The 70,316-nt window shown below is 42.1% G+C and overlaps 5 protein-coding genes and 1 long non-coding RNA gene across 12 annotated transcripts; 4 read left to right on the forward strand and 2 right to left on the reverse strand.

Annotated features, from left to right (window-relative positions):
- Positions 1-16,868: 16,868 nt before the first annotated feature.
- On the reverse strand, positions 16,869-17,570 carry LOC121625391. Its single transcript, XR_006007905.1, has 3 exons — positions 17,545-17,570; positions 16,998-17,158; positions 16,869-16,904 (listed from the first exon to the last, which is right to left on the reverse strand). It is a non-coding gene; the product is annotated as an uncharacterized LOC121625391 (long non-coding RNA).
- A 776-nt stretch (positions 17,571-18,346) lies between these two features.
- LOC121625231 (restin homolog) lies at positions 18,347-21,658 on the forward strand. Its single transcript, XM_041963313.1, has 2 exons — positions 18,347-19,752; positions 20,020-21,658. The coding sequence occupies exons 1-2, from the start codon at positions 18,347-18,349 to the stop codon at positions 21,656-21,658; spliced, it is 3,045 nt and encodes a 1,014-aa protein (XP_041819247.1).
- A 2,210-nt stretch (positions 21,659-23,868) lies between these two features.
- psme3 (proteasome activator subunit 3) lies at positions 23,869-30,282 on the reverse strand. Its single transcript, XM_041962637.1, has 10 exons — positions 30,146-30,282; positions 29,566-29,598; positions 29,389-29,451; positions 28,624-28,728; positions 28,478-28,526; positions 26,571-26,689; positions 25,964-26,100; positions 25,817-25,871; positions 24,662-24,748; positions 23,869-24,547 (listed from the first exon to the last, which is right to left on the reverse strand). The coding sequence occupies exons 1-10, from the start codon at positions 30,185-30,187 to the stop codon at positions 24,467-24,469; spliced, it is 771 nt and encodes a 256-aa protein (XP_041818571.1). The 5' UTR covers positions 30,188-30,282; the 3' UTR covers positions 23,869-24,466.
- An 85-nt stretch (positions 30,283-30,367) lies between these two features.
- On the forward strand, positions 30,368-42,937 carry nbr1a (NBR1 autophagy cargo receptor a). Its single transcript, XM_041962669.1, has 22 exons — positions 30,368-30,567; positions 30,923-30,985; positions 31,105-31,123; positions 31,250-31,272; positions 31,746-31,928; positions 32,316-32,393; positions 32,529-32,752; positions 32,937-33,056; positions 33,325-33,624; positions 33,973-34,132; positions 34,584-34,832; positions 35,883-36,008; positions 36,126-36,201; positions 36,444-36,554; positions 37,321-37,500; positions 37,624-37,791; positions 37,985-38,118; positions 38,240-38,670; positions 39,455-39,540; positions 39,992-40,079; positions 40,321-40,420; positions 41,353-42,937. The coding sequence occupies exons 1-22, from the start codon at positions 30,466-30,468 to the stop codon at positions 41,539-41,541; spliced, it is 3,210 nt and encodes a 1,069-aa protein (XP_041818603.1). The 5' UTR covers positions 30,368-30,465; the 3' UTR covers positions 41,542-42,937.
- Positions 42,938-43,490: 553 nt separating this feature from the next.
- Positions 43,491-49,406, forward strand: tmem106a (transmembrane protein 106A). Of its 4 annotated transcripts, none has more exons than XM_041962884.1 (8): positions 43,491-43,799; positions 45,527-45,725; positions 45,942-46,005; positions 46,225-46,378; positions 47,384-47,524; positions 47,617-47,660; positions 47,763-47,816; positions 48,809-49,406. In XM_041962884.1, exons 1-8 carry the CDS (start codon positions 43,680-43,682, stop codon positions 48,915-48,917), a joined length of 885 nt encoding a protein of 294 aa, XP_041818818.1. In that variant the 5' UTR covers positions 43,491-43,679; the 3' UTR covers positions 48,918-49,406. The 4 variants fall into 4 exon arrangements, with proteins under 4 accessions (XP_041818818.1, XP_041818819.1, XP_041818820.1 ...); XM_041962885.1 differs by having other exon boundaries at positions 45,556-45,725; XM_041962886.1 differs by having other exon boundaries at positions 43,671-43,799; positions 45,534-45,725.
- Positions 49,407-50,444: 1,038 nt separating this feature from the next.
- Positions 50,445-54,913, forward strand: arl4d (ADP-ribosylation factor-like 4D). Of its 4 annotated transcripts, none has more exons than XM_041962324.1 (4): positions 50,445-50,818; positions 51,046-51,112; positions 52,445-52,681; positions 53,594-54,913. In XM_041962324.1, exon 4 carries the CDS (start codon positions 53,711-53,713, stop codon positions 54,317-54,319), a length of 609 nt encoding a protein of 202 aa, XP_041818258.1. In that variant the 5' UTR covers positions 50,445-50,818; positions 51,046-51,112; positions 52,445-52,681; positions 53,594-53,710; the 3' UTR covers positions 54,320-54,913. The 4 variants fall into 4 exon arrangements, with proteins under 4 accessions (XP_041818258.1, XP_041818261.1, XP_041818259.1 ...); XM_041962327.1 differs by having other exon boundaries at positions 53,690-54,913; XM_041962325.1 differs by having other exon boundaries at positions 50,445-51,112.
- The last annotated feature ends 15,403 nt before the right edge of the window (positions 54,914-70,316 follow it).

Raw genomic sequence — 70,316 nt, forward strand, 5'->3', positions numbered from 1 at the left:
ATTGAACCTTAGAAAGAGAGAATTTTTTAGACAAAACAATGACAGTTTGTGGGGCAGACTGATGTCCTACAGTAACCCTCTCACAGACCGGACTTAGAGGGCTGTGGAGTTTAAAAAGGACATCCAATGGGTAAACATGTCCCTACCCGTCTCCTCCGTCCAATGAACGTCGTCCCCCTCCGTAGTGAACTGGTCCTCAGGCAGGGCTGGAATGTGGGAAACATTCCTGACGAGGTATTGGTTCAGGACCCTTAGGTTCTCCTGCTCCCCCTCCGGAAGGTTGGAGGAGAAGTTAACCAGTGGGACCCAGATGTCCGCGAAGGGAAACTTCTTCCTGGTGGACCTGATGGCTGCCTGCACCGTCTTGACCGTCGTCTCCTTGGACTTGTTGGACCTTGCATTTATGCCAAAGGCCAGAACCACCTTCTCCAAGGTGATGTCGTTTGGAGGCCATGTCTTCTCCATCAGCGCTTGAGCATGGCGGAAAAGGCTCCCGGGGTAACACTCTATTTGTAAGTTCTCATTAAAAAAGTCTGGTAACTTGCTGAGGTTAGAGTCCCCCATAATGAGCCATTTTTTGGAAACCACTAAGGACCAATCAGTCAATTTCCTCTGCGTGTTAATATGGCGCCTCACCTGAAAGCGCTGTGGTCCTGGGCTCGGAAAGTGGTCAGAGGAGTCCTCGAAGAGCTCGTCATTGTCCAGCTCCGTTCCGTCCTCTCTGTGGACCTGGACAACCGGAGAACCTGCTACACTACCTGGTGAAGCAGAAGAAGAGTCATATAAAATAGGTGACAACTGACCTACTGAGTCAGTGTCACGGCGGCCCAAGTTGTGCGTCGCATCTGCATAGGTGGAGTCTCTGACTGGAGTCTCCATGACGACCCTGTTGTCCATCTCCTCCTCTCTCTCCAGAAAAAGATCCTCCTCCCGTCGGAGCACCACACCCCGAGGTCTCCTACCCCCGCACTCTCTGGCCTCCAGGGGACTAACAGGACCGGGGGAGGGGCTCAACCAGTCACTGACAGGGGGATCAGTCATTGTGGCTACAGATACAGAAGGCTTAGACCGCCTTTTAACCTCACTGTTCATCTGTAACTGGGGGGATACCTGCACCGAGGTCGAGGTGGTGTGTTTCCTCGGGGCCCCTGGTTCTGAATCCGCTCCCCCAGCGACCACCCGTGCCGTGATGAGGGCCTCAGCATGGTCAATATTGTCCTGTGAGAGGCGTGGCAGGTTGCGCCTGGCCCACCGCACCGCCACCTGGAAAGCCCCCTTCCAGTCTGGAACCAGGCGGTCAGGTAGGTCTGCTAACAGATCATCTAACACAGTCTTATAATGGTCCATTAGAATAGTCAATGTATTATAGCCCCAATTATCAGCATTCCCCTTGATCATATCTAAAGTGTTCACAGAAGGGGCTGCCGGTCTGATCATATTAGTAAGAATGTGCACCATATTAGCAATCATTTTGGGCTCTGCTTTGTCTGGTCCTGGTGCAACATTCTGTAAGTGATGAACAACTTTAATAATCATATGCATCTTACGAATCAGGCCGCCAAGCTGAGGGTCCGCAGGTTGCCGCCTGACTTCATCCTCCTGGTTGGTGAACCTCCGAGGAAAGGTGCGTGTGGAGGTTGGTTCCCGGTAGGGTTGGCGGTTCCTTACCACCTCTGCGTAGGTGCGGGACTGGGGCCCAGAACCCCGGAAGGCCCGTGAGGGAGGCGCTGGCCGGTTAGGAGATGAAGAGGAAAACTGGGTTAGGGTTAGGGGTTAGGGTTAGGAGAGTTAAACAGAATCCGTCCCCTGGGGCGGATGATGCATGGTCCATCCCCCGGCCAGTCTCATGCCCCCGGTCCCATGTGGGTTGACGGAAGCGTTGGCCCTTCTTTCGGCCATACGTAACCTCCGTCCAACCCTCTCCAAAACACACCATGTCTTTGGTTTTTATGTGACTGATGAGGCCTTTGTTATGTATAAATAATGTAGTTGTTTGTTTTTAAATTGTATTTAATAAAGAGATATGAAATGAAACGTATTTGTTCTTATTACTATAAAATAAAATAGAATAAAAAAATCAAATAAAATAAAACTGCTGGACCTGTGTAAGGAAGAGGTGAGAAGTTAAGGACTGGAAAATAAATAGTGGCGTTAGGGAAGACAGACTGGGCCCTCCTGTAAACCATCCTCAGTTGTTTAATGGATGTTTTGTGTGGCTCTTGATCTTTATTGTTTAGGCCCACCGACAGAACCAACACCTTAATGTGAGGGTGGACCGGGGTCTTCTCGAGGAGACGCAAAAAGTGGTAGAGAGACGCTCCTGGATAACTGTCGATCTGGATGTTGGTGTTGTAGTGTGGTGGGATGCGACTCAGGTTCGAGTCCCCCAGAAACTTTGTGCAGTTTTGCCCGGTTTGGTCTTACGCCCAAGTTCACCAGCCAAGCCTGGTCCCGGTGTCCCCGCATGCCCTGTAGAAATAGGAATAGAGTCAGAGGGTAAAAACTCAATGTCCGATTCCATGTTTAGGACCGAGACATTGGACTGAATGGGTTTGTATGTGTGGAGGGTTGTGCTGGCTGTGTTTGAAACCTGTTTATTATAAATGTTGTTGATATGTCCTTCACTTCTATTTGTCCTGTGTTTCAGGGACTGTCTGTGCAGGCCCGGTCTGGCAAAGTCCTCACCCGATGAGGTGGATACGGGACTCTGTGCCCTGGTTCGGGTCTGCCGGTGCCCTTTCTGTGCAGTTGGAGGAGGAGAGGGGAAAAAATCAACAATAGATAAACAGAAACAAAATAAAATCAACTACAGAAGGCTATGCATTTTATATACAAAGAGTATACAAATAAAAATATTGGCAAAAAAATCCAGTTTATTTCCCCGTACTTATTTATTTGTGTATTTTGTTTTTCCATTTCTTATGCGTTTCTGCTGAATGATGGAAATGACGTAATGCCCCATAAAGTGTGTCATCTACGGTCTGATGGACATCAGAGTGTATAAGCCATCTAAGCCATAGATGTAAAACACTACATGTGATGTGTCACAGCGACTTGCCATTCGGAGATTGAAAATTACAAATCCCACTTTGGAGAAGGGCCCTGGTCTGCCTCTGATTGGCTATGTGCCACAATGCAATGTGGCATTCACAACAAGAATGATGGCTAGACGCTACAGCATGAAAAAAGATTGGAGTAATAGTTGCTTACCTTCCCACCACTACTCTCCTCTTCTTTAATACTCATCTCCTCTCCAATCCACTCCTCTCTTCTTCCCTCTTTACCACTCCTTTCCTTGAACATTCTCAAGTCTGCACTCCACTCCTCTCCTCTCTTTTATTTTTGTTTTCACTCCGCTTTGTCTGGTTTGGTGCCACATAGTTAAGAGAAGAGGAGAGGAAAGTCAAGGAGAGATGAAGAGAGGAGAGGAGTGATGAAGAGAGGAGAGGAGAGGAAAGGAAAGGAGAAGCCAAAAAATACTTGTTTCAAATTCTTCACACACTTCAAAAATGTGTTGTTTCAACAATTCAAATGAATTCAGTTGAAACAGTTCAAATAAATCCAATTCAAGTTAATTCAATTCATTCAAATACATTTAGTTGAAACAAATCACATAAATCCCAAAATTCAAATAAAATGCATTCAAAGAAATTCAAACAATTCAAAGAGTGCCTTTTTAATGCACTCTTACACTTTAAGGGATTCTCACCGGGTTCTCCGGCTTCCTCCCACAGTCCAAAAACATGCTTAGGTTAATTGATAACTCTAAATTGTCCATAGGTGTGAATGAGCTTGTGGTTGTTTGTCTGTATATGTAGCCCTGTGGTAGGCTGGCGACCTGCCCAGGGTGTCCCCTGCCTTCGCCCAAGAGACGGCTGGGATAGGCTCCAGCCCCCCCCCCGGTGTATAGATGATGGATGGACTTTAAGGGATTGCCCCTTTAGTCCCTGACTGGTAGGAATTCCTGAGCAGCCACTCTTCTATCCAGAAATAAACACCTCTCCATTTGAGCCATTTACCAATCACAATGGACTATTTACGACTGCCGTCTTCTTAATATGTGTAGTAACTATATATTAAAATGCGCCTTCTTCGTCTTGGGCTAAAACGGAGCGGGTTTGACTTGCTGCCCCCTACAGGCTGTATGACATAGATAAGCAAATAGTATTGGAAATTGGTCAAAATTGGTGCGTTTTTATACATTTGAATCAAATCCACATGATTCACTTGAATGTCTTCATGCATTTCTTAAAGAAACAACAACTTAGGAGTCATTCAGAGGAATCACCTCCGTTGACTTCTCTTTTTTTCACACCTCGGCCACAACCTCTGAACTCTATCGACTCACTCAGTAGAAGTCTGTAAACTGTATGTGTCATTAACACACAGTGCTGATAGTTTGTAAAACATCCTGATGTTCATGGCCTCTCAGCATCAGAACTTGTATTTCTTGATGTTATGCTGTACATCATTTTTTCTTGAAGTGTACTTGGCTGCACCAGTGCAGTGTTTTGGCTCAAGCTGTATGCAAAAAAAAACAAAAAACGAACAAACAAACAAACGGGGAGAAGACCAAGAAGCGGCAGCGCAAATATCTTCTACTGACATTTCACCATGCAAAATCATGGATGACGAGAGCCCTCTGGTGGAGTGCGCTCTGATGAGAACTTTCAGTGATTTGAAATAATAACTGTTAGAAATAAAAACTATATTTTATTCTTTTAATTTTCAGTGTTTTAAGAGTAATTTCAATAAATAGCTCAGTTCTGTGGGACTTCAAAGACAGATATTTAGTTGTAATGCTTTTGTTCATTTTCAGTTGAAATTAAAGCTCATGTTTTCTACATATTCCATGATATTGTATTTTCTCTTATGAGGTGGATTACCAAAACACTCCATCCATCTGCTCCTGGTCTGGCCCCCCTGTCAAAGTTTAGAACCCTTTGTGGCCCACAAGTCAAAAAATTTGCCCACCCCTGTTCCAAATAATTCTACATTTATATTAAAGTGCTTCAGTGGTTTCACTGACATTTATTTCTGACTGGCAAAGACCATTTTAGGCCTGCCTTAAAGGACAGAGGTTCAGTTTAAGAAGTCAGAGGTTCGACCTAAATAAAAGCACACAAGTATCATCAGAACAGTGTACTCAAAGTAGCAAAACTAAAGTACTCATGCTGCAGTCTGATATGTGATTCGATGGTACATTATTAGATTGTTGGAGCAGCATTTTACTTCTATTTGAACTCCTTTATATGCAGTTAGCAAGTTTAGTCCACTGGTGCCCAACCTAGGGGTCGGGCCCCTCCGAGGGGTCACCAGATAGATCTGAGGGGTCGCCAGATGCTTAATGGGAGAGGAAAGAAGAAGTTCTGATACACACAATATTGATTTGTTGGACATTCTGTGATCCAATTTGACCTCTTTGGGCCTTGAACACTTACTAAAATGAAACCATGTGAAATGTTTAGAGGAGAAAAGTTTCAGAAACATCTGAAACACCACATATTGATTTTATTCCTGATCTTTACAGTGAATTGTATTTTACAAACCTATCAGATGTTTTCAGTGTCGAATCTTCATTAGTAAAGTGCAGACCCTGATTCCAACAAAGTCTGGACTGTGTACTACTGTACTGTAGTGTAGAAGGTCAATGAAACCAGGATTCAGTCGTTTACGAGCTGCGTTCGCCAACAGCAGTTTGACAAAGTGTTCTTGAGTCCACGTGTTAATCTCCTTTACACAATCGTGTGTTCACAAAGTGGTGAACCTCACTTGTCAACGACTAAACCTTTGGAGATGCCCCTTTCATACCTAATTATGATTCTATCACTTGTTACCAATCAACCTGTTTACCTGTGGAATGATCCAAACAGGTGTTTTTTGAGAAAGGACTCAAGTAAAGTACAAGTACCTCAAACTTGTACTTAACTACAACACTTGAGTAAATGTACTTAGTAGCATTGCTCCAGCGACCGGCTCCTGTAATTGACCATTTGGAATGAGGCTTTTTACAAGATCAGACTGATCCTGTTCAAACAGGACTTCAGTGTTCTTTCAATCAACAATAGGTCATAAACAGTATTTGATAACAGATAGCAGTATTTCTACTTTATAGCCACCATCATGTCTTACCGTTGTTTTTTCTTTTTATATCTTTATCTATAAAGACAGATACATGCATTTATTTTAAGTGTTTGTTTATTTGTTTGTGTTTGTTTATTTGTTTATGACTTATTGTTTCAATCAACAATAGGTCATAAACAGTATTTGATAACAGATAGCAGCACTTATAGCAGCATAATGTCTTACAGTTGTTTTTTCTCTGTATATCGTTATTCATAGAGACAGATACGTGCATTTATTTTTAAGGGTTTGTAATTGTTTATTTATTATTTTGATTGAAATGATGATTTGTAGGTCTGTCTGTGTGCTGTCCTTAAAGGGAAATTGATTAGAGGGTGAGAAGGGGAAGGGAGGGAAGGCGGTGAGGGAGAGGGGTGAGGGGTTGAGGGTGGGTGGGGTTTTTTTTATTATTGCGGGAGGAAACCTGAGCACCAGGAGAAAACCCACACAGCACTGAAACAATTTGGAGATCTGTCTGTGTGCTGTCCTTAAAGGGAAATTGATTAGATTGTGGGAAGGGGAAGGGGGTGAGGGACCGGGCTTATGCTTTTTTTGATAACTTGTTTGTTTGAGAATAGGAGTTGGAAGGGAGGGAAAGGGGTGAGGGACCGGGGTTAGGTTTTCTTTGATAACCTCTTTGGGCGTAAGGGCTAGGAGGACGGGGCTGCTGTTGTCTGACCTGAGTCGAACAACCAAGAACCTCCTCCACCCTGCTCTCTGAGTCACGCCACGTCTTCCTCTGCCACCAGTTCATGGAAGCCTTCTTCTTCTCCTCCTTTTCCTTCTTCTTCTCCTGCTTCTTGTCTCCTTCACTTCCGGTGTTCTCCTCCCTATTCTGTCCAATTTTGAAGAAGTTCAGGAATCTGACGAAACCCTTCTTCTTCTTCTTCTTCTTCTTCTGCTTCCGGCAGAGGTCTTGCACAGCCTTCTTCTCATCCTCCATCTGATTTAATCTCATTTCCCAGCATTGTTGTTGTTCGGCCAGCTCCTCTCTGAACTCCTGCTGCAGATCGTTACATTTGGTCTGCCAAGCTTTGTCGCTCTGGAGAGCTTCATCCTGCCGCTCTGGAGAGCTTCATCCTGAAGATCTCAGTGCTTTGGTCTTTGGCGTTCTCTGCCTGCTCCATCTTTAATTAGAGGAAGGAGATCTGAGAGTAATGCTCTGTGATGGTCTCATTTGTCCTCAAGTGTTCAGCTTTGAACTCCCTCTCCCTGCCCCCTAGAGGCAGACTGCAGGAGAGTCTGCTCATTAGGGACACGGGGCAATGCACCGAGTCACTGGCTCCTGCAGCTATGCCACAGTGCAGGTGCTAACCACTGCACCACCATGCTGCCCTTATATTTATACAAATGAATTAGGAATGTATAGTGATCATGATTAAACATAGATTCATAATTCACATTTACAAATTATCATTTCTGATTTTTTTTAGGAAATTATCTGAGATTTATGATTTCAATTGGAGTTTAAATTTGTCTTGTTTACACCTTGTCCTGATTAGAAAGGTAGAGGTACTTCATGTTCAAAGTGACAGGAGGTCCAGAAGGCAGTGGGTGCAGTCCGACAGGCGTTTGAGCTGTGGCTTACAGTGGGGTGCCACGACAAAGATGGGAAGAAGTATTCCGGCAGCGATGATTCCAACCTTCACCGAACCTTTCAGACCTTTAGCACAGCGACGCCACCACCTTCTGGTCTGAACCTCTGCAGCAGGAGTCTCCAGGAGGCTCTCGTATGCCTGGTCGTCGGTCTCAAGGAGGCTCTCGTCTGCCTGGTCCTCGGTCTCCAGGAGGCTCTTGTATGCCTGGTCATTGGTCTCCAGGAGGCTCTCCTCTGCCTGCTCATTGGTCTCCAGGAGGCTCTCCTCTGCCTGCTCATTGGTCTGCAGGAGGCTCTGCTCTGCCTGCTCATTGGTCTGCAGGAGGCTCTCCTCTGCCTGCTCATTGGTCAGCAGGAGGCCCTCCTCTGTCTGCTCATTGGTCTGCAGGAGGCTCTCCTCTGCCTGCTCATTGGTCAGCAGGAGGCCCTCCTCTGTCTGCTCATTGGTCTGCAGGAGGCTCTCCTCTGCCTGCTCCTGAGGTAAGTCTGGCTGAGCTTTATTTTCAGGTAAAATCCCACATTCCTTTTGGAAAGTCATGACACCAGCAGATATCTCCTCCTGCATCATCTCTAGCTGGTGTTCAAGATCATAGACTGATTGTCTTATGTTGGTTTTGTGGGCGTAAAGTTTGTCTATCAGTCGCTGCTTGCAAGCAGTTTCACAGACTGACCACTTATTCTTCACCAGGTGGGACTCAAGTTCTTCCACAGCTCTCTTGAGGTTTTCATTCTCTTTGCTTTTTGCCACTATCTGAGACCCAAGATCAGCCAAGTCAGTGGCCATCCTCTCATTGTGCCTCGTCAGAAAGTCTTCCTTTTTCTGAAGGTCACACAGTTCTTGCTTCAGCTTTTCAACCAGGTCATCCTTCCTCAGAGATTCAACCTCTTCCCACAGATTATGAACATCTGCCTGTAGACATTCATTCAGTGCATGTTTTGAGTCTAATTTAGATTTGAGCGTGGCCACTTCAACTCTATGGGCTTGCTGGGTGTGCTCAAGTTGATCCTCAAGCTCACACACTGTTGCCCTCAGCAGTTCAATCTCTTTTTGTTTTCTCTTCAGATTTGATTGAAGTACCTCCATGTCAGCAGTGAGGTTCTTGTTTTTATTTTCCAGAATCTTCTCATTGTCCAGGAGGCTCTGTAGTGCTTCCTCCAGCTGTTCGACGTCCGTCTGTGTGTTTCCTCTGGGAGGTCTGCGTTTGGCCACTGCAACAGTGATATTTTCACTCCCATCACTGTGAAACAACTCTTCATCCTCCAGATATCTTATGAAAGTGTCCTGCATCCTGGTTTCCTCAGCCCCAATATTATTGAACTCAAACTGATGCACCCTCTGCTCTGATTGGTCAAGATGTAGAAGCTTATTAACCTCAGGTATTTGTTGCTTCTCTGTCATATGTAGTCTGTGCGATTCATCTTTTGCCTCTGAATCGCACAGAGGCGTGTTTACATTATGGTCAGACATTTTTAGTTCAGGAAAGAAGCTATTCGCAGCCAATGAAATAAAAGATTTATCAGCCATTATATCCAGTTCAGATAAAACAAATAATGAAAGTATTTATTCGCTCTGTGTCTCTTCCACGTTAACAAAGTCCTTCTAATAGCAGTTTGTAGTTTCTGAAATGAATCCGCCTGAAATCATATCTCAGAGTCAAACTGTTTCAAAGCTCCATGTGACGTCACCCGTGCCTTTGATGTCTCGCACCTATGATCAGTGATGACACTGGCGCATGCGCCGTAGAATGACATTCTAACTGCAAAATTCAAAAGAAAGCTTCTGATAAATATACAGCCGTAACAGTTTTGACCTCATAACACGTACTTCACTGTGTTTTATTCAACGTCTTATCAACGATTTGATTTCCTTCAAATTATTTTTTTTCTTCGTGTCCTGCAGGTCACATCTGTGGTTTGAGGCAAATGTGACTTGCGCATGCGCATTGAAACTGCACCGCTCGACCACATCGTGCCATTATACATTAATGACATCTTCTAAAAAGAAACGTAAGTAAAGCAGATGCTGATAATTAAAGATTTTGTGTTTTGTGTCGTTAAAATAGCAAAGAATAGCCCAATTCAAGCTGACTAGCAAGCTATCGTTGGCGGTGGCTAGCGAGCTTAAATAGGACGATAGCCGGCATGAATTCAGCTGGCAGTAGCTGATAGCTAGCTAACATTTACCGGTAACGTTATGCCAATGAATTAAGTTTATAGGGCGTTTTTACAAGTATCGGTAACGTAAGCTGGCCAAAAGCCGTCGCTAGCCCAGTTGGGCTACATACAGGGCTAAACAAATATTGCTTAAAGGCAGTCTGGAGTTTTGTTCGTGGCAGTTTGTAAAGCAAACATTCAAACCGGGCCCGTCCTCTCGGGCTCGGCTGCGTAGCCTCCTGCCCCTTACAGCAGCAGTTGGCACCGCAAAGGAAAGGAAATACAGCCCACATGAAGCGCTGAACCCGCGGGCCGATAACAGCGGGAGCCTCCAGTGCTTTGTGGTAATTTACCGAGCAGGAGAGCCGTTGTGAGCTGGGGAGCGGGTGTTAGCGGCGGATGCTAACCGCTAACGCTAGCCGCAGTTAGCATGGAGTTAGCTCTCCACCGCGGCTCTCAGACTTGTTGCCGCTCGAGGCTTCAGTTAGATACCGTCCGTCCGCGGCTCCAGCGCTTCACTCGGACTGTATTTGTTTTTCTCTGCGGCACTGTTGCTGAGAGAGAAAGACTTTAAAGTTATCCTGTCATCCAGCAGAAGGGGTTGTAGGTAGATTATTGGACATGTGGCTGTTTTATTACTGTATATTACCTTATTCTATGTACATATCAATTCTCATATTTAACTTGATATTTTACCCACATTTTGCAGTTACTGTATTATCTGCATTTCTGTGTGATGTGATCCTCAGAGAGTAGTAATCGTTTATTTTATTTTGTATTCTTTCAGAACCACAAGATCGCTCTCTGTAGCTTCATTCAACCTGAACAGGTAACATCGCCTTTTTAACTCTTCCTCAAATCACCCTGAATACTAGACCCTCACTCATCTCTACGTTTTCACAGCAGCAGATGGACGACTGGTTCTGTTGATTGAGCCAACACAGATCAGTGTATCGTCTGTAATAATTCACTATTATTTCCTTTGTTTTCACAGTTATCGGATGTGGAAATGCAAAGACTGCAGCCTGTCATTTGATGTTTTCTCATGCTGTTTGGTTCAGATGTTGCCAGATGTTAAATGTGTTGCATATGGCTCATGTGTTAAAGATTAATAAATACATTTAGAGTAATTTGTTGGCCAAGTGTCTTTTTGTATAGAGTTTATAAGATGGGCAATACAAATTATTATTTTTAAAGTCAAATAAAATCTGAGAAATATAGTTTGGTTATACATAAATTAATCAAGAATCCTTTATCATTGAGCATGTCAACGAAATTTGCTTTGCAACCCCTGTGTAGATAATGAAGTAAAGATAAGGGAATAAAAAAACTAAACATGCTGTAAAAATATGCGGAAATGCAAAAACAAAAGAATATATACCAGAAATGAATATACTAAGACAATAAAAATATACTAAAACAATAAAATATACCAACAACAGCTGAAAATATACTACAATATATATACTGAGATTCAGCTGACAGGTAAGTGTGTGTGCACTTAAATGTTAAGTTCACAGAAGGTGCAGGTGGAGGTTCCTGCACGTGGGGGGCCTCAGTCGGCCACTGAAAGTGCTGCTCAGCTCCTCTACAGTGCGGTGCAGTGGGTGAGAGCTGTTGTCCATGAAGGCTGTGAGCTTGGCCAGCAGCCTCCTCTCACCCACCTCCTCCACAGAGTCCAGTGGGCATCCCAGGACACAGCCGGCCCTCCTGACCAGCTTGTTCAGTCTCTTCCTGTCCCGCTCTGTCCTGCCCGGGGCCCCGCAGACGACGGCACAGAGGATAGCAGAGGCTGCCACAGAGTCAGGAAAAGTCCTGAGCAGGGGTCTGCACACACCGAAGGACCTCCATCTCCTCAGGAGGTGCAGGCTGCTGCTGCTGCTGCTGCTGCTGCTACTACTTCTACTACTACTTTCACTACTGCGTACGACTACTTCTACTACTGCTACTGCTCCTATTGTCAGTGATGGAAGAGGTAGTGAGACTATTTGATCAAGTAAAAGTACCAACAGTGTAGAAATGCTCTGTTAGAAGTAAAAGTCTTACATTCAAAATTTAACTTCAGTAAAAGTACAAAAGTATTAGCATCAAAATATACTCAAAGGAACAAAAGCAAAAGTGGACACACAAAATTGTACTTAAGTAGTTAAGTAAATGGAATTTCTTCCAACCACTTGCTACAACTACAAATTAAAATAATGATAATGCAATTAAGAGAACACATTTTATTGTTGTTCAACAACATTCAGCAACTGATCATTTCTTCTGTTCAGCTTCAGATGGCTCACAGATGTACTACTACTGCTTTTACTCTGCACCGGTGCAGTGTTTTAGCTCAAGCTGTATGCATGTTGTGTACTTTCAGGTATTGCAATGCATTCAGGTGCCACATGATTGGATTTGCTCTGTAGTATTACATCCAGTCTTTTTGAACACGTCAGTGGGGACTGGCCTTGTGAGTGCAAACAGATCTGGTGTATTATGATATGCATTATGGCAACCAGCTGCCATGCTAAGCTGACCCACAGGGAGTGTTATTTGTTGTCAAAGACAGCATCACAAGCTTTGAACAGCTTCGAGCTAAACTGCTCTCCAGCCACGTATGAAAAGTGACATCAGCTGAGTCCCCTTCGGCACGAGGACAAAATGTCCCCAGCGGAGCCGTGAGAAACACAGGACCTGGTTAACTAGTGTGTTGGATCAGAACCTGGGTTAGTGATGAACTGGAGCCCCACGTGAGCGTCTCAGTATGGACTAATACTGCCATCTTCTGGTTGAAGAGCAGATGTGAACAATGCTGGCAACAGACTGAAATTCAGGACATCAATCAGGACCATTTTTCACCCTAAATAAAATAATTAAAGTGTTTTTGTGTGTGTGTCCTCCTCATAGAGGAGATTCGTCAAGGGTGAGAAAATAACCCTAATGATGTCAAAGTGATGTCACCAGGGTTACATTGGACTTGGGCACTGATACAACAAAATCCTATATTACAAACTGGAGGCGAGGCGTTTGACAGACATTGGGAGGAAGGTATTAAGTAAAGATACCACTGTGTTGCATCATGGGAAAAGTAGGATGCTGTGTTTTTGGAGTTTGACTCATATTCAGGACTAAAAGTCAGGACATCTGGGGCCCTGCTGCTTTGACTCTCACTATTCCTTTACACTTTATGGAGGTAAAATACTATGTCGAGTGCCTTTTTAATGCACTCTTACACTTTAAGGGATTGCCCCTTTAGTCTCTGACTGGTACACAGAGTTAATAACTTGCTGTGAGATCTGACTTATCTGTATACGGCATTCAGTAATATTCAGTGTTGATTGGTTTGCATCCTGCATTAAGACCAAAAAGGATGCAGCAAAGTCACCGATAATCCATTCAGTGAACACACTCGATTTTTTTTCCTGTTGATTCAGTGAATAAACAGCGTAATGACTGTCTGAAATTCAGCTTGTAGCAGATTAACCAACCTGCATATCACCTTAACTCACTGCATATAGTGAGAAATCGGTTTGCCTCTCATTCCCACAATCATCTCCCACTAAATTAGCGCAGCTAACCAATGGAATTTGATACTGAGTTAAGGCAACTAAATCCAAACTCTTTAATGTTTGTATGTGTGGCAATGTGGTGGTGGTACTTTTATATTATAAAGGGGCGGTAACAGAATGATACAAATTGCAAGCCAGACAACGCCACCTAGGGACTTTCACCCAAGGAGTTTTACCCAGTTCTACACAGTAAGGCAAACACAGGTTTGAGCACTACAGACAGACGTGGTTCAAAAGCAAATCAGAAGTTATTTATTAATGATTATTTAAACAAAAAATAAAAAATGAAAAAATAAAAAAGTGACAGATTATTTTGTTACGAAATACACAAAAATACGAAATGGGAAAACGGGCCACAGGAATAAATTTGATTTTAATATTTAATTGGTTGGATGTACGTGACCCGGAAGTGTTGTAGTGAGCGTTAGCAAACATAGCTACGCTAGCTTGCTAGTCACAACAATCTATCGATCTGGGGTCCGTTTCACAAAGCAGGTTGACCAAACTCTGAGTGTAACCCTGAACTCTGAGTTGATCTACTCTGAGTTATCGATTCCACAACAGCAGATTTGAATTAGTGTGTTAACTCAGAGTAGGTTCACCTGGAGTTAAGCGCGTGCACCACAACTATCAAAAGACAGCATCAATGGAACCCCGATTTGAGGAGTCACCATGGCAACGGGGAAGCGGAAGGCTGCCTACTTCACGCCACTGGAAATTAGACATTTTAATGCGCTCATACAGCGAATATGAACACGTTTTTAGACGGAAGTCCAACACCGCTGCAGCTGCGAAGGAGAGGGAGACGGCGTGGGAGAACCTTGCTGCTCGGGTCAATGCGTGAGTATAAATGTAGTCCTTTGAAATCACAATAATATTACAGGGCAAAACTGCTTGAATGGTCGCCTATTAATTTATTTCATTTAGGTGCAATCGCGCGGGGGAGAAGCGCACTTGGCAGCAGCTTAAAATGAAATATAAAAACATGGTTCAAACAGGTAAGACCTCTGCATGATCTCATGGAGGTAGCTACCTCATTTTGATCATGTTTTACATTGTAAAGTAAATATTAAGTGGCTGTTTGTGCAGTTGTTTTATCCCCAACATAATGCTGTTTTCACACACATAAATGTTTTTTTCTTCTTTCTGCTCCCTTTCATTGTAAAATTGGTTATATTGTGTTCATATAATGTTTTGTATTTTGTTAACGAATGAAATAAAATTTAAAAATGAAAAAAAAGTGTTCTCATCTATATCATGTTATGTTAATTAATAAAGCCTATATTTAAACTAACACAGACTTTTACACGGCCAACAGAAAGAAGGCAGATGCATGTAGAACGGGTGGTGGCCCAACACCGCCACCTCCAACTGAGGCAGAGGAGCTGGCCCTAAGCCAGAAAGTAGGAAGGCCAGTGGCTGAGGGAATCCCTGGAGGGAGTTCATCCTCTGAGACCACCACCCAAGACACAAGTGCCTTCATAAAATGTAATATGCCTTGGCCTATATATATATATATTTTAAAGCCCATTCATAAAAATATTTATTTTCCTTTCATGTCTTTTTTTTCTCTGTTTGTCCCAACAGATTCTGATGGTACTGTCTGCCTGGTGGAGCCACCGCAAGCCACAACAGACCTTGTAACTGTAAGTAGGCAATACTCCAAAGACTTTGCAAAATGGTCCATTTAAGTATACTGAAACATATCACTCATCTAGGATGAAGACTACAACGAAACTCTGACTGCTGCCTTCACAGAGGAAGATCCAGAAAGGGCTATAGAGGTAACATCTTCATATGTTACTGATAGTTGCCTTCCCATTTACATTTATTAACATTCTGGTGGAATATAGAGTGTGACATTTAGCCTACACTGAAGTATGAACACATTCTCATCCTTTTTAACAGAGCATGGCTGGGCAGCAGCAGGAAGGTCCCTCAACTTCCACTGCACAGATTGACACAGTGAGATGAATATTCAGTAAACAGCAGAGGTTCAGTCTGTGGAATTTGTGTGCAACTGGATCATTTAATGTCCTCATGTTTTCCCAGTTACCTGCAAAAGAAATCTACACAATCTCCTGATAAAAATACAAAAAACTGAACATTAACTAAACAAGCTCTTGTGTTTGTAGGAAATCAAGAAGACCAAATGAAATGTGTATTATTGATTTATTTGACTGCTGTGGTGGTGGTGGTGGTGATGATGGTGACTTCATCTCTGAAATGATTTTGGCATATGGTGTCTCTGACTGCTCTGCCATCCTGCATAGCTGGCAGGTGGAAGGGGTCATCATCAGGGTTGTCCATATGTAGGGCAGGTTGTTGCTCTCCTCTAATAGTAGCAACATTATGAAGAACAACACAAGCCACAATAATATCACAGGCCCTCGCAGGGGTCACCCTCAGGTCCATGTATCCGGCATCACATATGATCTTGACAGTGCAGAGAATGACAGATGTTTAACTATGACGCAGTCTAACATTTTGAAACAGTCAGTCTACATGTACCTGCACATTTATGCTGTGAATGGACTTCCTATTCACACAGGAGCTGTGATGTGGATATGTGTGCCAGCTATGCAGCCAATCACACTGGGAAATCCTAAAAGAAATTAAAATTACTAATCCCAGTCTGAGGTTGCAGCACGTCATTAACCAAATATAATTTAAAATTCATTTAACTGATCTCTACATCATTCACCTGCAATCCTGTGGAACTCCCCTTGATGACTCTGACGGGTTTATGTCCAGGGAAAACGACAAAGATTGGTAAAAGCCGTTTCAGGGCGAGGCACACTTTTCTCACCGTCCTGCATACAGTCTGTGCTCTGCATCTCCGGCATTGTAAAGAAAACTCCCATTTGCAAAAAAAACGCAGCGCAACACACAATATCTGCTGAGATGTCGGCTGGTAAAGTTGCAAATGTAAGGACGGATTAGATTATGTATGTAGATGATGGACTCTGCCAGCGCTGCCATGTAGTCTTGCCTGCTGCACTACCTGAACTGCCGCGCACAGAGCCATTTCCGGGGTCAAATACACCCGATCAATTAAATATTAAAATCAAATTCATTCCTGTGGCCCGTTTTTCCATTTCGTACTTTTGAGCTGATCCTGAAATTGAAATATTAAAAACCAAGCATTTTTTCGTTTTTCGAGTTAGATTAAAAAAACGAAAAACAAAATAATCTGTCACTTTTATTTTTTCATTTTTGATTGCCAATTGAAAATAGAAAGAACGAATGATACACAGATTCAAAACAAAACAGCAGCTGATGGTGTCTGAGCAGGTGCTACAGTTACCCGGATGTCCTCAGTCTGGAACAAGTCACCACTACAAAAGAGGCAAACAGTGTTAACACATGTTGTGGGGTTTGTGGAAGTTAAACATTGTTGAAAAAGTTAACAAACCTCAAATACCTTTTAATGGAGACCACGGCGACCAGGCCATCAGTACACAACAGACAGCAAACTACCAAACACAAACAATATATGCTCACAATGCTTCTGTTAAAATAAAAGTCACAAGAAAAGTCTAAAATGACCTGCAGGCCACATCACCCACCTCAGAGACATGACCATGTGGCAGCCACCATGCACAGACAAAGAGAAAGGGCAGCCTTCATGCCACAGGTGTCTTACGTAGGCTGCCAATTTAGAGGGGTTGGGAAAGGGGAGGAGCTGACCTACTTTTTGGAGAGGCTGCAGTCTGCCTCTCTGCTACATCTGGAAATACAGTACAGTGATTGATTTTTATGGATACATATCGATGCCAAAGTGACAAGAAGACTGTTGACATATGACTATGTTGTATTTCTTTAATAGAGTTTAAGAAGGAGGAGTCCCTGGAGAGCGCAGGGAGCTTCTGTTTAATTAACATGTATACAGTATCTACATGTGTATACACACACATATATGTGTGTGTGTGTGTGTGTGTGTGTGTGCTAGAAACCTTGCAAAAAAATCAATTGGTGGGATTTATTCTTACAGATAAAAGTAAAAACCTATAGTATCAACAATTTATATTATTTGAACTGATCACTTGATCTGTGTTTTTACGGGATGAAAGCAGTGGATGGTGCCGTCATCATCGCAGCCGCTAACGCACTCACCTGCATTAGACGATAATGGTTTCTTTCTCATCTCAAAACGTGCCGAACCGCACCACAGGTGTGCCAAGGCAGGCCACAAAATGATCCAAAGTGAGTCTGGCACGCTCCCGACGCACTGGTCAGGGCACGCTTGTCTGGCCGCGCCGCGGGGTTCGCGAAAACCGAAGCCATCATCTCGTGTCATCTTGTGAACAGAGCAGCAGCCAACCCACGATCCACTCGCTGAGGAAATGACATAAACCCAAATGCTCTGCACAGAGAAAGATGGGTGCTGATTCTGGCGACAAACAGGACGGACGTGTACAGTATCTGAAACATGACCCATCGTTAATAAGACGTTGAATAAAACACAGCGAAGTACGTGTTATAAAGTCATAAATGTTACGCCTGTATTTTTATCACAAGTTTTCTTTTGCATTTTGCAGTTAGAATGTCATTCTACGGCGCATGCGCCAACGACACCGCTGATCAAAGGTGCGAGACATCAAAGGCACAGGTGACGTCACATGGAGCTTTGAAACAGTATGACTTTGAGATATGATTTCAGGTGGATTCATTTCAGAAACAACAAACTGTTATTACAAGGATTTTGTGTTATTACAAGGATTTTGTGGACGTGTAAAAGACAAAGAGTGAATAAGTACTGTAATAATTTTTTTTATCTGAACCGACTTTAATGGCTGATAAATCTTCTATTTCAATGGCTGCGAACAACTTCCTTCCAGTATTAAAAATGTCTGACCATAATGTAAACACGCTTCTGTGCGATTCCTCTTCTGTCTCTGAATCGCACAGACTACATATGACAGAGAAGCAACAAATACCTGAGGTCATGGAGCTTCTACAAAAAGGTCATGAGCTGGAAATGACAAACAGACGCTATCAGGAGCACAACTCTAACCTCCAGTCAGAGGTAAGTGCGCTTCACTCTGAGCTAAAAGATAAGAGAGGCAAGGAGACTGAGCTCACACAAAAAGTTCAGTCATTGCAGAGACTTCAGGACACGGAGAAGATTGTGAATGAAAATCCCACTGCTCAGGTGGACCACCTTGAATCTCTGACAAAGGAAAAACAAGGAGAGATTGCCAGTCTGATGGAAGAGGTGCGTGAGCTTCAGGAAGACAACAAATTCCTTAGAAATGAAATTGATCGTGTAGTGGATAAATTGTCTTCCCTTGAGTCTCTGAAACAGACACAAAACAAGGAGATTGAAGACAAAAGCAATCTGATTGAAAGTCTGACCAACGACATGTGTGATTTTCACCAAGACAACAAAGAACTTAGACAGGATAATGAATCCATGGCCGATGAGTTGTGTTGCCTTCAATCTCTGTTAGAGGAACAAAACAAAGAGATTAGACAGCTGAAGACCACAGTGCGTGACCTTAAGCATCATGCAGAGGTGGCTCAGCAAGACCACAGGGATAAAAATGAGCTGTTACAGAAGGTAGCCACGTTAGAGCACCTGAAAGAGACAATGGAGGTGGCAGCAGTCGAGGATCTGAGCAAGCAGGATAAGAAGATTTGTGCCAAGATGGCCCTGCTTGAATCTGAAATAGACCAAAAACAGACAGCGAATGAAAAACTGTGTGTCAAACTTCTTGAGCAGCAGGAAACTGAGAAAAGACTAACTGAAGAAAATCAGAGCCTGACTGCTCAGGTGAGCCACCTTGAATCTCTGACAAAGGAAAAACAAGGAGAGATTGCCAGTCTGATGGAAGAGGTGCGTGAGCTTCAGGAAGACAACAAATTCCTTAGAAATGAAAATGATCGTGTAGTCGATGAGTTGTCTTCCCTTGAGTCTCTGAAACAGACACAAAACAAGGAGATTGAAGACAAAAGCAATCTGATTGAAAGTCTGACCAACGACATGCGTGATTTTCACCAAGACAACAAAGAACTTAGACAGGATAATGAATCCATGGCCGATGAGTTGTGTTGCCTTCAATCTCTGTTAGAGGAACAAAACAAAGAGATTAGACAGCTGAAGACCACAGTGCGTGACCTTAAGCATCATGCAGAGGTGGCTCAGCAAGACCACAGGGATAAAAATGAGCTGTTACAGAAGGTAGCCACGTTAGAGCACCTGAAAGAGACAATGGAGGTGGCAGCAGTCGAGGATCTGAGCAAGCAGGATAAGAAGATTTGTGCCAAGATGGCCCTGCTTGAATCTGAAATAGACCAAAAACAGACAGCGAATGAAAAACTGTGTGTCAAACTTCTTGAGCTGCAAGAAACTGAGAAAAGACTAACTGAAGAAAATCAGAGCCTGACTGCTCAGGTGGGCCACCTTCGAGATGAGGTCGTCCTGGAGAATTCAATTATTCCAATTATTTTTTTATCTGAACCGACTTTAATGGCTGATAAATCTTCTATTTCAATGGCTGCGAACAACTTCCTTCCTGTATTAAAAATGTCTGACCATAATGTAAACACGCTTCTGTGCGATTCCTCTTCTGTCTCTGAATCGCACAGACTACATATGACAGAGAAGCAACAAATACCTGAGGTCATGGAGCTTCTACAAAAAGGTCATGAGCTGGAAATGACAAACAGACGCTATCAGGAGCACAACTCTAACCTCCAGTCAGAGGTAAGTGCGCTTCACTCTGAGCTAAAAGATAAGAGAGGCAAGGAGACTGAGCTCACACAAAAAGTTCAGTCATTGCAGAGACTTCAGGACACGGAGAAGATTGTGAATGAAAATCCCACTGCTCAGGTGGACCACCTTGAATCTCTGACAAAGGAAAAACAAGGAGAGATTGCCAGTCTGATGGAAGAGGTGCGTGAGCTTCAGGAAGACAACAAATTCCTTAGAAATGAAATTGATCGTGTAGTGGATAAATTGTCTTCCCTTGAGTCTCTGAAACAGACACAAAACAAGGAGATTGAAGACAAAAGCAATCTGATTGAAAGTCTGACCAACGACATGTGTGATTTTCACCAAGACAACAAAGAACTTAGACAGGATAATGAATCCATGGCCGATGAGTTGTGTTGCCTTCAATCCCTGTTAGAGGAACAAAACAAAGAGATTAGACAGCTGAAGACCACAGTGCGTGACCTTAAGCATCATGCAGAGGTGGCTCAGCAAGACCACAGGGATAAAAATGAGCTGTTACAGAAGGTAGCCATGTTAGAGCACCTGAAAGAGACAATGGAGGTGGCAGCAGTCGAGGATCTGAGCAAGCAGGATAAGAAGATTTGTGCCAAGATGGCCCTGCTTGAATCTGAAATAGACCAAAAACAGACAGCGAATGAAAAACTGTGTGTCAAACTTCTTGAGCAGCAGGAAACTGAGAAAAGACTAACTGAAGAAAATCAGAGCCTGACTGCTCAGGTGAGCCACCTTGAATCTCTGACAAAGGAAAAACAAGGAGAGATTGCCAGTCTGATGGAAGAGGTGCGTGAGCTTCAGGAAGACAACAAATTCCTTAGAAATGAAAATGATCGTGTAGTCGATGAGTTGTCTTCCCTTGAGTCTCTGAAACAGACACAAAACAAGGAGATTGAAGACAAAAGCAATCTGATTGAAAGTCTGACCAACGACATGTGTGATTTTCACCAAGACAACAAAGAACTTAGACAGGATAATGAATCCATGGCCGATGAGTTGTGTTGCCTTCAATCTCTGTTAGAGAAACAAAACAAAGAGATTAGACAGCTGAAGACCACAGTGCGTGACCTTAAGCATCATGCAGAGGTGGCTCAGCAAGACCACAGGGATAAAAATGAGCTGTTACAGAAGGTAGCCACGTTAGAGCACCTGAAAGAGACAATGGAGGTGGCAGCAGTCGAGGATCTGAGCAAGCAGGATAAGAAGATTTGTGCCAAGATGGCCCTGCTTGAATCTGAAATAGACCAAAAACAGACAGCGAATGAAAAACTGTGTGTCAAACTTCTTGAGCAGCAAGAAACTGAGAAAAGACCAGTTGAAACAAATCAGAAGCAGACTGCTCAGGTGGCTCACCTTCAAGATGAGGTCGTCCTGGAGAATCCAGCTGCTCGGGTTCAGACCAGAAGCCTGTGGCGTTGCTCTGCTAAATTTGCTTTTTGTGTTGGCATGGCTGTAACTACTGTTGTTGGCATGGGTGTCATGGCCAACATTCTGTGAGCCAAATGCAACCATCCATGTCTACAACCTGTTGGAGTGTGTCTCCAGCCTGCTGGAGCCCTCAAGCAACCTTGAATGGACAGTACCTCATTACTCCTAACCAGGACAGGATGTAAACAAGACAATTTTCAGCTCCAATTTAAACTATAAGAATGGATTGGACTGTCAAAGCTCAACTAAATATGTAATAATGTGTAAATATGAATTATGAATCCATGTATAATGATTACTATACATTCATAATTCATATTTATAAATGTAAGGGCAGCATGGTGGTGCAGTGGTTAGCACTGTCACCTCACAGGAGGTGGGCCCTCCTGCGTGGAGTCTGTATGTTCTCCCCATGTCTGTGTGGGTTTTCTCCAGGTGCTCTGGTTTCCTCCCACGCTTCAAAGAGAAGAGAAATCAAATCAATGAAAAAAAAAATCTATAAATGCAATGACAAAATAAAATAAAGCAAATAGAAAATAAGAATTTGGAGGTGGAATTGACTCTGTAAAATATATTTGAAGATGAATAAGAAAGAAGATGAAAACTTGAGTATCATAATAAAAATAATACAGATGAAAAGAACACTTTAGTTCCACAGGAAAATATCATACAGTCATGTATGCATGCGCGTGCGCACACACACACCCACACGTATGTTCATCAATCACTGAATATCAAAATGATCAATGAAAATCAGCTAAATGTAAACGTTCATGCTCTTTATTCAGAAAACCCACCTGTCACATCTACATTTCAGGATCTGGCTATTAAAAACACAGATTTTTAATATAAATATTTCAGTATTTATCATCACAATAACAGTGTTGCCTACATCAGTAGCAGTATATCTCATAAAATCATTAGAAAATTATATACGTTGGTTTGGTGCTTCCCTATGTCCTAAACATATAAGGAGTAAACATTTGTAATCATCACATTAAAAGTTACATACATTGGTTTTTATGCATATTTGTCTCCCAAACATATTAGTGCGTGTGAATGGGTCCATAAAATATATCAACTTTGTAGAAAGGCACTTTATAAGGCGGTCCATTCGTATGAATTTCAGCCATTCACTGCACATAGTTAAGAGAAGAGAAGAGGAAAGCCAAGGAGAGATGAAGAGAGGAGGGGAGTGATGAAGAGAGGAAAGGAGTTCTTATGTTTCTATCCTACCTTACCCTCTGTATGTTTGTAATTTTAATTAACTAATGATGTACTCTGTCATATACTTGAGGCTTTTCAGTTACCCTGATGATTCGAATGGTTTGCAGTTTTGTCAAAAAACAAAAAAACAAAAACAAAAACAACCATAGCTGCTTCCTCGCCGCTGCACACGGTTCACTACATTTACAGCCGACCACACACCGCTAACCGAGGATAACTGCGCTGTTCTTCTTCTGGGAAAAAAACGCAACTGGCTTGCGGCGACTGAAAATGTTTTCCGGTTAAGAGTTTCAAAGTAAAAGTCGTTTGGAAGCTGGCATCGGGTGATGGTGAACCGTGTGAAAGTTGGTGAGTGTGGCAGAAAACCATCAAATGTTCAGCCTGTCGAAAAAATAAACAGACTAGAAACAGCTTGGGCGGAAGTGCGTCTTCTTCGTGTTGGGTTAAAGCGGAGCAGGTTTGACTTGCTGCCCCCTACAGCCCACATGTGATAGGTAAGATTTTATTAATGCCAGTGGTTCTTGTCAATTCATTTGGATAAAGAGAATTGTTGTTTGAGCTGGTAAGGTTGCAAACTGTAACTAAGCAACATACTGCCTGGTAGCTTAATGTATAATATCAAAATAAATTGGTTATATTTAATATTATTAAATGGATCTGCAAAGTATTTAAAGCTGTCAAACAAAGTAGTGGAGTGAAAAGTATAATATTTATCTGAAATGTAGTGAAATATACTGTCACTGAGATTACGCTAGTAAAAATTGGACGAGTAAATGTACTTACTTTTCCACCACTGGTAGAAAGAAAAAGAATCTAAATAGCCAAACTGCTAAATTGTGGAAATGATTTTGCTCAGTAAATCTCGGCAGTTCCATCAGTGTACTTTTTTGTCTTCCTTCCTGCTGACATGCAGAAGTGGTAAATATATCCCACAGTGACATCGGCAGATTGAGAGGTAACATAGCTATCGTTGGTATTTTACTATGTGCAATAGCAAATTTAACACAAAAACGGCAAAAAGAAAATCAGAATCTCTTCAAAAATGTTTTATTCAATAGAATCAATACCTCAACACAAGAGGTGCTCTGGTGACTTACGAATTTTCACTGAAAACCAATAAGGCTGTGGACCTGAAACATAGGTCTGTTTAGTTCTCGTATTCCTAACGACTAAACTGTGTAATGAACATTCAGAGAAAGCAGCTTTGGAGTCACGTATCCTACAAACCACCATTGCCCAAATGCAGTGGGAGTCTAATAAAGACCTACCGTAAATAAAAATAAAACACTTTACACTGAATTTTTCTTAAGAGCTATAAATGAAGCAATTTCACAAATATCTGAGGATGAAACGTTTAATTAAAATTAAAAAATACATAGCGCTTTTTGTTGTCCATGACCTATCTCTCCACGTTCTGAGAGAATATTTATGTCTTCAAAGGGTTTAAAACAAGAAAAAATATTTTACAATAAAAAAAAAAACATGTGGGTTGTGTCCATCTATGGAAGCTATGTTTCTGTATTGGGCTGAGTTGATTGTACTGAAGTAGGTGAATGTCTAGATGTTGTCCTGTGGACCAGGGACAGGCTACTGCAGCTTAACAGGCATGGCGAGGAGAGGGGGGTGGAGGTTGAGATGGTTGGACGAACATCAGTACAACGCGTCAGTATTACTGCTTCGAGGCCTCTTGATCTTCTCAATGTTCTTCAGGATCATGTCGTGCAACGTTACCTTCATAGAAAAAAAAGTCTGATCATGTGGAAAACACTTTATGCATTGCTTGTCAGTTGTATGTTGGTATAAATTAAACTTTAATGGACAGAGATATGAGAAATAAAGACGTACATATTGATTTCGGAGCTCCGAAACTATGATCTTCAGACTGATGTATTCCTTCTCATCAATCTCAGTTACTGTGCGCCGATAGTCCTCCTAGAAAAGAAGCTGAATATATCAGGTATTCTAACGAATATATAAAAGAAAGCCACAGCCTCACAGTGAAAATTGAACATCAACACATATTTCGTTTCCTTTTACTGCTAACCTTGGATAAAGTACCCTGTGAATCAAATGGTTAATGCTCTGTTACCAACTCAACAAGGTTTTCTATTGTTGGTAGCAACCTCTCCTGACAGACCCCTATAGCAGGTGCTGCTTAGACAGAGAGCATCTAGCTTCAGGATTGTGACATACTTTTGAGTGGAACAGGACGGGCAGGCAGGACACAACGTTATATAACTTGATTTGAACATTGAAAAGAGGGAGGGCCATAACATGGAGAATTACATGATACAGAGGTGGATGCACCTTCATTGCCCTGGTTACTGAAGGAGGCACAGGGTTAGCTACTGCTATCCTGAAGGTGTACACCAATAGGTCTGAGGTGCCAGGACACACTGACATACCAAACTGTTGCTGGCTAGATAAGTTACGAATCCTAGCTCTGTGCTCTGTTGGTTGAAAGTGGTTGGTTCAAGTTTACGTAAATGCACATCATTTATGTTTTACCTGAAGAAAACATAATTGGATTTTGACATAAGAATACAAAGTTGTAGTTTTTTGGAGGGGGCACATATTGTTAAATAGGTGCACAATATGGCCAGGTGTGTGATCTAAAGGGTTTAAAAAAAACCAAAAATGTACAGCTCAGTAATTCCTGTAATAGACACGCAGAGTCCACAAGAGCAGGAATAAAAAGAGAAATACATTTATTTATATGTTGCATTCGCAGCACATTAGCTCATATTAGCTAGTTGTAGTGGTTTGGCTCCAGTGTTAAAGGGCTGCTTTAAGTTTGACAAACAACCAAATGTCATTGCGCTTTCCGGGGTTAAAGGCCCAAAGCACCATGAGGCTTCATCCATCTGTCACTACTCAGTATGATGACACAATAATTTAAAACATTGTGTCGACTTCTTCATATCTGCTGTGTTGTGTATTTTGTTCCCTCTGCACCTTCAACTGTGTGGCTTGATTGTTTTTTAGATGATTTTCACTTACCACATGCGGATATTTAGCTATTTTAGAAACCAGCTTTGCCCGTGTGATGTAGTATCTAGGAGTAAAAAAGACAGACAAAATGAGCCTTTGACAGGTCCCGTTCAGGTAATCGATCTAATTTGGCACCAGTTTATGACTCCTACAAACCTTGATATCTGGTCGAGGTAAGATGCTGCCTCCCCTTCAACTGTTCTCAGTTCAGCTACTGTCTCCTCCTGGATGGACACTCCGAAGTTGTTGCCATCCTCTATCCTTGGGATAAGCAGCTGAACCCACATTTTGACCTGCAGAAGAAAAGAAAACTGCTCATAAGAAAAGGAGAATACAGCATCTGGGATTGTATCAGTCGAGTTAAGATGCACAGAAGTCAGATCTGCAACACTTACTCTCAACTGTCTGGGAAGCTCAGCATACATGATATTTTTCTTGCAACAACGCCCTACGTGGATTCACATGTTGGAGCTTTACACTTCGAGGCACATCTCTTATTTTCAGTTAAGTTCCCCACAGTATGTCTCAGCAGATGAGATATATAGTGGAGGGAGTTTTGAATTGTCACAGAGGCCTGACACCTCTACAACCATCAGAATTGTTCTCCTCATAAACCTGTGACCTGTTTGTCCTATTTCATTAATACATGTTCATTACTCCTACGCTTATTTCCAGCTGTAGGTGCACTGCCGCTGATCCCTCAAGTCATGAGAGATAAACTACTGACGCAGGAGTCTGCTCAATGGTTAAAGCCATCACTTACTGTGTTACATTTCTCTATGAGTGTCCTGATCTCTGGCTTGACCTTTTCAATAAGATCAACAAGGTTTCCGTTGCTCTTCATCATCCCACCAGGCATGACAAAGACCTTAGTGCCAGTCACTGGGTGACACAGGAAAGACAGAGAGGAGGGTAAAAGAATTAAGTTTCAAACATACGAAAGAGCCCAGGAATGATTCAGATACGCAGAGGATGCATGACATACAAACTAGTATCAGGAAAAAGACTATAAAATACCTTTTAACTAAACATCTTTTTGCAAACTTGCTCACATAATTTGGGACACCGCACAGTCAAAGCATCAGTCATACCCAAACATGAGGAGGCTACAACAGATGTCAGTGGTTAACTGTTCATCATTTAACCACTGAGTATACTTTTGCTTCATGCTATTCAAGAACTACTGTGACTAAACGCACTGACAAACACTTTGAGAGAAGAAGGATGAGCTAAAGGTCAAGTTAGCCAGGGCAGACAAGCTAGCTCTGACCACCAAGTGCTGCACAGCTCTCACAAATGAAAGCTACATCACAACTACACGTCACTTCATCGGTGCTGACTGGGAGCAGGGTAATGTGATAAAATCACTGCTTCTTTAAATGGATTCTCATGATTTTGGTGAGGGCAATATATCAGCTGTTTCTGGTTAAACAAAAGGATCTTACTCTTCAACAAAAAGGTCCATCTCTGCAGGGATCCTTTCCATAATGTTGTCAGACACTTCTGAGCCGCCCAGTGGCAAAAACAAACACTTTTAGTGGACGTATGTGAACAGTGTGCAAACACAAGGAGGGATTACATTGCAGGCTGTTTTGCAGCTGCTGGCTCCATGAGTCTCATTCTGGCTCAAAAGTGACTTGGAAACAAAAACATGGCAAAATGGGGTCCATATAACAGACAGATAAAAGTTGATCAGAATCCCTCCCATTTTTCCAGCACCATTTATTTCTTACTGAAACTGACATGTGAAAGGTTAAACAACTGTAATTCCCAGGTCCCATTCAAATCAATGCTCTTGATCTTGGGAGTTACTTAAAATTGTAATGGATGAACCTGGGTGAATGAGAATATTCACAGACACTAAAAATTGTGTTTGTCTATACAGAATCAGCATCAGAGCCAGCGACACCAACAGAATTGATAAAATCATCAAGAAGGCCGGCTCTGTACTCGGACTCAGACTTGAGTCGTTTGAGACTGTGGTGGAGAGGAGGACGCTGAATAAACTGCTATCCATCATGGACAATGATCAGCACCCTCTCCATCACACAGTGGACAGACAGCGGAGCACCTTCTCCCACAGGCTGCTACAGCTCCGCTGTCGAAGGGACAGATACAGGAAATCTTTCCTGCCACATGCCATTACACTGTACAATAACAGCTGAAGATAATAATAATAATAATACAATACTTCTTACCACTACTGTTTGCTTTTGATATTTTATTATTATGTATATACTTTTTACTGCTTGCTATTTTGATATTTTATTCTGTATAGTTTGCTCTTTTTAGTCCTATTTCACAAATTTTCACTTTTTTCACTGTGTTATGCTCACAGTCACGGTTCACTTTATTTTCTACACACTGCCATTTGCTGTAGATATTCTTTTTTGTGCAATACTTTTAATTACTACTGTTTGCTATTTTATTATTATGTATATAATCTTTTTACTGCTCGCTATTTTGATATTTTATTATGTATAGTTTGTTCTTTATAGTCTTATTTCAGAATTTTTCACTTATTTCACTGTGTGTAATGCTGCTGCTGCACTGCAATTTAACAGCTTGGGATAAATAAAGTATATCTATCTATCCATCTATCTAAAAGTCTAGCAACTATGATTCTATCGCTTTAAATCTTATTTACCAACTTAATAGTCTTATACTCACCCATGTCCTCTCCAGCTCCATCCTCGAGCTTTCTCTTCTTGGCATTTTGCTGTGAAATAGATAAAAACAGGATCTCACCTCTGCTCTGCACACAGTAGCCATCATAAGCATCCATGATTTAATTCAATTCTAAACTGGAGCCTCACCGCTTCTAGTCCATCATGCAGGTTTGAGAGTAGGATGGGGTCTGGCACTGTCAGGTTTATCTCAGAGTGGATCTCCTTCAGTTCAGTGATGTTTATAATCGGATCCTGAAAAACAAAATGGATACTAGCTGCACTTCTTTTCTTTAAAAAGTATTCTTTGTGATTTGACGAGATTAGAGGTTAGGTGATATGACATTTACACTGTGAGACTAGAGTTGCAATGGTTTGAGGTTTTCATGGTACGACAACAGGCTCAGAAAAAAGAATCACAGTTACCATTGTGTCACTGTATACAGTATTACACAATTATCATCATCATCATCATCATCATCATCATCAGGTACCTGACCAGGAATGAAAACAGGGTTTACAAAACATTTGTATTGTAATTAAACAAAACATTATGTCCTGACAGACATGAAATGTGAGATACAATATATTTTTTAAATAACACTAGTGTGATTGTTTTCAATGCTGTAGATAAGCAAATATACATGCTGTGCCCTCCATCAATTTTAATACCAGGGTGTACTGTGAAACTGGTTACTGCTGCGACTCTAGATGAGACTACATGAATTGTCAAATATCATATATTTTGGCATAGCATTTATACCGGGGTACCTACCCTTTAAATATGTCTGGGTATTTAAGTATAAATAGTATATAAAAACTTAATTCACCAGGAGAGAAGATTTTACCCATTGAACACCCACTACTAACCAACACTTAACAATATACACTTAGTTGAAAGAACATGTAACCAACCTTAAGGAAGTGATCAAGTTCCAGTAACTTCTTTGGGAAAAAATGCGCAACTAGATCTTCTGCCTGAAAGAAATGCAAACTTTTAGTCGTGTCTTGCTTGAAAACCAAACAGTTTTTTAAGCGGCGTGTGTAACAGTGCTCACAATACATTTCTTTTTAACCCTAACAGATACTTACTTCTGAAGTGATACGTTCCCTGAAAGCATCAACCTGCAAACACATAAGAGAACGAATATCAGACCGGTTGCAAGTGACCATATGCAAAACCACTCGTTTTCCCTTGTTTAACACGGCTGAAGGTTTCATTACCATTGAAGTGGGCTTATGTAGTTATCGCCATAGACTCTGTAAACATTGCTGGTGCATCAGTATAAGAGGTAAAAGCTATAACATTAGGTAACATGACGCAGGTATGACTACGGCAGCTTGTTGAGTTGGCTAACTTGGCAGCCAAGGCCTTTTTTGTTCATGTGGTCTTCCATCAAGAACTCTTACTTACACTCACATCAATGTAACGTAAAATTCCCGTTAGTCCTAGTGAAGCTAACGTCGCTGTGACACAGCACTTGTTGGAAGGTTGGACAGGTGTATTGTACCGGGCGGGAAACAAGCCGGTTAGCCACTGCTAGCCGCTATTAGCCTGGCCTTAACAGAGCTCTCATATCATGCTACAAAAGGTAGCTAACATGATAGCATGCAAAGGGAAACAACTCCACCTCTATAATTGGAACTGGACTTTCCAAAAGACTAACCTTACCTTAGTTTTAATTTCATTGTCCACCTTGAGGAGTGAAGACATCTTATGTGATCAAATAGGCGAAGAACGATTGTCCCAACAGCATTAAATTCAGTTGTAAACGTGTGGCTTATTCCTTGTCAGCCACACTTGTGAGCTTAATGATGACGTCTTTGACACGCGACGTACGCGATGATTGGACCACGCATGCGCAAAACGTCACCGTATTTTTCTAGACGCAGCTGACGATGTAAACAAGAAAAGACAGTCGAGGGCAACAGGGATCAAATAGGCCGGTGTCACCGCAAATGATAGCCATTATACACTCATAAACGGCTGACATGGGGCTGCCTGTTACTATTAAAGTCAATTTCCGAGGGAACGTGAAGAGGTTTCTGGCTCAGGATTTGGATAAATTGGAGTGGGAATCCGTTGAAGCCTGGGTAAGCTGCTAGCAGAGCGTGTTGGCTAAACGCTGGCGCAGTTTGGTAAAAAGCAGGCCCAGACATGGCCTAGCCACGTAAACAATAGACCACCTGAAGGACAGTCGACACAGTCGCGACAAAATGTATATAAGTGGTGATTTTATAGATAGCCGGCACGTTACTAAATACAGAAGGAAAGGGAAATCTGCTTAGTCTTGTGCAATGCGTTAGTGCAGTAGCTTAGCTGTAGAGGTAATCTTCAGCGTGCCATTATTATTGACATTTTCATAACACGTGTGAGGGGGATAAAAAGTTCTGATATTGAAGATGTTTGCGATGAATTCGATCTCAACTCTTTTGATTTACATTTCAGATCAAAGCATCTTTCGGGATCAACCACTTTCAAGTCAAATACTTTGATGAGGATAATGAAGAGGTAAGAGAGTGCATGTAAATGTGTGCACTGCTGTAGAGCTGGAGTGATTTTACAGTCATTATAAATGTCTTATGATGGTTGGTTTGACTCATTCTAAGCTCAGTCACTCTCTATTTCAGATTTGCATAAACAGTCAAGGTGAGAAAAATACTTATCTTAACCTAATGATGTCTCTAAAGTGTAATTTAACTATAAAACTGTAACTGATTAATGGGTTGACAGTCAATTGTCCAAGCAACTTACTGCTGATTTGTTTTATTTCAGATGAATATGAAGAAGCCATCAAGGTACTGAGGCACTGCTGAATTTCTGTAGAGTAGCGAAGACAGGATTACATTTAACAACACAAGTCAATGTTATTACAGAGGGACAAATGCAGAGCTCATGGAGCACATGAGAAACTTTAGCGAATGTTGTTGTCGCAGTAGAATTCAGTCCACCACTCACTGCATAAATGAGGCTCGAAAAGAAAATGCTTATCATTACATGACTGTTACTCTTCACGAACATGACAAAATATGACTGTAATGTATGTGCTCGTAGTAGTACAGTGTACAGTGTAGCAGCATTCACATAGTTAGAGTTGTAGAGAATACACCAAGGAAAACAATATTTTGAATCCTAAACAGTTTATGTTTTAAGAAGTCTTACTCATCAATATAGTACATTGTTTCCTTGAATGTGCCACATGTTATTTGCATTGTGTGTATTTCTGCGTCAGTCTCCTGTGGTATGTGTTTCATGCTTGTTTGCCGCACAGAGTGCTGAGAAGCAGGGGAACCAGTTGCACATGAATGTGTACAAGATGAAAGGGCAGGCCTGCGGCGGCCCACTGAAGACGGAGGTGAAGGAGCTGAAAGGAGACCTTCGGCCTGCTCCTCCTTATCCATCGAGGGTCAAAACAGTGGACAAAGGCACACAGGTCACCCCGGAGAGAGACGCTGTAAGGAACCAAACAGATTGTCCTCCTCTTCCTCCACTTTCTTCTTCTTAGACTCTCTCACATGTGCAGCGTTTACATCTTTTTAGTCTTGATGGGCTACAATGAATCTATGTTGTACAACCACATCTTGAACACATACCTCATACGAGTGTCAGCAACTGTTACTTATCTCTATAAATTATGACGTGGCCGTTCCCTTAAAAATGAATTTTTCTTAAGGTCAGATAACAGTCAGTTGTTATGTTGCTATGCATTTATCAGGCAGTGGTTGAAATTTAGACGATTTGTGGGGGTTACTACAGCTGAATGCATGTTAGTCACTTCTCTCTAAATGTTTAAATCAGACTCATTCGACTTGATGCAAGTCTGATATATATTTTGATACAGGTGACAGTAAAGGACACCAAGGGGAACAAACCAGAAGATGAGCCACCTCCCATGTGGTTCAGATCGTACATGGAGAAAGTAAGATTTAAACACTCAAAGTAAAGCAATAACTCCACCATTTAAGCTTTTATGCTTGCTGCATGGTTAAAATCACCGTCTGTGAATTAAAGGCTGTGTTAAGCTTCTAACATAACTCAAATTCTCTTTTCAAAGTTTAAAGATGAGGTGGTGAAAGAGGTCGTGGAAAGGATGTGCAGTGACTTTTCTGGCCAGTGTTGTACCCACAAATCATCTGATGGCCTCCATGAGGTCGGCGGGGCTAGTGACGGTCCTATAGGGCCTAGACCAGGCCCCTCCACCGCGAATGGATCCCTTGGCTATACCCCAAACTGCAGCAGCTGCAATAAACTCACCTCTGAAGGCGCCTACAAGTGCAGGTCAGCATAGGACACATTCTAATATAAGAGGACATATTTTGAGGGAAATAGGTAACTAAGTGGGTCATGTTAGAGGAGAAGTTGCATTTCCACATGCAGAATTTGACTTGCTTTTCATAGTCTGTGCTCTCTAAGCATCCTGAGTGAGTGTCCGTATTGATGTTTTTGTATTTTCCCGGGCCAGTGTGTGCCCGTCCTGCATCCTGTGTGAGATGTGCAGACATAGCCATGACCCCAGCCACAACCTCGTGAGAACCAAGACACCTCTGTCCATCCCTGAGCACGGAATGTCGGGAGAATTGAGGTAAACCCCCAAGACTGAGGATAAAATTCCCAACTATGGAAACACTGAGACATTTTTTGCGTATGACAGTACTAGCCCTTTTTTCCTATCACTTCTTCTACATTAACAGGAAAACATGATTAAGAATAGATGCAAAGCATTATTGCAAACATGTTTTAGCAGCTAGATTACTGGAAACATTGAATTATGAGTGTGTATATGTTTTGTTCTTGGAAAATAAACTTTTGATAGTCAACAAATAGGTGTTCCTGATGACATTTCAAACCAGGTTCCCAAGGCGAGGAGACAGGACAGTGCGCAAGGCAGAGCGACAGCGCCTCAAAGCTGAAAGGAGGCAGCTAAGAGCTGAAGTGAAGGAAATCAAGAAGAAACTGAGACTGGAGAAGAGGGGGCTGCAGTGGAGTGGGCCCTCTACCTCAGGCAGAGCAAACCTGACTAACATGACCTCCGCGTCAACCCAGGTCCCAGCCCTGCCCCCCCCTGCTGCCTCAGAAACAGCCTCAGGTCCAGCCCCAGCCCAAGGTCCCATCCCTGCCCCGGTCCCTGATCCCCAGGCCTCCAGTCCAGAGTAAGCGCCACCTCGGAAGGGCGTCCGACAGTGCTGGGTACCCTGATCCCAGCATGGATGCAATAAAGTCTTTTTTTCCAAGAAAAGAAATCAAAATATGCCATCTTTGTAATCTAGTCTGTATGAGTGTATCGCTGGCTGCTCTGGGGTGGTGGAAAATGTTGGAACTACCTCAATGTGAAAACTGCTGCTGCTGCTTCATAGATTTTCTAAGAAAAAATTCTTTTAAGCTGCAAAAAAAAAAAAAAAATCTGGGGTCCTGCTTTTTTGATTCGTAGAGAACAAAAGAGATGGGTATTATAAGAAACCAGGGCTATTTTCAACAATGCTCTGTACACTTGAAACTAGGGGTCCCGGGGTCTCGCACACGTCCTTGGTGCCCACTATGGCTGCCTTGTTTCTGGATGAAAATCTGCCGGACGGCACCCGTCTGGAGCCCGGTACCAAGTTCATCAAATACTGGAAGATGAGGAACTCGGGGACTATCAGCTGGACCTCAGAGACTAAGGTATCCCCCCCCCCCACCCTTCGAGAGGACAGTCTCCACTCTCTCTTTGCCCCCCTGCTTCACTTCCACCTTGAGTCCCCACTCAGCTCATTGCCTACTTCTTATCCACTAACACCAGCAAAGATTTCTTAGCCAGCCTAACACAACTAACGCCCTTTCTGTCTGAGATGTTTATTATTTAAATTCAGTTGAATCTATGTTTTGGTTTAAGTTTTTAAGTCTTTGTCATCATGTGACTCTGTGTGTGTGCGTGTGCGTGTGTATATGTGTGCGTGTGCGTGTGTATATGTGCGTGTGTATATGTGTGTGTGCGTGCGTGTGCGTGCGTGTGTATCCCTTACTTGAGTATTCCTTTTCTGCTTCGTGACTTTGGTTGCATGCTCTTGTCCTCGTGCTTTTTCGCATGTGTATTCCTATTTTGTGTTTTGTGTATGTGTGTACGTGCACCCAGCTAGTGTTCATGTGGGGGAACCTCGGCCTGGCGTCAGAGGAGAAGAGGGAGGTGCCGGTCCCCTTGCTGCTGCCCGGACAAGTGGGAGTGGTCAGTGTGGCCTTTGTCGCTCCTGTGATGGAGGGGACGTACACCTCCCACTGGCGGCTGGCGCACTGCAGGTGTCAGTTTGGCCCGCGTGTGTGGTGCAGCATCGTGGTCGAACACGGCGATGGCCGCAACGCACTCGGGCATCAGAGCAAACGACTGGCAAGTCTGTTATCCAATGACACCCTGTGCTGCAGAACACCAGCCGCTGACATGTGCATCTAGATTACGGCATTATTTGTGACACGCGAGTAACTAAGTAGATTTACTGAAGTAAAATTTTGTGGTACTTGTACTTTACTTTAGTATATCCATTTTCTATCTATTTTATGTGACTTTCTACTTCATTTCAGAGGGAAGTATTGAATGTTTCACTGCACTACATTTATTTGACAGACATAGTTACTCGTTACTTTCCAGCTTTGACATAGAAAACACTGGATAAGATCATAAAACACTTTGTTAAGATTAAACCAGTGGTTTCAAACAATTTGGTTTATTTCTTACAAAAAAGGGGCCCCGTGTCACATTTCAGAAGAGATGAGTGATTTGTTTTTCTAAATCTGAGATTGTTTAATTTGAAGAACTCTGAGGCCAAAAGAGGAAGAATCTTTCAAAATTCCACAAAAAAGCAAATTATTTATTAGAGAAAATAAAAAGAAATATAAAGAGATTTGTGTAGCAGAGCTTTGTTTTTTCTTCTGTCATCTCCCATTAATCACTTCATGACCCTTCAGACTTATTTGGCGACTCTTTGAAGGGCCCAGACCTCTAGGTTAGGAACCGTGGGACAAAGCTACTTGACTGTATCTACAGTAGTTAAAATGCTCTCCACCTCAACCAGCAACAACAATAAAATGCTGCTCACACATATTTACAATTGAGTCATCAGGTCCCATTCTACAGCACAACCTTTGCTTTTACTTTAGATACTATAAATGTATTTTGCTGTTTTTTTTATCTGTAATGGAGTATTTTTTCATTGTTGTATTGATGCTTTTATTCAAGTATCTCAGTACTTTCACCATAATGCCTTTTCTGGAAATAAAGAAAAAAAAGAAAAATGCATATGAGGGATGTTTGTGAGATAATCCAGAAAAACATCAGATCCATAGAGACACTGTCTTGGTGTGGAGCTCTCATAACACAAAGGCTCGTCTGTGAATACACACCGCGCTGATACTAATGATGGCATTCTTATGTGTGCTTCAGAAGGAGGAGGTGAGGCCAGGGGAGAGGGAGAAGGAGGTAAGGTCCAAGGACAGCAGCCCTGGCTTGTCTGTAGACCTGAACCATGATGACTACTACTTCCCCTCAGTTGACCTGCTGACTGCACAGGTGCACACCCCGGGACCACTGGCTGGCCGCTTCATCTTGCCGTTACTCGTGTGCTAAATGACAGTAAATGATCAGTAGAGCAGCGTTCACTCTCCCTGCATGTGTTCTGTTTTTTAGGATCTACTATCATTTGAGTTGCTGGATATAAATATTGTGCAAGAATTGGAGAAGGTTCCTAACAACACCCCTGTGGGTAAGCAGTATAATGTTAAACCACTGTAAATAACTGTGGACAATCTGATTTAACTGCTTTCTTATTTAACTTCCTTCCTTCCAAAATTGCCTTGGCTTTCATTAGAAAAATGATGGCTTCACTTGTGCCTTCCATAGTTATTTTTGAGTAAGTCAGGGCTTGCGTATGCATGAACATCTTTTTCTAGTTTCACATGAACATTTAAGTGTTAACTGTGCTGTGTCTGCTCTGCATGATTGTAGATTTGACACCCTGCATATCCCCACTGCCCCATGATGCACCTGTGCTGGAAAAGGCCATCACTTCACAGCTAAAAGAAGACACAGAGGTCACAGGGGTCAGAAAACTTTTTGGTAAGACAGGTGCTATAAAACTTCTATTGTGTGCTTAAAGTGTTAACAAGTTTGAAAATAAAAAAAATCTGGATGTGTGGAGTTAGACAGAAGTGAGCTAATCAGACCTCTATAGCCCACTCCTCATCCCTGCTGCAGGCTGGCGGGTCGAGGCTACATTAGCACTACTAGCATGACACACCCCAGTAATCTCAGAATAAACCATTGACTGTATGTGAAGAGGGATGACATGACACATCCCAACAGTGGAGCCTCAGTGGCGGGTTAGGGTTAACCCTGCATGTCAGCGGATGAGATGTGGGCCAAACCAAAAGTGTATGATGATGTATATTAAAGTGTTCATTTTTATGTTAAGTTTAAATTTAATTACTTATTTGATGCCATAAAAATGGAGAGTGATGTCATGATTGACATCTTATCTGTGCTTGCGATCGAATCAAATGCATATCTGGGCTGGACCTGTGGCTCCAACCCTCAGTCGATACTGTGCAGACCAAAACGACATCAGCAGGACAAGATGAGATACTTCACTTCATTTCTATACAGTGGGAAGAAGTGGAGACACATCCATCTTTATATACTGTCAATGCACGGAACTGTCAGCAGTTGAGTTGCATTCTGGGTAACGTCGGCACCTGGTTTTGAGGAAGAAGAATATGTGGAATAAAAAAGACGATTTCTCTGGTTCTTCTGCATCATTTTGATCCTGACAGCGTCGACCTGCATCAGTGGAGTACTCCTTTAATGTTTGTTGTCGTCTCACCAGGAGTGAAGCTGAGGCATCACAGGGAGCTGCTGGAGCCTGTGACCCAGGAGGAGGACAGGGAGGAGGAGATCAGTGGAGCCCAGTTCCTCTGTGAGACCGTCATCCGCTCCCTCACCTTGGAGGAAGCCCCCGATCACAGACCCCTACGCAGAGTCCAACACAGCAGCCACAAACCCCAGGGTGAGGGGCACCTGCACCTGCCTTAATCACACTGTATCACTCTATACTGTTCCAGTCATCAAACAGAAATACACGTTTGTATAATCCGGTACCTTGTTTTTATATTCCATTAAAAACTTCCAGTCGTTTCCCGGGGTCCCAGCTTTTGCTTCGAGAGAGTTGTCGAGGCTGAGAAAACTGAGACGGTGCAAGAAGGAAATGAGGAGATCTGTGCCATCAGACTCGAGAGTTCAGGTGGGCTGTCCGGCACAGGTCTCAACCAGATCACCCAGGACGCCGAGACAAAGCCAGGTTAGAGAAGAGTCCAGGATTCTCTTTGTGTCCAGTTCAGTTTCACATTCTCTCTCTTTTCTGCACACTGACAACTATTTCAAAAATTATGAAAAAAGCGGGAATTTCTTGAGACTACAACTTTTGTAGTAATTGATTAAGTCATTGAGCCTCACTTCCAATTTTTAGATGCTCTTTTTTTCTCACTTAACAGTTCTGCTGCTGGAACCAGCGAGCGAAATCAGTTCACACGATGATAACGAGGAGGAGGAGGTCTTGGGCTTAGATGACATGCAAAACATGAAGGATACTCAAAAAGAGAAAGCCAAAGGAGAAGACTGGGAGGAGGTGAGCTTTAAGTTTTAGTGTATGAAGTGGATCAAACGCTTGAGACTTGATGAAGCTAAGAGCCAGTCTTTGTCATGTGATGAAGTCGGTAACTGTCACCATCTCTCCTGCTGTGTCTCAGGTCAGCAGCCAGACCTCCTCAGTCTCATCCTGCGATGATTACATCATTGTCCTACCAGACTGCTTCGACACCAGCCGGCCTCTGGGAGAGTCCATGTACAGCTCCGCCGTGTCGCAGCCCGACGCTCCTGCCGCTGCCGGGACCTCGGCCGATCCGGGCGGACGGGAGGAGGATGAGGAGGAGGAGGAGGACGAGGAGTCCGGCAGGGCGGCGCTGCTGACAGAGAGACCGGAGAGGATGGACGCGGCCGATGCTGAGGAATCGGTGAACACGTGGCCTCCGCCCGTCCTTCCCATCCACAGCAGTGTGAACCAGATGCTGTGCACCTCCCAAACCCTGGACGCTGTGACGCTCACCCCTGAGGTGGTGGCACCGGTGCCACTGCTGCTGCCTGACCCCCTGCTGGCTCCACCGGCCCTCTACTCCCCCAGGTTAGATGGGTCAGATGGCCCCAGCCCTGTTCAGAAATCTGTTACAAATGTCTTAATACTGGTATGATGCATATTACTATATATATATATATATATATATATATATATATATATATATTTTATGAAGTTGAATACAGGCTTGTTCAGGGTTGGGTTTGGGTAGAGCATTTTAACGTGATTCTCATGCTCAGGTGTTAACAGTATGCATTGTGAAATATACCAAGAGTTGGACGGGAAGCCCAATGAAAGTCCAGTATTAATGTTCATCAGTGTTTTGCCAGGAAACATCAGGGTCTGATCAGCATCCTCTTGCTGTGAGGCAGCAGCTTGGAGTATAATTTTGGTAACAAAAAAACCATAATCAGCTAAAAATGTTAAAATGGTGTCTTTGTCATCCAATGTTCACAGTTTCAATACAAAAATGCTAATTAATTTAGATTTCAGTAAAACCAAGAAATTATCCTCATACATTCATTTTAATCTCCCTGCTCCATCCTTATGTGGTTTAAATGTGTAAATGCTGTACTTATATTATCCTTACCCGCTGCATGTCATTTCCATTCATGTGCAATTTCTGTTAAAACTGTGAAAATGCTATACAACTTTTGGCAGTATATTTTTTATGGCAATATTTTTTATAGTTCTTTGCGGCTATTTCTCTATCCTGTTTTTCTACTGCTATTGCCTACTATTGTCTGTAACACCTGAATTTCCCCAGCTGGGGATTAAAAAGTCTTATCTTATCTTGACTCTTTAGTTCTTCTTTCTTTACTGAATGTTTCAGGTCTGAGGCACTGTACCTGGCTGAGGACCCGAGTCCTCCAGCCTGTGAACCATATGAGCCACATCAACCAAGGGTCCATCTAAATGGTGAGTTTTGTTATTTTAATAATACGTAAGTGCATTATAGTGTCAGAGTGCATACTGGCACTGAAGACATTTACCATTCATGCATGTGTTCACTCAGAGGCAGCACGGTACACATGCCACAGCAGTTTAACATCTTTACCACTGTTTTTAGGTGTTACATGAATACTGTCCTCCTGATTTAAACTTGACCAAACCGTAGGTTGTTAAAGTCGAGTTTTGGCTCACAGGCTTCTGTGTGACTCACTCTGCTGCCCTGGATTAGCAGCACTTTGAGGAGTTATTGGCTTGTTGAGGTGAGAAAGGGAACATATTCTGCACTTTGCCATCTTACTTCCTGTCTTTTCACAAACAGGCTTTCAGGATTCGTTGCTTTAGCAAAATGCTCAGTTCCTCCTCTGGTTTTATGCGTGCTTGGTATGTGTTGTTATTTCCTTTTTTGTCTGCTCCACAGTATCATCTGGTTTGTCAAGATCAGCGGGCTCAGCATCCAGTGCCTTTGAGACATATAACCCCAGACCAAGCAACACTTTGCAGCCAAGGTGCAATACAACAAAGAGGAAAACTTGAACTGAAATGGTTCATTTGTGGAGAATATTCCTGCACTTTAGTGTCTCTTTTATCTGTGTTCATCAGGTTTTTATCTAACAACCTGAACAGCACGTAAAACTATTAGCTGCACCTCTTAACCTGTTGGTCCTTTCTGATAAAACAAGTCTCACTGGAGCACATTGTTCTCTGCATTATTGTTATATGACCCAATGTAACCTTCTTCTCATCAAGGGGCCAAGGAGGCATCACAGAGGGACTCGTCAAGGGGGCCCTTTCTGTGGCAGCGTCCGCTTATAAAGCTCTCTTCACTGGACCAAACTGTTCAATACAGGTAACACCACACAGCAACACCTTAAAATCTAGCCAACATGCATAGCAAAATTACAAGCTAGATAAGTAAGTTGATTACTCCGTAGAGCTAAAAACAACTACGTTACACAGATAAACTCAAGAGGAGGTCAAGGTTAACATCTAGCTGGTGACTCCGTGAGTAGCTGACAAGCCAAATATTCCCCTCAGGAGTTCGCAGAGACCAAAACACAGCTAAAAGGAGAGTGGATGTCATTAAGTGGGCTCAAACATGAGTTGAAATAAATGCTAATGTGGTTTGTGTCGGCTGGATTTGTAAATAGGTGAACATTTGCTAACAAGTTCATCGTAATAGCTTTTATGAGGTGAGAATATGTTGCTGCTGCTGCGTGATTGCAACTGCAAAGCATGTGACTGTTCAGAGAACCTGTTGATAACCATAATACTTAATCCAATGAGGGTAAAACTGTGGCTGTGCAGTCTGCAGTTAGACAGGAAGTTCAATGTTCAGTTAACAACTTAACCTCAGTTCTTGCTGCCAGACTGCACAGAGCTGCCAACAAGTTCTATTCACCAAATGCACATTTGTTTCAGGTGTAAAATGTCAGTTTTAGTTTCTTTAGAACAAAAGGGCGAGTGCTGCCTGACAACATAAGTCATGGGGCAACAAAGTGTTTTCACTGCTGTTACAAAGAGGTTTGTTTCTGAAGTTTTTTTTCATTTTGGCTCGTAAAAGTGTCGTTAAATAAAATCCTACTTATTCAGAAAGTCGTGGCGATGAAATTGGGAGCTAGTTCCAGTGTGACTGCGAGCTGCAAGCTTGAATTCACGCCAATATTCAGTGTAAACTAGCCACTTTAACACAGCGTGAATATGCACCAACCATGAGACAAATACACGATAAAGTTCACTGCTCAACATTTACTGTGTCTGTGCTTTGCTCCTCCCCTGCAGCGAGGCATCGACCCGGCCACCAGACAGGACCCTTCCATGATGGCGATGCTCCTGGAAATGGGCTTCAGAGACCAGCGGCTCAACCAGCGGCTGCTGAGGAAGCACGGCTACAGCCTGCTGCACGCTGTGAACGAGCTGGTGCAGATGGCCGAGGACAGCCAGAGCAAAGCTGTCAACACTCAGCAATGAGGGGGGGAAGCTGGAAGGCTGGAGGAGAGCCACAGGAAGGATTTATTTGACTTTTAAACCTAATGTAAAGAGAATATTTAGACAGTGACGTGCTTATCTCTCTCTCTCTCTTCAGTGTCTAGATTTGAGTTATTTAAAAAAGATGAGACAAAGAAAACGTATTTAAGATTGATGCAACTGATTTTCCAAAGGGTGGCTAGTTTATTTGGACCAACAGTGATGCTGATAAGACACCGATGTCACTCGAAGTCTAAAATTTATTTCTGGAACATTTGAGTGAAAGAGATGGATGCTTTCTCCTGCCTCTGCCTTTAATTCAGCTTCAGTGTTTTGATGAAATTAACCCATCGGCACACTTGTACATTGCTATGAATAGTGGTTAAAATGCCTTGTTTACCTGGAACACAGAGCCTCTGCTGTTGGTCAAAAGGAGCTAGTTTTGACAGGACAAAATTGTGCATTTCAGCTCTTCATCGTAGTGTTTGTGTGGCTGTCGTAGCTGCTTCCTCGGCACTGAAAAATAGTTGTCTTTCGATAGGGCTTGGCCAGATTCTTCTCACTAATAGCGCAGTGAAAATTAATATTGTTTAATGTCATAAAAAGAAATGTTCTGAAAAGCCAGCTCTCGTTTAAGACGATGCTACTGAAGCTACGTTCTGGGCGTTAATGGTCAGCAGTGCAGTAGTAGGAACAGCAGATATTTAAGACCTTTCTCAATAATCGTAGTGAAATCTGCCTAAACAATGCAATCTCTTTCTGTATCAGAGTACTGTTATTTTAGATGTTGACATGTGGAATGTATACAGATCGTCTGAACTGATCACCGTTCAGACAGTCAGATGTTTTCTACTGCTTTTTAGGTGACACCTGCATGACAGGTAGAGGCTTTAGAGATGAGTTGTGTTCTTGTGGTCTTAGCGCAGTCACAGTGGAAAATGTCCGCTTTGCGTCATAGTTTAAGAACCCTCCTGCCTGCATCTTCACCGTTCAACCACCAAACCCAAACCTAGCGTCAGTCATTTCGCCCTAATCGAAGACACGATGTCTCCGACGACACATTCCTCAATCTCTTCTTGGAACCAAGTGTGTTTTATTTCATTACGTTGCCTTTATGAAAAGCGTTTATTCGTTCACTCAGATATACATGTGCTGATTTGACAAGTGTGGTGTGAGTGTGCAGGTTTAAGTTAATGTACGCCTCTGTTCCTTTAGATTATTCCTCCTGTGTGTGAGTTTTCAACCATATTTTCTTATGTCGTGTTTTAAAGAATCATGCTCTAGAGAATAATTCTGAATATATCTACTATCGTATGCTTGTCAAATTATTCTTCTGTCACAGAATATATACATTAAATACCCTTCTACTATCAATCCGCCAATAAACTATTTGCACATCTCTCGTCTCTTTTCTCTGTGTCTAAGTCTAAATGTAGGTCGCCGTAATGCACACGCTATGTCTTACACAGTATAAAGTCCGCTCTGCACTGGGTTAACTGGACACTGTCCAAAGTACAGAGGCTCATAGGTAAGAGTGTAGTGATTATACGGCAGTTCTGACAGGCATATTTTAATAGTACAATATGGACAAGAGGAAGTAAAATTACATCATTGTATTCTCTCAAGACTTCACCTTGAGCAGGAGCTATGAACTCGAAATCTCGTTTTAAGAGTTAATCATCAAATCATTAAAATGTGTAACTATTCCTTTATTTTGAAACACTCACTGCACGTTAGCTTAATTTTATTATTATTCTTTAACAAATAAGCAAAAAAGATTTTCGAGATGGTTGTCATGGTATCAGTCTTCTCACATAATATTAGCTTGGTAGCTGGGCCAAAATGCCAAACTTTTGGGAACGATGGTGGCTGTTGTTTAAAAAAAAAAAAAAAAGCAAAGTCAACGGTCAACAGGAAGTGACGTACACACACACACACACACAATACAACAGGCACAGGGTGTGTGGTGGGCCAGAGGGGCCAATCAGCAGTTTTTTGCCCCTGTGGCCCCGTAACAGGTGTGAAATAACTGAGATGCCCTAACCTGCACTGCTTCTTACATCTAGATCAGCTGCAATGAGTTTTTTATTATTGTGCATGAATGTGTCGCGGTGCTGAGGTCCATAAACGAACCGAAGTTAATGAAAAGCAGCACATGTGATCTGCAGCTGCTGCAGGGAGAAGGAAGCGACTCAGTTCACACGTTTCAAGGCGGCGGATGTTTGACATACCTGGATTTTAAGCTCAAGTCGTGTTCTGAGGTAAGAATTTATTTCATCTGTCAGCTGAAGCTGAATTTTTCCGCGACAGCGTGAAGACTCACGTTTCATGCGGAAGTTTGTCTGTAAGTCTGTCCTGAGTCGCGTGGTGTGATAATATGTTAACTTTTTCAGTATGAAGTATTTCAAATATAGAGGAAAAGAGCCCGTTATTGTCAAACTGAGGTCTTATACACAGACAACAGGTACAGGAAGTACTCAGAGAGCACTACTGAAAGTCCTGCATTAAAAATACTGCACTACCAGGAAACGTCCTGCATATTGTAATCATCAAAATATACTCTATAAAATAAAAGTACTCTTGAAACAGTGTTTAACTATTATAGCTGATGTTTTTGGATTATTATTACTGCTCCATTAATGTGTGTGTTGAGCTCATTTTAACTATTTTATATACAGTTGGGTTGATTAATATACAGCAATGCATCATCATATGGTTATAAACTCTTTATCTGTCAACTAGTGATTATTGTAACTGCAGCTGTCAAATCAATGTAAAAAGCAGATTTTCCTTTGACTCTAGTAGAAGCATAAATTAGCATACAGTACTTGAGTACTTGAGTAAATGTACTTATGTACTTTTGACATGTTAAATATTACATTAGTCAATGTAAAGTCAGTAAATGTAGTCCTGATCGCCAGTTATACAAATTTTAAATTGTTTCGCTTTTATCAAACAGAAATTGTTGAAAATAAAGTGAAAACGACTGTGTATGTTAGGCATTTGACTTTTATGTGGGTCTACTTTATCTTTGGGAAACCAGTTCAGCACATTCACTGGAAAAGGTGGGAAGAGTTTAAACCTGTCTGTTGGGGTCACATTTGTTTTTATCAGGTGTGGCAAACCAGACCAAACTTCACTTAAATAACTCAATGAGCCTCAGGTGTTAGTTCTTGAATTCTGGCATAGCATGCACGCGTGGCCACAGTCATCTACAAAGACATTAACACGGTTAAACTCTGGGTCAAAGTTTGTTACCCTTACCTACCCGGAGCTATCGGGGGAGTTTGGTACTCCTCCGAGGCCCGTGTTTTCTTCACCTCCAGGCACCCACAACATTAAAACAAGTGTAAAGGATCTTGGGGCACTTTAACTACCATGTGATCAATGAATCCAAATATTCTTAAAAGACACAGATTCCAACACTCCTTTATGGTCAAAAACATTATCCAAATATAAAGTCCTCTTTGTTTTTTACTACATTTAGCCATGACTAGCCTGCTGTAAAATGAGGTTTTGTTGGCTCAGATTTGTTCCATTGTGACAGCAGGATGTTAAGTGTGTCAATCAATACACTCCTGGCAGAAACTGCTTCATTACAAGAAAATGCTGGTAGAAATCCTCCACATCTCTGTCTCACAGGAGTTGGGAAATGAAAGCAGATGTACTTTTGACTATTAAAAGCCCAAATCCAGACTAACAGAATAACCTATCTATCTATCTATCTATCTGTCTGTCTGTCTGTCTGTCTCTCTGTGTATCTGTCTGTCTGTCTGTGTATCTGTCTGTCTGTCTGTCTGTTTCATTTCACAAGTTTTGTCACATTTGAGCTGAGGCATGAAAACCATAAAATCGCTGCTCATGTAGCACAAGAAGGAGCTTTTATTGGTCATTTAAAGGTTTGTGAGAAAGACTGACGTTGTAGGTCACTCTGCTGGCTGACTGTAATTTGGCTGCTGAATTTGATGAGTGTGTGTTTTCGGTGGAGGTTTCAGGCGCCTTGCTTTTCTTCTTCAGTGTCATGGTGACACCAGCGAAAAACCACAAAACCACGGAGGGACCTGAGCTGACAAATGGGACGGAAAAGGTGAAAACACTGAGGCATTTCCCTCCGTATGGAAGCGTGAATGGAAGCTCATCAGGAGACAGCTGCCCCACATGTCGTGGCACCGGGCGAATTCCAAGAGGTTGTGTTTCCACAACACAAACTTGTGACTGTCTATTTTCTCAACTTTGACTGTATTTTAAGCAACTTCCGTGCCTTAAACACAGCCAACGGAGAACATGCTGCATCATTGGTTTCATTTCACATTGGACAACTTGTGTGTTTAACCACATTCACTTTCATGTCATTTTCATGGTGAAAATATTATTTCAGGTTTTCTCTTTTTTTTGATTGACAGGCCATGAAGATCAGCTGGTTGCTGTAATCCCATGTAATGACGTAAGGCTGAAACCCAGACGCACGTAAGAGATGTGTGTGTGTGTGTGTGTGTGTGTGCTTTGTTAGTAGTTTTTAACAGGTTTGCATAATAGTCACAAAATGTTTTGTTAATTTTTTGTTTGTACTGTTTGAATATACTTGAATATAAATAGATGTTTGTTGCAGCATTAGTCTGACTATGTTAATGTCACATGATTATGTCATTTGATATCAACAATTTTGCATGTTTGTATTGCATTCAGGAAGCTGTATGTGTGTGTCTCCATGGCCGTGTGTCTCCTCGTTTGCTGTCTGATCCTCTTCTTCCTCTTCCCCCGGAGTGTCACCCTGACGCCTGTGTCTGTGCTGTCAGTCATGGTCTACTTCACCCCAGATACAGTTGAGATGGAGGTCATAGTAAGTACCAGGAACACAAGAGAGCAGCCAGTTACATGTAAACCTGTGCCACCTCTTTGTCACTGTGTCAGTATGAAGATGTGCAGGGATTACACATCCAAAAATGATTATTCCTAATAAATGTGTAACTAATGAGAAAAAAATGAGTAGTAAAATTAGCCTTAATAACAAAACATATCTCAAAACTAAGTAAAACACATTTACTGCACACTGGATCTGTAATCTCACCACCAAACAGCTTAAACAATAAAGCTAACTAGCATTTGTTAAATCAAAACTAGCTCCTTAGCTAGAGATAGTTAGTAATTTACTTCACTCACCACATGCTGCATGTTGCTAACATTATAGCTAGACTAGCTAAGCAGTCACATTCTGACTCAATTCATGTGATTTGTTGTTTGCTCACATATTTAAATGTCTTCAATTACATATTAATTTATTATATTAAGTAGTTATAAAATCAAACTGACAAGAAAGCTAACAAAACACATTTTCTTTGTAGTTACTGCATATTCTCTGCCACTTTTAAGGTTGTTCTTTATTTTAAGCTAACGTTAGATCTTAAGGTCTATTCTTTTTTTCATAAAATGATATGTAAGAATGTGTCACAATGCAGTGTACAATAATTTGACTAACTACCCTCTCAACTTCTGTTTTTACATAGTATTTACATAGTATAGCTAAACTAGCCTAGCTTTGCAGTCACCCTATGACTGTAGTGAAATTATCATCTTTTGCTGTGGTTAAACGACCTATTAATCATTTCTTTTGATACTATTCATTCACAAATTAATTTATTATTATATTACCTAATTCAAAGCTGACAAGAAAGCCAACACATTTTCTTTGTCCACCTTGAGGGAACTTATTAATTCCATAAACAAATGTATTAGAATAAATATAATCTATAGAAATATAGTCATATAATATGTGAAGGCCAAAGTTCCCCGAGACTTTTTAATGATAGGTCTGTTGCCCCTGATGGTCGTTTGTCTCCTCTCTTAGAATCTCATCAACATCAGCAACGAGAACTTCGTCCCAGTTCAGATTGTCGAGTTCAGCGTTCAGGGTCTGGTCTCTGATGCCGTTGTGGGTAAGACCAAGATCTCTAATATGACCGCCCTCCAGTCCCGCTCACAGAAATCGGTGAGTTTCACGCTGGTTGATTCATATCAAAATTTACAGTACTTTAATATACTGTATACTGTGAATATCTTACCTCTCTCAAACGTTTGCAGTATACCATTAAAATTTACCTGCCCATCACTGATAAAGGCTTAAAGTAAGTTCAGATGTTGAAATGATTTCATTCTACTTCCATCATTAGTGTTTATACGTCTGAATTCAGCACATATCCAGACATCAACAGCTTTATCTCTTTCAGCTCTTACTGCAAGTCGAGCACTATCAAGATTCACACGTTGTTTCTGGAGCTGCAGTAAGTGATCTCAATCTGTACAATCAACGGAAGAGGCAGGCGTTTAGCATATCTCTAACCCACGGGGTGCTGAAGGCATCACTTTGTGCAGGGCTACTAACCAAAAGTGCAGAACAGCGTGGTCTTATCCGTCAAAGTCAGATCTTTGAATCTGAAATGAAACAAAAAGACGTCGCAGCAGAGACACTTAGATATTACTTCATAAAAAGGTTTTAACCACAGGAACAAACTTTCATTTCTTTTTATCTTCCATGAACATATTTCTGCTCGAGATGTTTTTGAGTTTCCTTCAAGGATCTAAATGGATCACATTTGAACACAAGATGCAAGTAAATGCAAATAAATGGCAGCAAACCTGTTTAGAGGCTGACTGCACGAACAAGGGGACTGCCCAGAGCAAGCACCACGACTGAACTTAACATGACATTACATTCAAGTGGCAACCTCCAGTCATCTTACATTTGCCAGATATGACCTGCAAGAGGCCACGACATTTATTCAACAGATTTTTATTCATTTATGACACAGTTGGACCTTCATGCTGCATTTTCTTGTTATATACTGTACCGCTGGCGATGACATTGTATGTGTTGTTGAACAGTTGAACTTGTTTTAAAACTTGAAACTACATGAATTGATTTTTTGCCCACTTGAAAACACAACATTGACATTTTATCACCTTATAAAGTTGAATGTTCTAGCAAACAGTAATGAATACACCCAGCAGACACAAAAGCATTCAGCCTTATTTTTATCCACTTGGTGAATGTCGGTCCAGTATCGACTCCTTTTGTGTCTCTTTGGTTTCAACCGACTCTTGAGAAAAATATCTGGCTCTTTAAAACACTCTTTACTTTCCACACAGTCTTTTTATCCATGTTTGATAGAAAGGATTTCGACTAGTGCTGCTTTAAAACATTATGAAATCATGACAAAGCAGATGCTGACCCCAACTGTCTTTGTTCATGTTTTTCTCCCCCCCCCCCCCCTAGAATGACAATGAATATTTCCTATCTCTCCCACACGGAGCAGCTGTCTCTGGACACGTTTGAATATATTGACTGTGGCACCAATTCAACAATCCCACATCCTGTGAGATGATGAAACCGAAATGAAAAACACCCACGTGGACCGTGACATCATGAATATTCTGGCTGCATCGCGCCTTCTCTCTTCTGTTGGGATGTGAATTTGTGAATGATGACTACTGTGAAAATCCATCTTCTCATATTCTGTATGTTGTTTTAGCATACCTTTAATCAATCACTACAATATTATAGTTTAAAGCTATTGATGCTTCAGATGCTCTTATTTGTATGTATGTGAATGATTTCTGCTTTCTTATTTGTTTGAAATTCACCTGCAAATCTATATTACAGGCAAACACACAATTTCTTACATGCAATGTATGACTAATGCTAAGAATTTAACTAATTACACAATGTTTTTGGAAACATCTTATTTTTTGACAGATATTGTGTAAATAGGATGATAATCTCTGATCTGATGATCTTTTGTCATTTGCACTTAATTCAACTGGAATTTTAGGTTCTGTATGTGAGATTTTCACTTTATAAAATGTTCCTTTCATTTGCTGGTACGTTTTTCGACACCATTTACCATAAATCCTCCTCCATCAGCACACTATAGCACATGAGGACGAAACTGTTCCTCTTTGTGTTAAAATGGTCCTGAATTAATGGCTGCTGTGTGTCTTGATGTGGAGCCGTTTTCCACCGTATAGACGAAGTCAGAACTGTGTTACAGTAACCCACAACAACCTCATGATGGTCACAACCATCATTTATACAGATATGTCACAATTTAAGATAAGATAAGATAAGATAGAACTTTATCCCCAGCCAGGGAAATTTAGCATGTAGCAGTGGGAAGAAAAATAGCAGCAGAGGTAGAGAACATGAAAAAAACTAAAAACAAAATATTATACAAGCAAAATGAAATTTGACTATTTAAAAGAAATATAAAATATGTAGAAAGTGTGTACTGCCGCAATCGCTGTGGAAAAAGAACAATGTAAGCTGCGTTCGGATTAAAAATAATAATAAATAGTGTTACTACTATTGCACAGAGGATTAAATATACAAAAACAGTAAATGATGTGTAATAATGCACAAAATGTTTGAATATGAGTATAATATGTCAAACAGCATCAACACAGTCTGATGTTCAGTGATGCTGGAGCTGAACTCTGACAGCTGATGGTATGAAGGACCTGTGGTAGCGTTCCTTCTTACAGGGTGGATGCAGCAGTCTGTTACTGAAGGAGCTGCTGAGGGCCCCCACTGTGTCATGCAGGGGGTGGGAGGGGTTGTCTCTGATGTCAGCTTGGCTAACATCCTCCTCTCACCTACATCCTCAGTGGTGTCCAGAGGACAGTCCAGGACAGAACCAGCTCTCCTGACCAGTCTGTTCAGTCTCTTTCTGTCCCTCTCGGAGCTTCCACAGCCCCCAGCAGACCACTGAGTAAAAGACTGCAGAGTCAACCACAGAGTCATAGAAAGTCCTCAGTAATGTCCTACAGACTCCAAATGACCTCAGTCTTCTCAGGAGATGGAGACGACTTTGGTCCTTCCTGTACAGGACATCAGTGTTAGTGGACCAGTCCAGTTTATGGCTGAGGTGGACACCAGGTATTTGTACTCCTCCACGATCTCAATGTCAAATCCCTGGATGCACACCGGTGTAGTCTGTGGTGCTCTCCTGCAGAAGTCAGAAGTGCAGAAGTTGTGTAGGCAGATCACTTGTTTACAGTTCTGATAGAAAACACATTTTGTTCTGGCAAAGTGTTGAATTGAATGCTCCAGGAATCAATACTCAAAATTACCTTCTAATTATTGTTTTTAGGGTCACCTCAAGAGCACCAAAAACATCTGCAGACAGCCCCCCAACAAGACCATGATTAGCTCCAGTTCTTGAAGTGGTTGAGAGTGGACACATGGTGGAGCCAATGCTTTGTTAGACCGACAGTGATGTCAATTGTGGTAAATTTCATGATTTTCTTTGGATCAAGAAACCCTGTCACCATTCATATTTTCAAGAACATACAGAGTATACACCCAGGAAATGTTTGTTTTAGTCCTTATCTTTATCCACTAAAGACTGTATATGCAAATGAGGCAATTTACCAAAATATCAGAAGTAAAGAGTTAATCTGCAGAAGCAGCAATGCCATCCATCCATTATCTATACACCGCTGAATCCTTTGCAGGGTCACGGTGGGGGCTGGAGCCTATCCCAGCCGTCTCTCGGGCGAAGGCAGGGGACACCCTGGGCAGGTCAGAAGCAGCAATGGCTCAACAAAATACCGAGATACCGTTTACTCTCACCAGTGGTGGGGTCGAACTAAGTCATTTGGATTACATATTTGTTTTTTACATTTTGTGTTACTTTGCACTTCTACTACTACATTTCAGAGGAGATTATTAGTATTGTAGTTTTTACTGCGCTATTTCTGTCTGACAGTTATAATTACAAGTTACTTTTCAAATCAAGATTTTATTCATCAAACTTTTGAGTCAGTCAGTTTATTTAAAAGAGCAATGTTATAGCAGCACAGTATTTACACTTATTGAAATTAACCCTGCCTTGGCAACATTCACATGCTGCTTATATTAGAATGAATTAGGCATATAATTCCAATAATAAAAAGGCTCTATTCCTGTTGTAGCGATACCGCCGGTCATTCATTCATTCATTCCTCCACTGTCAGACTGTACAATCCAATGTATAGCTATTATGTACAGCAATTAACATTAACAGTATAGGTGAATCTAGCTTTATTGTCTTCTTCTGTTCCTCTTAGCAGGTAGCGGTTAGCACGTAACATTAGCTAAATGGTAGCATCGGAACTGTATTGTCTTCTTCTGTTCTTCCTAGCGGTTAGCATTAGCATTAGCAATAGTTAAATGGTAGCATCGGTACTGGCCACTACCTGGAGCATCTCTGGGTCAGTTGAACGTGGCGGTGCTGTTTGGATTGTGTAGGAGCAGTGTGAACTGGCACTAGGGGGGGTGACTCTGGGACGCCGGAGTTCACTGCCTAACCTCCCGGAGGTGTAGTGGGACTAAGTAGGCGAAACACTGTTGAAGGGAGGTTTCCACCTGATGACCCCCAGAGACGTGTTAGGAATCACTGCTCTTTGGCAGGTATAGAGGCAGATTAGAGCTCCAAGGTTCTTCACTGAGAATGAATCCTCTTTTTGAGCACAAGTATCTTGTGTTTAAATTAACTATTCTTCTCTGATTATAAACATCCAGATCCACTGCAGGGAAAAGGTCACTTAAACTCTTACAGTTGTAATTTTTTTGCTCCGTTGTTGCATAGATAGATAGATAGGTAGATAGATAGATAGATAGATAGACTTTATTTATCCCAAGCTATATACATAAAAATAAAATAGCAAACAGTAGTCATGAAAAGTATTGCACAATATACTTTATACTCTTACGGTTGTAATTTTTTTTGCTCCGTTGTTGCTTATTTGCACCTTGTTCTAGTTCTTCCTATTGTTTTTATTTGCACCCTTATTGTTCCTATTGTTCTTATTTGCACCTCCATTTGCTGTTTGCAAATTCCGAGTACCCCCTCCACCCCTGATTCTGACCCAGGCGTAGCTGATGGATGCGACACCGCAGATCCTGCAGTTCACCTTTGGGGACGGCAGGGGGGGCACGGAGCAGCCTGTTCAGGTGGCCGTGACGTCACCGGGCTTTCAGTGCCGTGCGCTCGAGCCTCCGGAGCTCCTCAGTGCTGCTGGAGGAGGACCGGAACGGAGGAGACCGCCGGGACAAATGTTCAGCTATGGATGTGTTTATTGCTTTCGGATGACGCCGCACATTTAAAAGGTAAGCGTGATATCTGGGCACAAAGGAGGACGGCTTGTATTTTGGTGATTTCATTATGTGTTTCTGTTAAACCTGCGTGCGTTTTCGTATCAGTAGCTCTCATCCTGGCGGCTTATAAACGGGATAAAGTTAATCTGTTTTGAAGTTCTTTAATTCATTTGCACAGTACATGGTGATAACATAGAATACAGACTATAGATGCATATGTTTCGTGCAAGAGCAGAAGAAAACACATTTGTCTTCTTCCCAGAAGAATCATTTCAAATACAGTGACGTATTAGAAACCTCGATTCACAAACATGAATGTGCTTTATTTTCTATATAAACTATAAACGTTGTTATATGCAGCATCAGGCTCCTGAGAAAATCACAAATACCCTCTGGCAAGTGTGCAATGACTGTATTCTGTCCAATGACAGATGTTTGATGGGTATCAGGATGCCAACAACAACAACCAGATTAGTGCTGCTGCAGCAGTCCTCATAGTCAGTAGGCAGAGTGAACACAGTGAATACATCCATCCAGCAACTGCATCGAAATCAATCTGCCCCAAGAAAAGCCTTTCGGTCTTAGTAGTTTTAAGAGGATTAGGCTCTAGATAACGTCAGCGATCAAAATTAGCTGTTGTTTGGCTCTGTAATGTGGCACTGAGAGCCCAAGACATTTATTGTTTCATACAGTCAGAGAGGAAGTTACTCAAGTATGTATGCAGGAAAGGATGGAATAAAGTGTGGGACAGTTGGATTAAAGTAATAAATCGCAGGAAGCACCATGTTGATGAAAGTCAAGCACTGCTGACAATTATCTATTGTTTTGCATTCCTCAAGTGACACTGTGGAATACGGACAAACACACATTCCTTGAGCACCCATTGTCTTTCATTAACGGTAACTCTGTGTGTGTTTTCATAAGGTCTTTGGCACCATCTCACCCCATCTGCCTCTGAGGACAGGGAACAAATGACAATCTATTGAACCAGGATTAAATCAGGAATCTGTCACCTCGTAGGTGTGAATTGCCGCTGCAGTCATGGGGAACCAGCTGACCGATATGGCTCCCAACACCCCGTCGTTCCTGCCAAACTTCCAGTCTCTGCACGTGGTGGTTATCGGGCTCGACTCGGCCGGCAAAACCTCTCTGCTCTACAGGCTCAAACTGAAGGAGTTTGTGAAAACGATTCCCACCAAGGGCTTCAACACGGAGAAGATCAAGGTGGCTGTGGGAGTGTCTCGGACCATAAATTTCCAGGTGTGGGATGTAGGCGGCCAGGAGAAACTGCGCCCGCTGTGGAAGTCTTACACCCGGCGGACAGATGGGATGGTGTTTGTGGTGGACTCCACTGAGCTGGAGAGGATGGAGGAGGCCAAAGTGGAGCTCCACAAGATCACCCGCACCTCAGAGAACCAGGGGGTCCCTGTGCTCATCCTGGCCAACAAACAGGACCTGGATTCAGCCTTGTCTGCCTGCGAGGTGGAGAAGCTGCTTTCTGTCCACGAACTGAGCGTGTACACGCTGCATCACGTGCAAAGCTGCAGCGCGGTGGACGGTCAGGGACTCCAGCCGGGCCTGGAGAAACTTTATGAGATGATCCTGAAGCGGAAGAAGATGGTGAAGCACAACAGGAACAGAAAGAGATGAGCTCTCGGCTCACATGGCGGACATTTCCTGAGGAGATTTTTCCACTGTTGAGACACTTCCAAGCCTAATGGCCCCTTTTAATGGGGGAGAGATTTGTGCCAACAGAACAACAATTACACGGGGCCTCGGGGTCAGGAGAAATGGATTTGCTTATAACATCCGAAGCAGTACTGACATATTCTTTGTACTGCAAACGTGCAGCTGCCCTTTGGAAGATTAAGTTATAGATTTAAAGGGAACCCTGATCGCAGTTAGTCTTCACAAAGACATTTGCCTGTTAGCTGTAGGACTAATATATGAACACATTTACATCCACGAAGCAGATTTGTAGTGAATAAAGATTTCAAATACATTCAGAAATATTCCTATAATCCTTGTCTTGCCCTCTAAATGGTTGTTTGTGCTCGGATGCTCTCCCAAAATATTTATCCCACATTCTTGTGTTTGTGTGGGACGGGACTTTCTTTTGTTATTGATATGAAATGAGCTCAGTGGTGATGCAACACCAAATGATATTAAATTTCATTAACATGAACCCAGGAACCCTGCAGTAAGTGCTTTCCCTTCATGGCCACAGGGGTGAAGTTTCAGTTACCATGACAATAGTGTTAATTTGTATATTTTTGTAACACTGAAGACTTAATAAATCTAAGCACTGGACAGAACATTCGTCGCTTTCCTTGTACTTAATGGAGGTGAACGAAGCTTCGTATTAAAACACTGAGACAAATTATCTGCAAACATCTACATCAAGATCCTTGAAGCTGCTGTCATCAGTAATAAAGGTTTGTTAGACTACGTGCACGTGGAAGGCCTAACCCCTAACCCTACAGAATTATTATTGTTGTTATTCAGCCCACAAGTTTGCTGTTTTTATTCACTCTGACTGCTCTGCAGCAGGAAGCTTGTTTTAGTTAAAAAAGCTTTTTTCCCCAGATTTTCCCCAGAACCAAACTGCAGAGGGACAAAGTTAGCAGTTAGCTGGTGAAGTTCAGGAAGCTTTTAGCAGCTAAAGACCCAGAAAATCTGTCTCCAAATGATTGTTAACGCTGCTCCGAATCTGTTGCAAGTGTAAATTCAACTTCACTATATGAGTCAAGAAGTGATGATAGTAAGTGTTGTTTCCAAAGCTTGTTTGTTTTTTTGGTTCTAAATGTTCACATTTGTTGGATTATAAATATCCAAATGATCAAATTTATGTTTTTATATCCAAATCATATATCCAAACGTTGAAGTCCAGAGTTGTGACCCTCCTCTAGGTTCATGGCTGAATCAGAAAATGAGGCAGTCGAAGACGGGGAGTCCTCCCCCGCTCCTAGACGATCCATTCACTTTGTTTCCCAGCGTCCGGTGTGCCAGCTGCTGACATTGTGTTTGTGGTCATGTTTATATGTTTGATGACCTCAGGTAACCACAATCTGATCAAAGAGGTGTCCAGATATGACTGATCCGTTGATGAATCTCCACCCAAGAATATTCTGTCACAGACACATCTCTGTGAACTGAACAAACATTATGGCTGCTCGCTATCATTAACAATTTTAGAAGGTTGATATATGATGTGTCATGTAACAGCTCATTATCGCTGCATCATTTCATGACCAGTAGAAAATATTAAACCTATTCCTGGAAATCATGCAACTGTTCTCGATCAAGGGTCTTTATCCACTTGCTTTTTCACAAATCTCTTAAGTTGCCACTCAAATGTGACATTATGCAACAAATACAAGGTCACACATTGTTGACCTGCATACTGTCTGTGTGCATGTTTGCCCCTGCTGCATATTTGTCTTGCTTGAGATGAGATAATGACTTGTTACCTATCCAGATGCCTCCTGCTGAGTGTAAATGCTGAATGTCAAACATATATAACTGTATGCACGCATGATATGAACAGACACACACGAACACGCGCACACACCTTGACTTCTGTGACCTCACCGTCCCGGTTATTAACGGTGAGCTCATTAAAACTTTCAAGGATGTCTTTTGCAGAATCATCTTGACACAGCAGCTGGTCCCTGAATAAATTATCATCACGATGTGGCATCTTCAACAGCTGAGACACAGTGTGGGCATGCGGAGATCGGCCAGCCACCAAAAAACATTCTGTGACTGAAAGCTAAAGGGATTGCAGCTGAGGTAAGGTGACACTATCCTGCACACTTTACTGACTTGCTGATTTGGAGCTGTGATTCACCAGTGGGGTAAAAACCTGAGGGAGCTGCATGTGCATTGTCTTTTTAGCTTTTCATTGCATGTGTCTGTCACATGCGGTGCAGCCTCACTGTTAGTCTCTGGCTTGCCTCTTCTGTTTAGGCCTGATGGTGGCTGAAGAAACACACACAAGAGGGAAGCCTTGGGGATTGTGTGTCATGGATTAGATGAGGGAATCATTTATAGCTCTGTCTATCACCAGAATCATCTGACATAAATCAAAGATAGTTCTACCAACAGGCAGCAATGAGTGCACAGCTAAAAATGCTACAGACAAGCCTAGCAGCTCTCTGAGGCTATACTTAAGCTAAATGCTAATGTCAGCATGGTTAATGGTGACAGCAATAACATTACTATATTTAGCAGTGTAGGGTTTGGACTGTGGTAAACCTCTACAAACAGGATATGAACCAGTGGAGGTGTAAAGCATGGTGGTAAAGATTTTTCTTTACTTGAGTCCAAGCACCAAGACCCCCACATATCCCTCATGAACAGGAGCAGACTCTTGGTTAATAAGGAACCCTCACAGGTGCACAAAATACAGCAGCCCAGCTGCTCTCACCTGACCTTCCCTGCAGTGTCCACCCACTCCTTACCCAGTGAAAGCAGGAAGACCCTCCCCCTCCGCTGACGGTAAATCTACACACAATGCACATGACTACAGACTAATACAGGTGAAAGAAAATGCCTGATGAACTCAAAATGACCAAACAAAAAAACACCAAAACTCCTTCATCTCCTCCCCACTCTCTGATCACTCCTCAGCCTCAACAAGGTAACTAACAGCTGCGGGTGTCCTGTAGCTGCATCCTCAGGTGTGCACTCCATGAATGGCTGAAATTCAGACTAAGTTAAGATAAGACTTTATTAGCGTTACGTTCTCTGAAGCGCGATAATACGAGAACATTCAGTTTCAGTGAAATGTATTTAATCCACAGCCTGTTCAGTTCTGTTATAAATGTCACTAACAGCCTCTGAGCTCGTGTGGAACATATTGATCACACAGACGACAGCTCTCTGTTATTGATCAAACTTCACGAGGCCTCGTTATGTTTCCAGAACCGTCTCTGATATATAAACCAAACACATCGGCCTCTCTGTTATCTGAGTGAAATAATGTGCTTCATCTTCACTGACAGATCTGGAGTCTGTCTCATTGAACAGGACAGAAGACACAGCGAGGCTGATAAAGTTCAGGTAAGTGAACACCTGTTCACCTGAAGAATGAACTCATTAACTCTCATGTGTGTTAATAAAAGTGTTTCATATTTATTTGCTAGTGCTGGAGAATTTTTTAATAATGTAAATATAAGTGAATGTGTCTAAGTGGAGTATTGAGGGCGGGGGGTGGTGGGGGTGTGAATATAACAGTAAATGCAGCAGATCCAGCTGTGTCGCATCATCAGAAACAGACGTTGCTTCAGGTGACGCTTCAGAGGAAAGGACGTCTCAGCTCTCTTAAAACATATTTCCTCATTTCTTCTCTTTGGTTTCCTTGCAGCTCTCCACGCGTCCCCGGTGGGAGGGGCTATGATGCAAGTGAGGGAAACGTGGATGCAATTAAAGAGAACTTATCACACCCTTGGGCTCGAGGGAATTTTGGACTTAAATGCAAGAACAGAAGCACCAAGGACAGATGACGCTCTGAGGCGGTATTCATTAACAAAAGGTCTTTAGGTCACTAACAAGGCAAAAAAAAAAGAGCTTGGTTTACAAAGTACAAACAAAAGGCGCTCGGCTATTCAAAGTTACAGAAGACGCAAGGTTTCCAAAATACACAAAACTACTGATGCAAGAATAATCAAGGCACTTAACTAGAAGGCAAGGTTTTCAGCAAGGCTAGAATTGGCACGGCAGGGTTCACAAGACAATCTGGCACAGGACGGGGGGAGAGGCAGACTATATACACAGGAGGTAACGATGAACAGGTGGAAACAATCAGGGCGGGGCAGACAGACAGGCGGGAAACACACCAGGAAGTCAAGCGTCTGAAACGAGGAGCGTTAGGGTTAGAGTTCTCTGAAATATGTAATGCAATGGCTGCAAAGGGGGGCTGCCATGAAACCAGATACAAAATATCCAGATAAATAACACTCTGCTGCAGCCTCTTTAGCTCCTGTGATGAAAAGCAATAGGGTGCTGGGCACAAATCCAAGCCTCTTAACACATCCAGGGACTACACATGATTTTCTGTCACCATGGCAACCTGAAGTCAGCAGTCACTTAAGGGTGACCTGTGAGGGCAGCGGTGGGGGTCAAATTGCTTTTTGTGGTTGGATGTCCAATCCGGCTGACGTTACAGAACAGGCAAAGAGATTAGAAAAAGAAGCTCAGATCAATAGTGGAATCCTGAGACCACCACCTCACACTGTCTGTCCCACAGGAAGTAAAACAAAAGAAGACACATAACGTGAAACCTTCAAAATAAAACAGGACGTGAGAAAAACAGACTGACAACACAAAAGGAGAATCTTCAACATAAAACAGGCCGCACGGATCATGACATGGAGCTTTTACCTCTGAGGTGATCTTTCACCAGAACATATGGATATGATCATCTGTTTCATTCATCTTTTGCTGTCGGCTAAAAGACAGCAATCAGTTTTATTTTGTCTGTGAATAAAGAGTATCACATAAGGGGTCAGGGAGCTTTTATTCATATCCAGAAATACATTTTTTTTTTCCTGCTACTCAAAGTTAAGGATGATTCATTGCTCATGGGAGCTATGAGGAAATTATGGGCCACATATTCACTGTGATTTCAATTTTATGGCCAAACTTTTCCATAACTTCTTCAACTGCAAGGGGAAAATAAATCTGACTTTATGGATGATTTCATGCTTCCACACGGACTCTCAAAGGGTTGGAAATAAATCACTTCTCTTGAAGTTCTTGGGCTCTGCTGATGGTCAGTTCTCATGAAGTGATGCATAATGATGTAATTTTAAAACATCTGGCAGATCATGCTGCTGTTGATTATTACCAAACCAACCGGCAGAATAAATGTTGGCATTGTATGTTTCTGCAAAACATGGTTATTGTCATGAACCGTGCTGTGCACGCCTGTTTTTTGTTGAAGATTCCCCTTTGTGTGTTGTCAGTTTTTGTCACATACTGTTTTATTTTGAAGGTTCAAGTTATGTTTCTAGCTTTACTTCCGGGGTTTTCTGCTTTTGTGATTGTCTGATCTGTTTCACCTGTGTGTCATTAGTTGGCCCCCCCAGAAAAAAATGCTGGTCAGCTCAGATCTCTACATCATGAAGCGGTGGAAACACACACGGGGGCCACCTAAGTTAAGTCAATACGAATCGAAGTTCCTTGTAATTGTTTTAACTTGGCAGCGATTGATCTGGTGTGGATTCCGCACACCCATACCGCCACCCTGGGTCTACCTCTGATCCCACGCTATAGGATTACCCACAAACCTGGCACATGCCAGCTAGTGGGGCACACATGAGCAGGGCCCACTGGCCACAAAACAGCAGCTCTTACTAATCCTGATTATTGCTGCTGTTTAAAAGCAGACAGGCCTCTGAGCTGCATCCAGATTACTGTTTGTCTGATTACTGGCTGTGAGCTGCTATATCAAGATCAGAGCTGTTTATTTGTGTCACTCTGGCAGTGGGTGGATCTGGGAATGTGCTGACTTGGGAATTATGTGGCTTGATTGGCAGAACAGAATGATTTAATGTGATGCAGTGAGACATGAATAATTGCCACTCAGAGATCACAACTTGCAGCACAGAGAAGTCAAGGATTGTTAAGAATACATGGAGTCTATGAAAGTGCATTTATTTAAGTGGCTATAGTCCATATTTTCATGCTAACAGTGTGAACGCAGAGGATTATGACCTGAATCAGCAGCTCCACTCAGCTTTACAGAGATATATCGTCACAGTGCCTTCAGTCTCTTACCTGCTGCCGTTCCATTGGTCCATTCACCTGCCCAGCCAGTGCTTTTCCAGCCACGTCCACGTGTCCTTTCACCTGATCCTCATTCCCATCAGCCCAGTATTTAAGATGCTCACCCACACTAACTCGGTTCCAGATTGTTCTTCACATCCATGCAAGACTCTTCAGTTTTCAACTTTGGACTGATCTCTCTCCACCGAACCTGCCTGCGTTTGACTACGCCTGGCTTTCTGTTCCCCGGTAAACTCATCAGTCTTCTGTCTCTGGTTAAGAGTTTTGCCCATCACTTCCTGGTTCCTTGTTTTTCTGTGTTTGTTTGGTGTTAGCCTCACCAAATATTTCAAGAGACTTTGAATCCGGTAAAAAGGACTGAACTGAGAAAATCCCTCTGCACACTTGATGCTTAGCAGTAATAAATATTGTGAGTAAATTAATACTCTAACTGAACTTTGAACTGTGTGGCTGCCATTCTGTCTGGGAAGAAATCAGCAAAGGGTCCTAAACCAAACCATTATACAATAAATGTTTTTTTAAAAAGAGCATCATACACAGAAAATCCAATAAAACAGGGATATCAAGAAGCTGTCAAGCCTTGAGGGATAAAACATTTAATTACCCAATGTAAAAAAATATTATACAATTTCTCCAGGTGTTAAGGCACTGACTCAGCTGGTCTGACACTGATGGGAAATTTGCTCCACAGTATTACAGCTAAAACAGTAAAAGCATGCTTGCTGCGGTAGATGAGCAACTGGCGCACCGTTTTAAGTAAATAATAAATGACAGTACTCCAGGTAGGAGGGAATGAGGGTGTGGAGAAGTTGTTAAGCTATGTTTTAAAGGAGTAAAATATTTCCCTCTGGAATGGAGTAGATTATTCTTTAGTCTTTATTCAGACGCCCCTTTGGCTTCCACAACGTGGTTGATAGTCTACATGGAGTCAGTACAAAACAAGAACAATAAAAAGACAACAGTGTCACATCATGTCAACAAAAAAAAAGCACAAAACAAGCAAAATACACGGTCAGAAACCGAGCAAAGCGACTTCTCACATGGCAGAAACAAAGAACAAAACTGTCACACATGACGGCACAAAAATGTGAACAAATAAGATTGTAAAACACCAACTATGAAGTGAAGTATGAAACCACTGATACCAGGCAAAGTTCAAGTACCTCAAGGCAACTCAACCTCAACGGTACTCGAGTAAAGGACTCTGCTACCTTCCACCGTTGTTTCAGAGTAAACCATTTAATGCTTATTGTGTATTAATATTTATGAGGGGAGAGCTAACAGCTAACTCACACTCAGGACACTCTGTGCCTTGTGAATGTTTTGAACCACAGCTGAAGACTCAACCCAGCACACACTCCTTTCTCCCCCCACACAGCCTCCTGCCTGGCAGATCACAATCAGGTCTCCATCAAGTGTGGGACCCCTGGGCCGGGACTCTCCCCCGGATGCAGGAGCAGCTGCGGCGGCCGGCACGGGGGTTTGTTTGGCCTTGTGCGGACAGGAAAAACACGTGGGAGTGGGGGCGCACGTGAACCACAGAGGTCGTGGCAAAACAAACCGCGAAGGACTGAGCGTTGGCGTCGGGAAGGTTTTTCTCTACTTGTGACGAGCCGCGTTCATTGTCAAAGAGTGGTGGTTGGTGTCTTCCCTCTCTTCTTTTTGCACTTGCTTTCTCGTCTAAATCATTTTCCTTCACACCAAAGAAGGCAGACAGATATTTGCAGAACAATTTTGTCATAGATCTACTGCAGGGAAGTTCTGATTACAGTAAATTTCAAATTACAAAGATGCCAAATAAATTGATTTGAGTTGGTATCGTGTTTATTACTAATTATCAGTCTTTCTAATAACTTGTTCATCAAACATTGTGAAACTCACTCAGTTAAAGAATATTTCAGTTATGAATGCTGGTAACTCTCATTAAGTGGATGCAATGGACTGAAAACCATATTGTGGAGAAGAACCCAGGATTCTTGACCAAGGTTGTGAAGGGGAAGCCATGCGGATCAGATCTGGTATTTGGGGCTTGGCCTCCTAAATGAGGTACCCATAGTGGCCTTTTTGTTTATCCGAGCTCATGCTCTGGTCTCTCACAAGCCATCACGACCTTCCTTTTGTTGCTTTCTCATTTTATTTTATCAAAGATTTCACTGTGTGAAGCTCTCAAGTTGGCCAGGCTACCGTTCCAAACCGAGTACGTCAGAGCAGGCATCATGCTTCAATAAAGACTGTGCTGTGGGCGGTTTTCATTGAGAATCAGCAGTGAACTCCAGTCCTCCAATGGTCATGACTACATAGGACAATCCAACCAAAAGTTTTGATTGACAAGTGAGTTCATTCCCACAAGGAGGTGTGGTCATCCACTCAAATCTATATAAACTTGGATAAAAGTTAGTTTCTAATGCACAAAGAGCAATGATGAAATGAAAATGAAATTCCATTTGCTCATATTTTGGCCTCATCTGCCCATTTAAGAAGCCAGTGCTATGGTTTGAGCTGTATATTCCTGCTGCTCCTTAAAAAGACAGTTGACAAAAGAGGACTAAAACAATGAGACGTCTCCTTTTTAAAAGTATATCTCATCCTTAGTTTGCTGTTAATCCCATAGTAATTCTACTTTTAGTCTAAATGAGGATGAAAATGAAATGAAATATGAGCACAGACTTTACAGAAATCTTTAACCATAATTATCATGCAACACTGGAGGATCAAGCTTACTCTCAATATCCAACTCCTTCAGGAATAGTTCAACATTTTGGAAAATACACTTATTCACTTTCCTAACAAGAGTTAGATGAGAACTGTTATGCTTGGCATAAGAAATGGTTACAGGAGGAAACAACTCTGTCCAAAGGTAACAAAATCTGTTTGCCAACTGCTCTAAAGCTCACGTTAAAGTTTTTTTAACGCACACAGACACTGAAGTATGTTTGAATGCTGGGTGCAGTGACTTCAGGAGGATTTCCATCACCATCAAACAACTTCAGACAGAGCCAGGCTAGTTGTTTCTCCCTGTTTCCTATCTTCATGCTAAGATAAGCTAACAATCTCTCATATCTAGCTTCACATAGACAAGTATTTAATTAAGTACAGAGATGATAATATTGTAATATCACTTATGTAGAGAAGAAATGATACGAGGACCAATGACTGAGTGTTTCTTTCTGTGTGTGGAGAATAAAACTGTATCTAACGCTGCTGTACATAATGCATCAAAGGCACTGCAGCTGTTTGTTCAACCACATGTATCCTGACCCCATGTGTGCATAGGTGGCATACACACAGTCCTCCAGTATTGCTTTAATCCTGTCAGACAGACCTAAAACTGGGCCTGTTGCCAGGAATGACCAGTGGAATGAGACCAGCGGGTCACAAATAACCTTAAGTCATGTCTAGACAGGAGAGCTAATGGATGGTAACACCCTGCATGTGCAGACACATGCCCTGCCAGATGATCAAGAGAGGATGTGTGAAAGAGTAAGACATGAGACAGGTTCATGCACCAGGGACGTTTTAATCTACGGTATCAGGTAATGTACCTTTGCATTGGCTGTGCACATAAATATGAAGGATTTTCTTTCAAGGGTTGGTGATTAAACAGACACATTGAAGCTGGAATACATTGACTGCCATGCTTGTTCTCATAGTGTTACACTCGCTAACAGCTGAGTGTGGAAAATGTTGTATGCTGTTGTGTTGGTGCACAGACGAGCACAAATCTCTACAATAGCATCGAGCATCTGAGCATGCAAAGGCAGAGTGGTTAATGCAAACAGCATGCACGCTGCTTTATCAATGAGGACCAGAACGCATCAGAATACAGTTCCAACCTTTTTTCAAAGGATTTTCAAAGAATCATCAACACTGTTTGTGGCAGGGTGTCATGTCCCGTCGTGTCTGTTGAGGCTTTGTTCACTGGCGTCAGGTAGTTGTCGAGCACTTCCTGTTTTATTGTGAAACCTAACTTCCTTCTCGTTTCAGGCCCTTGACTTCCTAGTGTTGAGGGCCTGAAGATAATAATGAAAGTAATCGTTAGTTGCAGTCACATTATTTTTTATAGTAGCTGACTTGCTAACTTTTTCAATAACTGCACTTTAAAGTTTACAGGATGACTTCCTTGGTTAAATGCTTGTGAGGACGCTGTAGTAGTGAAGTACTTTTTATTAATACCTTTACATTTGTTATGTCCCGACATGTCTGTTGAGATTTTGTTCACTGGCGTCAGGTTGTCGTCTAGCACTTCCTGTTTTATTGTGAAACCTAACTTCCCTCTCGTTTCGGGCCCTTGACTTCCTGCAGTGTTCCCGCCTGTCTGATTGTCTGCCCCGCCCTGATTGTCTCCACCTGTTCCTTGTTGCCTCTGTTTCCCCTGTCCTGTGCCAGATTGTCTCGTGAACCCTGTGGTCCTTGTCAGTCCAGCCTTGTTACCTTGCTTACCTTGTCCAAGTCTTGAGAGTCTTTTGCGTCATCATTTTGTATTGAAGAGAATTATCCTTCCTTATTAATTTCAGCTCTACACTGTTGATGAAAGAGTTAGCATCAGCACTGTTGATTTATTTTACAATGACACCCAGGTGCAGACTTGAAACCATCAATGCATTTCCCAGCTGAGGAGGAGGGGGCTCCACCACTGTGCTTTTCTTTGTTTGTTGCCTGAGACACCCCCACGTCCATTACTAGAATAGCAGAGGAGAAGGAGTGGAGTAAATGTAAAACCATTGTGTGAATGCTTTTTGGAATACATCCCATGGCACATGTTTAAATCACCTGATAGGGGCATCTAATTATCTGTAAATGTGCAGATTGACTCAACAGCTTCTGCCTGCCCTCTTTCATAAGGAACTTATTAAACCTGAATGGAAACTCGGAGAGTGTGACAGTATAAAAAAAAAACAACAGCGCCTCAGGCATTAGTTGAATGCGACTAAATACCCTGTCACCCTGTCAAGGGCACACTGCAATTTTAAGGAAATGCAGACAGGATTTGAGACTACAGCATGGCATTTACTTTCACTTGGATGTAGCTCTGTTAAGCCAGCCTGGTTTGTCATTCCATTCATTATTCACCGGCTATGTTAAAGCACGCAGACTGGGACCTGGAACAGCTGGGTGGTAAACGGCAGGACGTTAGAAGGGAAATAAACTGAAAGTCTAAACATTTATTAAGAAGAGGGAGAATCTCATCTTTCACTGCTCATTCAACCATTGTTCCATGAGTGTTTTCTATTCCAAGAAGCAGAGAAAAGGGCAAAAGCAGGACTTTCTCATTGCTGTGAGCTGCAGTGGAAAGCTCATAGCTCAGTGTGTGTCATGGGAAATGAAGCGGGGGGGCAGTGAAAGTCGTTTGTTGCCTGGCGGTCTGTACACGGGGAAGAGATGACAGGCTGAGGCCGGCGATGACATTCGGTGCATGTACTTTCCTGACAGCTTCAGATGCTACAATGCAGAGACAGAGAGAGGAGGCGGGGGGAGGACACAATTACAGGTGCATGCTGACACCAATAACTCTCATTCTATGGTGTAAAATGACTGTTATTAGACAATCTCACACTGATGTGATTGAATAGACATTAATAATGCATGGATGGTTCCCAGGAGGAGAGATGTTCAGCTGATGGCAAGTTACAGTATGATGAGTAATGGAGAGGTTTGAAAATTAAAATTATTATCTTCAGTTTATTCACATCATGGATAAAAATGTCATACTCTTACTTCTTCTTTTTATTATTATTATATGTGGATTATCTCCTATTTCCACTCATGGGTCATGCTGTGCAGCCAAACTTCATTCTCAAAGTTTGAAAAGATGGCTAGATTTGGAATAAATTATGTAATAGGAAGTAAAAATGAGTAAAGTAAGTTGATTTGACCATTTCACATAATGTCAAGATCATAGAGAATATACTGAACTTCAAGCTAAGGGGAAACATGCCCTCCTACCTTTAATGCAGTATTTCTTTGCAGACTTGCTCACATCAAAGTAATCAAACCAGCGTTAAAGAGACACAAACTGCTGAACAGAAAGAACAGATGACAATAAAAAAGAGAGAAAAAACAGAGTTTGGTGAACTTGTGGCCTATTCATACATGTCAGGGACAGAAAAGCGAGCCTATCACATGCAGCAGGCCAATCAAATCATCAATCAGGTGTGGGTGTATGCTGCAAAGAATTCATGGAACAAGGTAGAAAACAAATAGGAGATACAAACTATATTTTATTTTATTTAACTATATTTATTTTACTGATTTATATGTGCAGGTGTGTGAATCTGGCGACATTTTGGAAAACATGCCTGTTCATTTTCTTGCCGAGAGTTGGATGGAAAGTTTCACACCACTTTTATATCTGTACATTAAAGATGAAGCTAAAGCTAGCCGGTAATTAGTTTAACTTAGCATCAGAACTGGAAGCAGAGGGAAACAGCTAGCTTGGCTCTGTTTAAAGATAAGAGCTCACTAATTTGCAAATAAAGCTATGTCTTGTTTAATCTGTACAAGTGTAACAACAAGTGGAAAGATCAATCAATGAAGAGAAACCAGATTTTCAATTAGGAGACGCATCATCACCTCATTCATCCAATGCATTAAGGATATTATCAACACAAAATTGACATTCTAAGATTCAAAAGGGGAATATTTGTCAAGGGTTTTTTTTTTAAATTATTCTTAAACCTGTATTCAACCAGGGAGCTCCAATGTGTCATGACCCGTGCTGTGCACGCCGGCTTTTTGTTAAATTTCCCCTTGTTTGTTGTCTTTGTCTGGTTTTTGCCACGTCCTGTTTTATTTTGAAGGTTTATGTTATGTTTCTTTGTTTACTTTACTTCCTGTGTTTTCCCTCCGTGTGATTGTCTGATGTGTTTCACCTGTGTGTCATCAGTGTTCCTACCCTGTGTCTATAAGTCCGTGTCTTCCCCCCAGCCATGTGTTTTTCCATGTGTCGTTTTTGTTCAGCCCCCCCCATTTCAAGTAAGTGTTTGTCCGTTGTCTTTTTATGTCTTCTGTGCCGTGTTTCAGGTGTTTATCCACCGTGTTCTGTGTTAACCACATTCCCTAGCCACAGTCCCTGTTCTAGTCTTCTTCTTGTCTTAATCCCCGCCACAGCTTAAGTGTGTTTTAGTGCTGTCTTTGTCTTTTGTATGCCACAGTCCGTCTGTATTTAGTATTTGCCTTTAGCCATATCACAGTCCAAACAGGTTTGTTTCTAGTCTTGCCTTTGTCTTCAACCACGCCACATCTCATGTAAGTGTAAATAGAGTTGTCTCTGTCATATTGTGTTTCTTGTCAGTATTTTCCTTGTGTTGTCTTTGTCCATGAGCCATACCACAGTCGTCGTCTCAGTCTTCACCCACCCCCGTTGTATTTTGTGTTCATGTGTTGTCATACCCTGTGTTGCCTCGTTGTTGTGTGAACCCTTTTGCCTTCGTGTGTCTTTACTCCCCCCGAGTTTTGGTTTTCTTTGTGTTTAATAAATTTGTTTATTTGAGCCAAGCACCCCCTTCTGTCTGCATCTGGGTTCAACCCACAGCCCCCTTTAATCCCCACATCCCTGACAGAATGGAAAAATTAGACTGTATTGTTGTAATGAATCCCTCACAAGGAACCACATTTGTTTTTGTAACAGTTGCTGTAAAATCAGAAATCCTTTCTTGGAAAATAGTGAAAACATTGGGCAATAATACTGCAAAATCAACAAGCTCTAAACATCTTGTTTAGTATATTTTATTGCCTTGGTATATTTTCATTCTGTTATATTTTTTAATTGCTTTATGAATATTTTTATTGCATGTTGGTTTATTTTATTGTAGATATCTTAATTTTATTCTTTCTAGTCTTCTTATATTTCTTACTATCTGTTCCTAACATGGGGGTTGCAATGAAAATTTCATTGACATGCGCAATGACAATAAAGACTCTTGAATCTTGAATCTCTGAACCAACTTGTGAATTACTAATTAAAAGCTGAAATATCAACACTCAAACAACCAGGAATGCATTTTCCCAACAACAGCCCATATGCATAATGTGAAATACAAATGTACAATAAGATGCAGAGGCACTGGGCCATTACACACAAATTATAACTGGTGTAAGCAGAGTTTGGTCTGAAGCGAATTCATTTATTAATAGTGAGTGTACTACTAATACATTTTCAGCCAATAGGAATACACGTGTGTATCCTGTGAGGCCCATAGCTTATAACTTGCCTTCAGGCAGGAATCAGGGTCGCTCAGGGAACGAGAGTAAGTCTTTCACTCTGCAAACATCAGGCTCATGTTTTTATCCCAGAAGTAGGTTGCTTCCTCTAATCTGCCCAGTAACAGTGATGCACTGTGTATATGTATATTACAGTAGTGTGTGTGTGGGGTTCGGTTGTGTGCAAGCATGCATAAGTGTACATGCTAGTATGTGCAGCCAACAGTGAGTGGGCTGAGGAGAGTGGAGGAGCAGGAGGAGGCCAGTGGTAAAAGCTTCAACAAAAGCTAAAGATAGCACAGTGCTTGCAGGCACTCAATGAAGCTTAGCTTTCCCTGACAAGGTTACACACACACACACACAGAGAGAGAGAGAGAGGACAGCGAGGTCCTGGTGCACAGGTTAGTGAGTGTTTCTGGTATAATGTGTAATGTTGTCCTTAATGCATTATACTAATGTTCAGATCAGGCTCATCTTCCTGAAATGTGAGGATGAGTATTTATGACAGTTTAATATTCTGCAATGTTGGTGGTATTGTAGTATGGAATGTTGCAAGCTAAGCAAATTTTAAACATTTGTCTGATTAAAAACCCCAAAATGACAATGGTGTTTTGATGGTGGTGCAGAGCATCATCTAACATCCCAAATCTCCCAGAGGTGCTCAGGTGTGTCGAGACCAGGGGACTATGAAGTGCACAATATACAATTCACATCTTTTTCACACTCATTAAAACATTCAGAACATCTGAATTTGTTATGTTCTCCTCTCTGCACAGCTAATATGGCCTTACTCAGATTCCAGTTATCTTGAAAAAGTGTTTGGGTAAAACTGCATTTCCATGTTTAAAAGTGGGAAATTTCCGTTTGTCCCTCACAAACCATCTGACTCATGATGCTGCAGAACACAACAAAGGCACGGCAGACTTCATAGATTCCCATCAGGGCTGTAGCAGCGTCACTAAATTTCAGTTTGTAATCTGATGCTGGTCAGCAGTTCACTGGTCTAGTGGCCTGACTTCATCTGCCATCAGGGGTCGATGATCGAGTGGCTTGAGACGTCCCCGTCCAGCATTATAGTTACAGAAGATTCTAATTGATCACGTTTAGCACGCCAAACTCTGCTAAGCTTGAGCATTAAGTGGTTAATTAGTCAGAGATTTCATCAGCAGCGGCAGTGACACGTTGATCTACCTCCCTTCAGCCAAATGTCAATACGTCTCGCCAACTCCATCCAGCTCACTAATAGGTTGGGTCTAAAGATAGAACTGAACTAATGGACATTGTCCAAAAGACTGCACACAGCCATGAGCTCCATTATACAGGCCGGTTAAAGTCTCTGAGGAACTCCACATTGTAGATTTGAAGCTTTTCTGTGATCTCAGTGGCCTTAACTACCAGCTTTATTTAGGAATGAGATCAGATGCTCACAAGTCTTGGATGAGGTAATAAATCTCAGATTACCTCGAACACATAGACGTAGGTTTCCATGCAAAAGACTTTTATTTTGACAAACTGCTAGAACAAGATGAAGAAGAAGAAGAAGCTATGCACAGTTAATGGATGACAATCACGGATTAGACAGCAGGGAAAATTAGGAGGAGTGGTTGTTATGCCCCGGTCTAGGGGAACCTTTGACAAAACATGATGAGGTGCTCCC

The sequence above is a fragment of the Chelmon rostratus genome, chromosome 21 (assembly GCF_017976325.1).
Source record: "Chelmon rostratus isolate fCheRos1 chromosome 21, fCheRos1.pri, whole genome shotgun sequence".
Lineage (NCBI taxonomy): Eukaryota > Metazoa > Chordata > Actinopteri > Chaetodontiformes > Chaetodontidae > Chelmon > Chelmon rostratus.

What these genes read in the sequence shown, in the direction of transcription:
- LOC121625231 (XM_041963313.1), top strand. Translation starts at nt 18,347, where the DNA reads ATGACAGAGAAGCAACAAATACCTGAGGTCATGGAGCTTCTACAAAAA. An exon ending in CAGACAGCGAATGAAAAACT is followed by an intron (nt 19,753 to 20,019) that starts GTGTGTCAAACT and finishes TGAATCGCACAG; the next exon opens with ACTACATATGACAGAGAAGC.
- psme3 (XM_041962637.1), bottom strand. Translation starts at nt 30,187, where the DNA reads ATGTCTTCACTCCTCAAGGTGGACAATGAAATTAAAACTAAG. An exon ending in TCATAGAGAAATGTAACACA is followed by an intron (nt 26,101 to 26,570) that starts GTAAGTGATGGC and finishes TTTCTTCTGCAG; the next exon opens with GTCAAAATGTGGGTTCAGCT. An exon ending in TAGCTAAATATCCGCATGTG is followed by an intron (nt 24,749 to 25,816) that starts GTAAGTGAAAAT and finishes CTTCTTTTCTAG; the next exon opens with GAGGACTATCGGCGCACAGT.
- nbr1a (XM_041962669.1), top strand. Translation starts at nt 30,466, where the DNA reads ATGGGGCTGCCTGTTACTATTAAAGTCAATTTCCGAGGGAACGTGAAG. An exon ending in TCCTAACAACACCCCTGTGG is followed by an intron (nt 36,202 to 36,443) that starts GTAAGCAGTATA and finishes GCATGATTGTAG; the next exon opens with ATTTGACACCCTGCATATCC. An exon ending in AGGGGTCAGAAAACTTTTTG is followed by an intron (nt 36,555 to 37,320) that starts GTAAGACAGGTG and finishes TCGTCTCACCAG; the next exon opens with GAGTGAAGCTGAGGCATCAC.
- tmem106a (XM_041962884.1), top strand. Translation starts at nt 43,680, where the DNA reads ATGAAAAGCAGCACATGTGATCTGCAGCTGCTGCAGGGAGAAGGAAGC. An exon ending in CACCGGGCGAATTCCAAGAG is followed by an intron (nt 45,726 to 45,941) that starts GTTGTGTTTCCA and finishes TTTGATTGACAG; the next exon opens with GCCATGAAGATCAGCTGGTT. An exon ending in AGGCTGAAACCCAGACGCAC is followed by an intron (nt 46,006 to 46,224) that starts GTAAGAGATGTG and finishes TATTGCATTCAG; the next exon opens with GAAGCTGTATGTGTGTGTCT.
- arl4d (XM_041962325.1), top strand. Translation starts at nt 53,711, where the DNA reads ATGGGGAACCAGCTGACCGATATGGCTCCCAACACCCCGTCGTTCCTG.